The sequence below is a fragment of the Vulpes lagopus genome, chromosome 19 (assembly GCF_018345385.1).
Source record: "Vulpes lagopus strain Blue_001 chromosome 19, ASM1834538v1, whole genome shotgun sequence".
NCBI classification, from domain to species: domain Eukaryota; kingdom Metazoa; phylum Chordata; class Mammalia; order Carnivora; family Canidae; genus Vulpes; species Vulpes lagopus.
In genome coordinates this window covers 40,965,838-41,037,926 of record NC_054842.1, presented here as the reverse complement: position 1 = coordinate 41,037,926, position 72,089 = coordinate 40,965,838, and the positions used below count along the sequence as shown (strand labels likewise).

General features: G+C 35.6%; 2 pseudogenes; both read right to left on the bottom strand.

Annotated features, from left to right (window-relative positions):
- Nucleotides 1-18,261: 18,261 nt before the first annotated feature.
- On the bottom strand, nucleotides 18,262-20,304 carry LOC121479119 (annotated as a pseudogene).
- A 547-nt stretch (nucleotides 20,305-20,851) lies between these two features.
- On the bottom strand, nucleotides 20,852-23,045 carry LOC121478689 (annotated as a pseudogene).
- Between the last annotated feature and the right edge of the window lie 49,044 nt (nucleotides 23,046-72,089).

Sequence of the window (72,089 nt, the reverse complement as noted above, 5' to 3'; positions counted from 1 at the left end):
GTAAGATGTAACCAATGGGCGATATATGTTTTAAAATTTGTACAGAGGAGCAAGTAAATCCCTGAATCCAGAATGGAAATGATACACTTCTTGAAAGAGGTAAGAATTTGGCCCAGCCCTGATCAATGTTTATGATTTTTGTGGGAAAAATCAAAGGAAAATAAAACACATACCCAAAATATCAAGAATAAAGGTCGCTACTATGTGTTAGTATATATACTGAGTGCCACAGTTAAGGCAGTTTGGTATCACATTTGGTACCACATTTAAGGTAAATTTTTTTAATCATCAGGCAACAGTTTAGTGTAAATATAATTATTCAACTATTACAGATAATAAAACTTATATTTAGAAATATTAGAACTTATCCAAGGCCAGTTATTTAATAGCTGAGCTAAGACTATGTCTAATATAAACCCTTTGCTCTTAAGCTCTCACAGTGACAGTCTTCAGGTGACTAATTTTGGGAGGTGACACAAATACAGCATATTTGGAAAGCAGTTAGCAAAATAGCCTTAGAAAAGGAAAGTCTGTGTGGTGAGTAGAAAGCAAACAAGGAAAAGGCATTAAAAAAAGAGAAGAATAGAGTTAACAAAGAGGTGAAATACAATTAGGATAATTGTATTTCAATAAATCTAGGAGAGAAGAAATAAGGAAGGTGAGATCTGAGTCAAGGTTTCTGGAAATGTCAAGGAGGAAGGAGAACAGAAATACTCTCTTTATTTACCAATAGAAAATCAACAGTAAAAAAAAAAAAAAAAAGAAAATCAGCAGTATCCTTAGTCACTAGGACCTGTTCTTAGTTCTTAAGTAAGATTTCTGACACTAGTAAGAACACAGAAGGAAAGGGGAGAGGGAAAAGTGGTATAGGCATGGCTGTGGATACTATCAATCTTAATTAAAATGTTTGAAAGGGACAGAAATTGAATGATTACCCAAATAGCCAGAATATTCAAATGCATCCCATTTTGTTCCTTATTTTAGGGAGAACCAATGTTTGTATGTTCGTAGACATAGAGGAAAAATCACTAATGAAATCAAGATTAAACAGGCTAGAAAAAAGTAGAGTGGTTGAGCTATGAGGGCTCCAGGAAAAGTGAAAGGAAATGGGTTCATGATCAGTAGTAGAAGTTTAAGTTTTTAAAATTGTGATTCTGTTTCTGTCTTACAGGAAAAAGAACAAATTCTTTAAGTTACCACTACTTTCCAAAAGTGTGATGGGTGACTAAGCAGAAACTGATGCTGCACACAGTGAACAAAAAGACACGGTCTTTGGTCTCAGAACTCACAGTATATTGGACTGTAGCTAACAAAATCTTTTTCAGGGGCATCTGGGTGGCTCAACGGTTGAGCGTCTGCCTTCAACTCAGGGAGTGATCCTGGTCCTGACATCAAGTTCCGCATCCGGGGCTCCCTGTGAGGAGTCTGCTTCTCCTACTGTCTATGTCTCTGTGTCTCTCATGAATAAATACATAATTTTTTTCACACTACACTTATATATGCAAAGGAAAATGTCTTCTTTAATTCACTATAACTAAAATTATCCTTATTGTTAGCTCCCAAACCCTCTGACAAGGGGCAGGGACGTTTGAGAGTTGAGTTGAAAGTAGATGAATTCTGATCTGGTCATCTCAGCCAAGTTCAGCAATTCAGTTAAAGGTACATCTTTTCAGAAGTTTTCCCATTTTCACTTTGCCTTTTTAAGATGTTATCTGAGTAGATGAGGGGATGGTGAATATGCCTAGGTTATAACCAAATGAAATTTAAGGCTGGAAGCTACTGAGATCTAGTCAACATTCTTGGGATCATTGCTAGTCTTTGCAGAGGTGTGATAGATGTTCTTAGAAGTGTGATAGAGGTGTGATGATCTATGTTCTTAATTTAGACTATACTCCTCTTAAATCATCCATGTCCTTTAGTTGACTGCTTCTACTGATACTCCTATAATATGCCCTGATTTCTCTTTAGCACCTGGTCCAGGAGCCCCATCCGTCAACCCCCATTTCCAGGGGCATTTAATCTCCTACAACATCTGCTTCTGACATTCTCAATAGACAAGCAGACAAGGCTAATAGCCACATTACCTGCCTTATTTACACATACACACACACACACACACACACACACGGATCATAATGGAATTAATAGGTTATTTTCCAACTATAGAGAGCCAAAAGAGGCTTAGAAGGGCTGAATAGGCCCTTATCTTCTCCCTAAATAATCTAAGCCTGCTTTAGTACAATCCCATGAAAAGGACATGCCTGTTAAAGACCCAAGTAGAAAATGAAATAAAAGACCTTTTGTCCTTGAGAAATTGAAAATCCTCCTAACAGGACTCTCTTCCCTGGAACTCAGGCCGGAAGTGGTCAGAAAATGCAGGTCAACATATCCTTATTCCCACAGGTTATCTTGTTGGAAATTGAGGCCTTTTCTTCCTGTTCTCTTCATGGTTCTGACATATCATGGTAAAAAAAAAAATAGCTAAAATAAAGTCCATTCACTTGCCTCTAGATATATTAAACGAAGATAAGAAATTTTTAAAATTTTTCTCTCAAGTGGCCTTTTTTATCACTATTTTCTAGTTAGAGTGATCACAAATTTAAGAGATAAGACTCAAAGCTGATTATGGCTTGTTCCTCATGCTTCCCACCTTCTTCCTTCCCCAGGGCAGTAAATCTCACTGCTCTGACTGGGAGATAGGGAATTGCAAATGATAATAAAAAGGAGATTAAGAAAATAATATTCCCCAAACATCATACAATTTTATTTGCAGCCACCTCCTCTGCAAAATGGAGTTAATAACAGTGCTTACCTTAAGATACATTCAAATTAATTAGTGTCATACCTGGTAGTTAATAGTCTTATAGTAAGCAAAGTAGAAAATGAGACCATTTGCTGAAACCTAGTGGAAATGGAGGTACTACTTGACAAAAGTGGAAATTATAGAATTATTTTTGAGGAAATAATAAAGGACAAATAATAAAGGACAATAAATAAATAAAGCTGTGAAAAATGTGGCTATTGAGTAACCTGAGGGATCCGTTGAAATCTGACATAATGACTGTATAGCACAGATCAAGGTTTTATAGTCTTTGCATCTCCCCCATATACTTTATACATGAAAAAGAACAAAGAAATAATTTGGTGATAGATGCCTAGGTTTGGAAACAGATCGCAATCACTAGGGAAATTCAAGTAGGATGCGGGGGCCGTAGAGTATTACTGGAAGGGAACATATAATTAACTGATTCTGGAGTGGTAAGAGAACAAGTGAAGCCAGAAAAATTCTATGTCATATTTTAATCCAGTCCATTTTGGGATTTGGGGACATTGAGAACAACTGTTCTTTGTCACTAATTTATATTTTATGGATTGTGGTGAGGATTGGGAACAAAAATGATCCAAGTCTCAAAATTCCCTGCAGGCTGCTCTAGTCTGAACCAGGAGAACGGAATCAGAACTATAGGACTAGGTGGCAAATTTGTGCTGGTGGCACTTTCCAGAAGAGAACATGGATCAGAAGTTTCCCTTGTTCCCTCTGAGCCTTGTAGTGATTGTTGTCGTTGATCATATATTAAGAAGGTGTTGTGTGTACATAAGCATATTCATAGAATAAACAGTCTCCAGCAATCAGCCCTTTCTCATGCTCTCTCTGGTTTAAAAATATATTCAAAATTCTAAGAGTGCTTTTCTTTTGTTGATTTATAGATCACAGAGATGTCAAGAAGCCAGCCACTCGGTCTTTGTGTTCCTGTTGAGATGCTTAGTTTGTCAAACGTGGCCCCAAATCCTTTCTCTGTACTCTTAGAGCTATGACCAATGATGCAGAGCTAAGCTGGACAGGCCTTTAGAAAAATGTTTTCTCGTTCGAGAACCATATGCTACTAAAGAGGAAAGGCTAAATTGGGCAGCGTACTATACTTACAAAAGACAACATTTTCTAACCATTCTAAGAGGCATTTTGCTTATTTAACACTATAAAATCAGAAGTTTTCATCACAAATTTCCATTTAAGCATTTGAGTCCATTGGAAGAAACAGCCACACCAAGCCTCATTTTGCCAATACTTCAGGTTAAGATTTGAGAATCCTACCAAGCACTACATTTAAGGAAGTCTGTTTACTAAACTACGATGTATGCCATTGAAAAGGTGTTCCCAGAATAAATTGTTTGCAAAGAGAACAAATGCTATCTTAATTACTATAGAAAATATTGTTTCAGTAGTTCTGCATTGCATAAATAACCTCTCTCCCAAATTTGTAATTTCAGAAAAAGAAAGACACCCTGATAATCATACAATAGAAACTGGTAATGCATGCTCTTTCTGTAATTAATTTGAACTTAGAGTAGTTTCCCAGTGCATGCATTTTAAAAAGCTCGTATACCAAGAATGCCAAAGGAGATCCATTCTGGGTTTTCAAGTGCTCAAATTTGAAATGACTCAGGGTATATTGCCAGCCAATGCTTGGTATTGGTATTGGTATTCCCACCTTTTCCCCTTGCCCTTGGCATTTTATAAAGGGTCCAATCCCATAGCTTTGATTCTTAAATCACAATAACACGTCCACATATATGTATTTCAGAACTTCAACCTGAGTAATGCAAATGTTTAGAATAGTTTTGGTTATCTGATGTGTAAGTAATTGTGATGCTCGAAGAAAGGACAGAAAAACCAATATGCTACACTTGAGATCTGTAGTATGTGGGAAGATGGTAATACTGATAGAAACATGGTTCTTTCTACTCACAAAACACAGAAACCGAGAGAATAGAGGGATGTAGGCTTGAAGTGCAAGAAGACTGCAGGCTCTTTGTTTACCTGAGTGGCACGTATAGAAGGTAGAAGGTACGTAGAAGGAAAGATGGGTGGAAACTGGGAATACTTTTTTTTAAGATTTTATTTATTCATGAGAGACACACACAGAGAGAGGCAGAGACACAGGCAGGGGGAGAAGTAGACTCCCTGCTGATTCTCTACACATCGAAGTTTCCAAGTATGGTCTAAATTATCATTCTTCATACCTGTTAGACTATGCCTTCACCCTAAAGAGTATTTTAGCCATCTGAGTATTTTTGTTTCTCTTTTGAAATGAAGCCAAAAGCATTACCAGCAAAAACGTTTGCTGCTCAAACGTGTCCCATTCCTTAAATATATATGTGCATGTGTAAACATGCCAAAAGAAAAAAAAAAGCACACACATATATATAGGCTTTGTGTTAAACACATGATTTTGTTTTATTTGATGCTTTTTTCCCAGAAGCTGTGAAGAGAGCTTCTCAAGGAAAGTTGTCTGCCCCACAGTTTCATAGACAGTAGTCAGTGGACACTAATGGAAGAAAAGAGGAATAGGGCTTATTCCAGCATCCTAAAGTTCTCCTTAAAATTACAAGCCCAACTTCTTTCTTCTGTCAGTGGATAGAGACTTTCCATCAGGGGCTCCCGCAGTGACATTAGGTGGGAGGGGTGGGAGCACATTACTGAGCTGTCAGGTAGAGGGCAGCTCCTCCCTTTCTAGGAGGGAAATTGAGTATGTGGTTGTTGTTCTTATCAGTTGTTACCAGATGTGCTCAGCTGTTGAACACTCCATTTTACCCCAACTAATCAATTAACCTTGCTCAAAATCAAACCAACACTCAAAACGTTCAACAAAGTGCTTACATTTTTATGCTTAAAGCTAATTTAGCCAATAGTCCTGGGATGCTCCAAGGCAAGCCTCATTCCATGAAACAAGCTCAGAGAGATTTTTCTTAACATTTTTCCTGGTATAGTCATGGACCCTTGAATAATTGTCTTAATTTCTTCCAATCTCTGTGTGCATCTATATAAAATGAAGAGAATATTCCACTCTGCGATTATCAAATGAAAAAATGTGTTTAGAAGTCTTGTGAAAAGTACAAAACATTATGCTAATGTAAAACATTTAAAATATATCTTGAACAAAGGGAATGTAAGGGAGATTAAGAGAAAACCAGTTAATTACAAACTCACTCTTTGCTAATACTAAATGTCAAGCCAAAATAATTAACCAAACATGCAGAATTTATTATATCTCCTCCTTGTACTCATTTGTAATGAAACTATTTTATTGACTATACCACACTTTAAAAAAGAATCAAAGGAGTTTGACCCCTGGCAATGGGGGATGAGCTAACAGATAAAGCAGTTTTTATTTATTTTTTTATTTTATTTTTATTTTTTAATTTTTATTTATTTGTGATAGAGAGAGAGAGAGAGAGAGAGAGAGAGAGAGAGGCAGAGACACAGGCAGAGGGAGAAGCAGGCTCCATGCACCGGGAGCCCGACGTGGGATTCGATCCAGGGTCTCCAGGATCGCGCCCTGGGCCAAAGGCAGGCGCCAAACCGCTGCGCCACCCAGGGATCCCAAAGCAGTTTTTATTAGTAAGAAATCCTGGTGTCAATGCCCACAGTGATGACAAAGTTTAGAGTTTCAGGTGGGCTTAAGAGTTTCTAAGAACGTCTTTCCAAGGTTAGCCAAATCATTCAATCATATTTTCAAAGGAGAGTAAAATTAAAAAGTTATTCACATATACTTTGTCCTTCTTGGCACTTTTAATAGTTGATATGTTTTGTTTCTTTTGTTTTGTTTTGTTGTTTTGTTTTGTTTTTACAAAATGGAAAAAAGAAATGGAGTCAGGAAGCAAGCACCAGCTAGAAACAAGACCACAGGTCATTACCTGTATTGATGGTATATTTATAATTTCTCCATTTTATGATTTAGAACCAGAGGACATGGAAGAAACAACTGCAGCAAGTTTTATGTGTGTGCACATATACACACAACTCTGTAGGGAAAACTCCCCTGTGCCTATTCTACTTTGTGGAAAAATACATGAATCAGATAGTAGAGAAGCATTCTGAAGTAATTTTGTTGTGGAGATCAGTTGCTTATTATGATCAGTCTTACTATTCAAGTAGATTATATTCCTCTTGTCCCCGTCTGTACTAAATTGGGAAACACAGATAAAAGAAATGTAGACATCAACATATCACCATTAGCACTAATAAAACCGAACTTGTAGGATATGGCTAAGGGGTATGGTCAATGAACTCATAAGCTCTCTTGTTTTCCCCATTCTATCCCACCAAGTCTAGACCTTGGACAGTTCATCTGCCTACATCTCCAGTGCTTAAAACACAGTAGTAGAATGGCTCCATCCAAGTAAGTCACTCACTTCTCCTCCTCATGTGGCATGGTAAGGAGTAGAACAGAAGACCAGCAGTATTACTTTGGGGGAGGCCATCCATAAGTACCCATGAGGAGTGGGAAGAAGTAATCTCCTAACCAAGAACTACACACACATATCCCAACATATATTAAAACACACACCTATCACAGAAAACTGACTCTGTTGAGTGATATTGCACCCACTGATTTTTTTTTTATAATACCTATGTAAAGGAAGCCAGGGGGAAAATTGTGGAAATTTCTTATATTTGTGTAGTATTGTAGAATTGACAAAAAAAAAAAAAAGAGTTTCACAAATGAATTTACTAGATAAATCTCAAATCCTTGAGGATTGTAACATGGAAACTACACTTTCCACCCTTCAACAGCTATGCCACAATGCCATTTTCAAATAGAACTTTGGGATGGGTAATACATGAGATTTGCAAAATAGCATTTCAAAGAGATCTTGTAAATAGCATTTACAAATCACAAGTAAAACCAAGACTGGCTCTGCATTTCTTATATTTTCATCACACAATTTATTGTCTCTAATTTTATGAAATATACATTAAAGAGAATATTGCTCATAAGTTTTCTTAAAGATTTATTTCTATGTTTCTGAAATTAAGATTTTGTGTGATACATTCCCCACAAAGATAAAATAAAAAGTAGTTTCATAGTCTAAGAGTAGTTTATTATCTCCAATGTAAGCATCTGGGAATGTGAGGACACCTCAGTCCCAATGATGAACTTTTTTTTTCCCTTTGTCAATGCCATTGTGGACTAAAGAACACCTGCATAGTTGTGGCCATTCTATCATCAGCTCAAGCAACACTGAAGAGTTGCTGTAAGTTACTATGTTTTCAAAGTGCATCGTGCAAATATGCCATTTTCATTTTAGCTGCTTAATATATTGCAAAACCACAGCAGAATTTTGTTGCTCACAGGCATGTCAGGTTTCAAAAGCGACTTACTTCTATTTTTAGTTTATTATATGTGCTTAAGAGTTGTCAAAGTTTTCAAAACTAATTCATATTTGCATAATCTGGTAGGTAAGGCATATTTTAAGGACAAATTGCTTCCTTTCTAGAGTGAATCTCTTCAAGTATTAGAATATGAAATTCTAGATTATATGGTCTGTTTTCTGGATTTGAAACAGTTCAGAAATTTATTAGGAGGTTTGGTTGTCTTGGATAATACCATAACAAGATATAGTAACCCCTCCTATGTAATAAATCTGAATGCTCAGAATAGTTTTGTAGTAGCCTAAGTGTAATGCATCATTACCCCAAGGCTCTACTTTCTCCAATTTATGTGCATTCTGCTGGTTGAATCAAATTGATGAAAAGCCTATTTTCTCAGAACATAACAAACTAACATGAACCTTTCTACGGCTGCAAATATATTTAAGAAAATATATAAATCATTGCTTGTGTGAGATTAAGGCTAATTTAAGCTCACTATCTGGAAACCCTTGAGGACCTTTTTTTCTTTTTTTTTTTCTTTCAGTCACTGTAAAGTAAGGTGCCTCATTAATGTAGTTTAATCAATTCTTAGCAGTTCAAGGCTATAATGTAGCCTAAATAGCAATAGCTTTGAAGGGGGAGTGAGGCATGGAGTGGAAGAGTAAGGCCTTTCAAATTCCCCCACTGTTCGTAATCCACAGATATATATTCTCAAAAAATGAACTGAGATCACTTTTATTAAAGGTGTATAATTCTTTTAAGCATTGCTCATGAGCCATGCAATATTCTGGATGGAGTAATTAATAATTTTGCGTAAATTCCAAAATTTAAACTATAGGTACACAGTGATCAATTGACTTTTTCTTCTAAGTGGCATCAGATTTGTTATATATTTTCTCCTTGTCTTCTTTTTGGAAAAATAAAAGTTTGTTTTAATATTGGGGTATTCAACTGGACATGAAAATTTTGGCTGTAGCTGATTCACTGTAATTTAAAAATGACTGGATCCCTTGCTTAGTGTGTTTACTCCCGCTATTAACTGGCTGATTTAACCAGTTGTGTTGTAGATATTTTATATGGTAGGGATGGAAGGGTTTCTAGCATTCTCATTCATTCACTTATTCTTCCAAGAGGCAATGGTTTTGTGGCTACTCTATGTTAGTATTTCTTTGAAAGATCAGTGTTCTCATCCCAGTGGTGTCCACAGGGTAGTAAGCACAGGACTCTTCATTCTTTTTGGTGAATGAAAGTAACAGCAGGGAAATTGAAGATGACACTCAGCTATCAAAATATCGATGTGAGACAGTATTTTAAGTATGCATAAAACTATATTGCTTAATTATTACACATATCAATATATCAGATGAATATGCATATATACAGATGGTCCCAACATAAGATGGTTCAACTTATGTTTTCAACTTTATAATGGTTTGAAAGTCATATAAATTTAGTAGAAACCATACTTTGAATTTTAAATTTTGATTTTTTTTTCCCAGGCTAGTGACATGTGGTATAATATGTACTGTCTTACGATGCTGGGCAGTGCGCAAGCCACAGCTCCCAGTCAGGCATGTAGTCCTGAAGGTGAACAATCAATTTACTTATGACTCTTCTGTTTCTTATTCTCAGTATAGTATTCAATCAATTACATGAGATTTTCAATACTTTATTATAAGATAGGCTTTGTATTAGATGATTTTGCCCAGCTGTAGGCTTATGTAAGTATTCTGAGCACATTTAAGGAAGGCTAGAATAAGTTACAATGTTCAGTAGGTGAAGTGTATTAAATGCATATTTCACTTACAATATTTTAACTTACAATGGATTTATCAGGACATTCTTTTTGGTGAATGAAAGTAACAGCAGGGTAATTAATGTTGTAAACTGTTGTAAATTGTTGTAAATTGAGGAATATCTCTGTGTGTCTGTTTATAAATATTCAACTGCTTCAGAGATATTCTCTGTTGTAAATTGAGGAATGTCTCTGTGTGTCTGTTTATAAATATTCAACTGCTTCAGAGATATTCAACTTAGAAATCTGCTTTCATCCTTGATTCATTCTTCCTTCTTACATTATTGTGATGTCAATTCCACTTAATGCTACTCTTTGACAGACCTTCTCATGGTCTCTTTCTAAACTATTTTAGTGTCCTGCTAAATACTTGCCTCTACTTCAATTCATTGGCCTGTTCTAACTCTTCCCCTGCTCCTCTTATATGCATGCACGTGCACACACACAAACACACACACACACACAGACTGAAATCATTTTAATAAAAGATATGATTAAATCATCCTGCTACTTAAAAACCCGTAGTACCCTTATAAACTAAAATTTAAGTACTTTAACACCATCAAGCTCAGTCCCAACAAACCTCTCCTGATAGAACTGTGATAATTATTTTGTGTCTCTCAACTTCTAACACACTGACATTTTCATTCTTCTTTAAATATGTTGCACATCAAGACACAAGAGTGTTAATATTCTCTAACTCTTATCTCTCTGATGAATACTAACTGTATTTGAAGCTCTTTCCCTGGGGAGAAAAATCTTCAAGGCAGTAGTAAAGGTTTTCTTATCTCTTTTCCCAAAAATAATTTATGGGTTAATTCATTCAATCAATCTGTCAGTTATGCATTCACTATTTATCATGGGCCTACAATGGCTAGGACATGACACAAAGTAAGCTCTAGCAAAAACTATAGTACAAAACAAAAAATATGTGGTCTCTGCCTTTTTGGAGCTTACAATGAAACAGAGAAGAAACACCATAACCAGATTAGCAAACAGAAAGTATTTTATTGGAAATTATAACAAGTTGCTATAAGGAAAAAGATACAGGGTGAGACAGACAAAATAGGGCAAGGATGAATCCACTGTAGACTGGGAGAACTAGGCTAATCTATGTTCATGCTGCACAAGCCAGGAATAAATGCAGTGAGGAAAGCTAGTTCAGCTGGAGCATAATTCCAAAAGGTTGGAATGTCTGAGACAAAGTTGGAGAAGATGCAGGATCTGAGGCAGTGAGGCCCAGTAGATGTTACAGTCTACCTCAGTGTTAGACGGTCTCACTGAAAGGTGATGGAAAGACACTGAAGGTCTAGGAGAGATAATTAAAAACAACAACAACAATCTGGCTGCCATAGGAAAAAAGAGGCTGAGTGGGAGGAAAATTGGAAGCCAGCACCAGTCAGGAAGCAACTGCAGTCTTGTAAGATGAAGATAATGCTAACTTTGGCTACACAGATTCAAGACAATAGAGGTGAGAAGAGAGGCAAAGTGGAGCTTACATTGAACAATGAATGTCTACTGAATTGAGTGCAAAGACTAGTAAACAGATGAACTAAATATAAACATCAGGAGTGAAATAAGGGATTGCCAAGTTCATCTTAAATATTCTCAAGCTTCAGAGATGTCAGGCAGAAAATGGAAATAGGAAGATGTAACTTCTTTGGTCCTTGTTGTGTTTGGACACACAAAAAAATTAGAAACAAGCAGAGAAATAAGCCATGTTTTAGTTTAGGAGTTAGATTCTCAGTGTACCTTGTGTGGAGGAGACAAATAGCCTTATGAGCATTTGAAACAGCCAGGAAGCACTCACTTAGACAAGGAGGATAACAAATCCCTAAAGTGAGAGGGCTGTGTGTTTTGATTGAGTTAAATTAGTACAAAGCTTCAGAGACCAGCTGCGGTAGAAGGAGATAAATTGTCCAATGGAGAGGGTCACAAAAAGTCTTTAAGAAAAGCTTATGGTTTATTTTTTTTTATTTTTTTATTTTTTTTAGAAAAGCTTATGGTTTAATGGAGTTGTTCAAAGTATGTCAGAGAATGTGTGTGCATGTAGTTCTAAAATGTCCTTGTTGAACACATACGCTTTAAGGTTTCAGATTAGTTGTAACCATATTGCTGGGAGGAAACATTAATTGTTAAGTAAATGAACTTTACTGCCCCACTTTGGGTTACATTGTGGAAGTTCACCTGCAAGTTCAGTCTTGAAGGTGAGCTTCTGCAATTTCAGTTATTTGCTTCTTCTTAGTTTACACTGTCCTCTACATAAGGCATATCCCTCCATACCAGAAATCACAAGGGCCTCTCACTTCTGTTTCTCTTCTGAAGCGTGACTGCCTATTTTGTTGATGTACTTGATAACCATGGCCTCTATTTTAATTTCACCATCTCTATTTGGTTAAACTCAATCCAGTCATTTCTTCCTAAGGCTGAAATAAATAGATAGAAGCTTTATTTCATTTGCTGGGGAAAATTGTTGCACGTGCTTTTTAGAGCATACATAAGAAACTAGATCCATTAATTTAAATATGTTTTATAGTATTGCGTATATTCTTAGAAAACATGACTTTTCAATCACAAGTTAACACTTTAGTCAGGAAGGCCATATAAATCCTAGTTGCTAAAAATAACAGTGCCTTTACCCAAACAGCAGGCACATAAACTATGGAAAAATAAGGAAACTATGAAGTGTTAGGACCAATCTTATCTTTGATGATAGCTCCAAATGTCAAGTATGACTGTTAATAAGAAGCTGAGAGATTCTCTGTCTTTTGATCAACAAGCCTGCCAGAATTAGGGTTGGTTCACTCTTTATTAGACAGACAAGCTGATGAAATTTAGGGTGATTTATCCAGATACAGATACCCCAAAGCAGCTGATTCTTGTCCACCTTGAAACTGATCAAGCTCATTGTGGACATTTACAGGGCCTAGGTGGAAGCCCACATACTAGAGGCCTAAACAAACAGTTATCAATGAAGCCAACACACTTCTTAATAATTATGCTCTACCTCCTATCTCGATAAAGTACATTGTCATAATGTCAAAATTTCTACTTTCTTCTCAGCTTGGTCTTTTCTGAGCTTTACTTGCATTTTTTTTTTTTTATTTTCTTCTAACTGCACTTATACTCATTCTCAATGATTTAAAAGGTTAAGCATAAAATGTAACTGTATTCAAAGGGTAAAAACCTGAATATATTTTAATCAAAAATTAATAGTCAATTTAAAAATTTCTAAAAAATCGGGGATGCCTGGATGGCTCAGCGCTTGAGCATCTGCCTTCAGCTCAGGTCCTGATCCCGGGATGCGGGATCGAGTACCACATCAGACTCCTTGTGGGAAGCCTGCTTCTCCCTCTGTCTCTGCCTCTCTGCATTCATTCCCTATGTGACCACAGCTACTCTAGTCTTTAAAATGTCTTCTATTTGTGGGCAGCCTGGGTGGTTCAGTGGCTTAGCACCGCCTTCAGCCCAGGGCATGATCCTGGAGACCTGGGACTGAGTCCCTGCATGGAGCCTGCTTCTCCCTCTGCTTGTGTCTCTGCCTCTCTTCCTCTCTGTGTCTCTCATGAATAAATAAATGAAATCTTTTAAAAATAAATAAAAATTTCTAAAAAATCAAAATTCTTCATGTTTAAATTATTTTCTTCTAAAATATTCAAAATTTCTATTAATTCTCATAGGTAATATAGAAAATATAAGTGAAGAAAATAAAAAAGTAAAATTATCTGGTTTAATTTCATGCAATTAAGATTAGATTACTTCAGAAAGATTAAACTATCTGCGAGTCTAACATTAATTGTATATCTAGTTGCCAATATAAAAATCAGTAATATTCTTTATGTATTCAGGGACTGTCAAACTAATTTTTCTATTAAAAATGCACAGTATATATTTTAGGTTTAGGGGCATACCGTTCTGTTACAACTAACTACTCAGCTCTGTCACTATTACATGAAAGTCACACGTATGGTACATGAATGAATGATAATGGCTGTGTTGCCAAAAGAAACTACTTCCAGGCCTAGACAGCAGGTCAGATTTTATCAGTGGGCCATAGTTTCCTGAGTTCTGGTTTAGAATCACATATATGCAAATTTATGAGTAACTTGAATTGTTTAATATTGGAATAATGTTTCTCCAGCTATCATGCGCAACAGTTGAAATACCACAGTGATTCACGAGGACTTTCATAACCACAAATCGGAACCTAAAGAGTTAAAAGAAAGTAAATAGGAGAATCTCTTGTAACCATATTACTGAAATTAAGGGATTTGTCAAGGTAATTAATTTGACTTTTCTCTTATCAGCACTTAGGCTGTTCAAATCCTTTCAGGCTGTCTCTGAGGTAGGGGCAGCACAACCCATAAACCTTCATGGTAATAGAAGCAACTTAATTTTAGTTTGTGGATGTAGTCTAGAGAGGGTGAGAGTTTTCTTTGAATGGTGTGGGTCATTATTTCTGGTAAAATTGTGCCAGCCCTAATAACCAAATCCTGAGTGACCAAAGTTCCCATGTGTTTGTTAATAAATTTGTGTGTGTGTGTGTGCGTGTGTGTGTGTGTGTGTGTGTGTGTGCTTTCCTTCTTGCCTCTTGCCTTCTTTCCACTTGGACTCAGGAGAGATCAACGTATTCCAGAAAACAGCCTAATGGAACTGTGACTGTATCTTGGTTCTTCCACATGATACCTGTGTGACCCAGGGAGAATTTCTTAGAATCAATGGACTCTAAAAACAACTTAAACATTACTTGTTCTGATTAAATGTATACAAAGACCTTGTATTTGTTCTGAAAAGTAATAGGAATTCAATATCTATTTGCTGACACAGATATCTCTGCTCTCCAGTTCATCTTTTTAAAAGCTGACAGATTAGCTTTCTCCAAACATCATGGGTTTCAGAATAGCAGAGTGGAAAAAATAAACATGAGACCATAACTGTAACAGAAATTCAGGCTTTTTCATTTGAAATATAATTAGGCTTACCTGATCTAAAACTAAGTTACATGATATCATCGTGTGACATTTTATGCACACTTCACTACCACTGTGGGCCTGTTATAGTGCACTTCTACTGATGTCTGTGACTCAAACTGCATTCCGAAATATCATGATCTCGGACAGCTGCTCTGGGTAAAGAAACACAGTGATAACCGCCACAGGGTAGGGCAGGACATATGGAAAGGATGCCATAAAAACTGAAGTTTTTTATGAAATGCCAAAATATATATAAAATCATTTAAAATTATTCATGAGATGATACTGAGTTTGAGTAACAGATGCCCAAATGTAGTGTGTGTCCAGATTAAAACGACCTTTACTCTTGAATCTGTTGTTATAATACAAGAGCAAGATCACACTGCTGATAATGGTGGCTACCAGTTCCAGAAATCCTCTGTCTTAAAGCAAAGGGAACATTACTACATGCCAAAGATCAGAAACTTGTTGCCACCTCATTCGTTGTCTTCTTCAATGTTAATATCAACAATGATTAGGAAAATGAGGTTCAAAAGATTTCATTTGTGTGTGTGTGTAAAGATAAAGGACACTAATCTAAGTCTGGCTGAATCCAAAACCCATCCCTCATAGCCCAGTACTATAAAGTAATCACTGAGCTGAACCAATGAGATTGGGTTGTAATTGTAGTCTTCAGCCACTATGGAGAGCAGAACCAGCTTCAAACTCAGTGTTGAGTGGTGGTCAGAAATATTCCCTCTACCTCTTCTAGTTATCTTCCCTATTACTGTGACTCTGTGGTCTCTTTTCTCCCAGTTTGCAACTTGTTTCATGCAAACATACAGATTCTTGGTTGGTTTACTAGGTGGAAGTCTCATTATACTGTTGGTATCTTAACACATTACTCCTTTCTGACTTGTAAACAACCAGTAGGCTGATTCTGGCTTATTTTTATAAAGAGCTCCAGAAGATATTTTTTTAAAAATTCTTTGGAGATGGAAAAAGATTGATAATACTGGAATTAAAGGAACAGTGGCATGAGACAGGGGTAAAAGTTGTGAATGGTATGATTTCCTGAAATATCTGTATTATATTTGTAATATGTAGTACACTTATTTACAAGGCAGAAACCCAGCTTTACCTTATATTAGGCCACTAGCAGATGTTTTGAGTACAGAGAAGAGTTCCCATTCTTGGTCTCTTAAGAGCTTGACATTTTTCAGTGCGATGAATTCCATGTGCCCTATTCCCAGATGCCTTATTGTTATCTATGACCTTTTCACTGGATTATATAACTCTTCTATCACAGAGGCTACTCAGATTAAACAATTCTGTAACCAGTTACTGTCTTTTGCAAGCAAGGTAAGCAATAAATACTATACCTGTGAATTAAAAAGTTAAATACCAGCAATACATTTTTTTTGCCATTTTTTGCAGTATTAAAAATTTAAAAAAAACTATGTGATCTATTGGTTAAGTTAGATTTTGGATTTAATATCTATTAATTCCATGAGAGGCAGCACTATTCCCCAAACTAGTGATGATCAGATGGATAATGTGACAAGTTCTTTCAGTTGTGTCTTTCAATTTGAAAAAGTGTGGCCTCTCATGTGTCATTATAAAGGGCACCTTTAATTCCCTCTCCCATACCTTTTCAGTATTTACATTAGCAACATTGCACCTTAATTGTATTTTATAAAGCCCAAGACTCATTTAAATGCCTGAAAATTATGCCAAAGGGATTTCATTTACCACTGACTGTGTAAGGGATAGAGTTATACAACCCCTATTAATGCTAATGGGAGTTCATGAATAAATCTTCAAAAATCCAGAGAAAAATGTATCCCAAGAAGGACATGAAGTGAAGACAATAGGCTCACCAGAGCAAAATTAAATGGCAGTTTGATTTTCTGAGCTAATACCTCATAAAAATAGAAGTCATTTGCACTTAAAATCATTTAAGGATAGTGATTTCTTTAGTAAGAATTCACATATCTCTTTGACAACTTCTCTCACATAATTTGCACAAACAACAATTTTTATTATTGGCAACCACCTATAGCTTTCCAATATGGAATGACCTGAGGGCCTTCTATATAGTATTCCAGTTCCTCATAATTGTTATGGAATGGCGATTGAGATGATAAAATACATTCCTAGAAATAAATCACCATGAAATTACATGATTGTAGTTTTAATACTACATATTAAAAGGTACTATGTGAACTTCCATAGGTAATAGACTATAACACTTTTATGTTCCTCATGGTAAATGGTACAGCTATTTTTTCAAAAAAAATATGGTGGCAGTCTTCTAAAACTAAAATGTGATTATAAACATTAAACAAGTCATTCTCATCAGGTTTCCAATATGTTTAAAAAAACCCTATAAACTGTTAAGATTTAAACTTTTTTAGATGATTCTTTGATTTGTTTGTTTGTTTATTTATTTTATGCAGAACTAACTTGTTTTTATGGAGCAACTGGGACTTTTTCCATAAATGATTTTGGTGTTTCATTGTTTTAAGAGTTGTCTCCATGAACATTAAAAATGGAAATACAAGTATATTCAAGGCCAAATTTATGTACACTAACATAATCATCTTTTGTTGAAATTGGTTCTATGTAAATTTACTAGCCCTTACTAAAATTATATTTTATAAACATGTCAATAAAAATGAGTGACTTTTGAATATAGAATACTGTTTGCTAGAAAATGGTGGGGTCAATATCTCTCCAAACAATGGATGTTTTAGTATTTCAATTCTTAGGACTGTATATAGACTATTCATTTTCCTAGTCAAATTCTTTTATGAGATAGAGGTTTACTACATAATGTACTTCAACTTTTTTTCCCTTCCAATTGTATCAGTATCTTTCTTTTTCGTAATCTCTTCCGGCATTAATTATTTCAGTTTTCAGTGTAAGGAATCCACTTCAAATGTTGCCCAGCTATGAGCATGGTCTTTCCCTTTACTGGAACTCAAGGATTAAGACTCTTGGTTCTTATTTTTTATACTCCAGTCCCAGAAGTAGTTTTCATTGTAGAAGTGATTTGCAAGCCATCTTATGCTTTTTAGCACTAGTCTACAACCAGGCTCTAGCTTTTCCAGGACACTACACACTATTGATTTAAATATATATTAAACTATGAGGAATTCTATCATTAGTTTAGACGCATTTTATTTTTAGACTACCAACATGACCTGTTTCTTTCTTAAAAAGCATGTCTCTTTTCCAAATAAGTCAAGGTCAAAATAAATGAAGAGTTCAAGATGGCATCAGTCCCTTTTGTCTAAGTCCTGATATTGTGTGGATGAAGAGCAGCAGTCAGTTTTCCAGCTTAATACCTGAATTCATTAACATTTTTCCATTTCTAAACTATACTTAAAATCATATATCCTGAAGTACAACCACAGCAGTGGTCATCAAGACAGTGTGGTACTGGCACAAAAAACAGACTCATAGATCAATGGAACAGAATAGAGAATCCAGAAGTGGACCCTTAACTTTATGGTCAACTAATATTCGATAAAGGAGGAAAGACTATCCACTGGAAGAAAGACAGTCTCTTCAATAAATGGTGCTGGGAAAATTGGACATCCACATGCAGAAGAATGAAACTAGACCACTCTCTTTCACCATACACAAAGATAAACTCAAAATGGATGAAAGATCTAAATGTGAGACAAGATTCCATCAAAATCCTAGAGGAGAACACAGGCAACACCCTTTTTGAACTCAGCCACAGTAACTTCTTGCAAGATACATCCACGAAGGCAAAAGAATCAAAAGCAAAAATGAACTATTGGGACTTCATCAAGATAAGAAGCTTTTGCACAGCAAAGGATACAGTCAACAAAACTCAAAGACAACCTACAGAATGGGAGAAGATATTTGCAAATGACATATCAGATAAAGGGCTAGTTTCCAAGATCTATAAAGAACTTATTAAACTCAACAGCAAAGAAATAAACAACCCAATCATGAAATGGGCAAAAGACATGAAGAGAAATCTCACAGAGGAAGACATGGACATGGCCAACACGCACATGAGAAAATGCTCTGCATCACTTGCCATCAGGGAAATACAAATCAAAACCACAATGAGATACCGCCTCACACCAGTGAAAATGGGGAAAATTAACAAGGCAGGAAACCACAAATGTTGGAGAGGATGCAGAGAAAAGGGAGTCCTTTTACACTGTTGGTGGGAATGTGAACTGGTGCAGCCACTCTGGAAAGATGTGTGGAGGTTCCTCAAAGAGTTAAAAATAGACCTGCCCTACGACCCAGCAATTGCACTGCTGGGGATTGACCCCAAAGATGCAGATGCAATGAAACGCCGGGACACCTGCACCCCGATGTTTCTAGCAGCAATGTCCACAATAGCCGAACTGTGGAAGGAGCCTTGGTGTCCATCGAAAGATGAATGGATAAAGAAGATGTGGTTTATGTATACAACGGAATATTACTCAGCCATCAGAAATGACAAATACCCACCATTTGCTTCGACGTGGATGGAACTAGAGGGTATGATGCTGAGTGAAATAAGTCAATCAGAGAAGGACAAACATTATATGGTCTCATTAATTTGGGGAATATAAATAATAGTGAAAGGGAATAGAGGGGAAGGGAGAAGAAATGGATAGGAAATATCAGAAAGGGAGACAGAACATGGAAGACTCCTAAGTCTGGGAAACGAACTAAGGGTAGTGGAAGGGGAGGAGGGCGGGGCGTGGGGGTGACTGGGTGACAGGCACTGAGAGTGGCACTTGACAGGATGAGCACTGTGTGTTATTCTGTATGTTGGCAAATTGAACACCAATAAAAAATACATTTATTATTAAAAAAAAAGTAAAAAAAAGAATAAAAGAATAGAAATAAAAAAGAAAAAAAAAAGAAAATCATATATGAGGTCACACCATCCTCATGACAGTCCAGCATAACAACCATGTCATCTGGATTCATGTTTTCACCAATAATGAACCAGTTGTTTTTGAAATCAGCAAGGATGTGCATGATTTGTTCTGTAGCCCCTGTCATAAAAGGCTTTACTCTTTCTGGCCTCTGTTCTTTAAGTTTGCTTTTGATTGATTTCATATAATCTTTGATATACTTCTTGTTGGCTTCCTCTCTGAAGCTGGTTTCCATCACTTACAGAGAGTGCAAATGATGGTTCATGACAATATCAACGTTAGTGATTACTATGCTTTTGGTACCTTCACCCTTGGGACCTTCAGTGGAGACATTTTCACCAATGAGTGAGTCAACATGCTACCCTCTGTTCTACTAATCATCTTCCCTTCCACCTCCCGGCACAGCCCATCCAAGATCTCCTAGGTCTTGTAGATGTTGGAGAACATCTTATTGTTGCTTATGAGGTCCCAATAGATGATCATGACTGTGGCTAGAGAGAGACTATAGTGGTGCTAGCTTAGAGGTGTGGAACTGTATAATTATGACCGAACTTGGTGCAGCCAGAGTGGCAACCAGGGGTAGGAAAATGGGAGCGGAAAAGCAATGCATCTCAAGTTTTAAATGTTATCTGTATAAGATGATTAATAAATAATTTATTTAGAAGGTCAGGTGCACAAGACTTTATTAAAATATATCTGTCAAGATGAGGTTTTGGTTCTTTTTTTAATTTATTTTTATTATTATTTTTCTTTTTTTTGGTTTTGGTTCTTTTAAATGACAAACATAACAAAACAAAATATTTCAACTGTAAAAATACACTACACATACAACATATGTAAGTTTGTATTCTTTAAAATATTATTTGGACTTTTTTACCATAAATAGAACTTAGCACTGGATGTATAAATTATATTTGTTAAGATTCAACATCATCACACCCACTGAGTTGCTTCTTCTTTTTATTTTTTTAGAAACTGTTTATTTTCCATCAACCTTCTTTCCATTTTGTTGCTTCTGTGGAAGAGCAGCTTAAGACCACTTCGTGGTTGTTCCTCCCCATTCAGTGGCTGGAGCCATGGGAGCTGCAGACCAATCTTCAGTGGCTGGCTGAGCCTCCGGTCTTCAGGAGGGAACTGCTGAATAGGCACAGGGGACTCCTGCACGCCTTCAGACCAGTCTGCAACTTCAGGCTGAGTAGCAGTGAACTGAGGAGCTGGAATTTCACCCTGAAATTCCTCCTTAGTCACAGCCTTTTCAGCAGCGGCCTGTTCTTCCTTTTCAATCTCTTCAGCATCTCTGTAGAAGTAGAGATCAAGCAAGACTTCCCATGGGTGCTCACAGGAAATGCTGCCACACGTGCAGGACTTCCTGGGCCAGTGTCCACCACATCAGACCCACTGAGTGAGCTCCCTTGTTGTTGCAAGGGATGGCAATGTCCACGTAGCACAGAGGAGAGTCTGTGTTACACAGAGCAACGGGAGACAGGTTAACGTAAGATGCCTCTGTGAAAGGCTGGTGGGCAGCCCTGGGATCAGTAACCACCAGAAGCCTTGGCTCTCGGGAAGCTGCCTGGATCTGGTTAGTGAAGGTTCCAGGAGTGAAGTGGCCAGCAACAGGAGTGGCTCCAGTAGCAGCAGCAAATTTCAGCACAGCTCGCTGGCCAGTATTCCTGGATGACGTAACACTGACATCAGCTGGGTTTTCAATGGCAACAATGGCACGAGCTGCCAACAGAAGCTTCTCCCAGGTTCTCTTCAGATTTATGATGTAGATACCATCACTTTTCCTTCTGTATATGTACTGTTCCATTTGGAAGTCATGGTAGGTGCCACCTAAGTGGGTTCCTGCTGCAAGGAATTTGAGGACATCCTGCTCCTTCTTTTGCAGAACATCAAGGGATCCAGACGTTGTTAAAGTTTCCCTTTAAGTTACAATGGGAATGCAAAACAACGCCCTATGGACCCTTCCCTGGGTAGCGTGGAAAGCTGAGTTGCTTCTTAATATGAGCAAAACAAGTAGAAGGAGAACATGGATGCCAGATGTCCTCTGGAGCCATCATTCATGGAATGCTTGCATTTAAAGTTGAAAATCTGATGACTCCCAGACACTACACACTCTAAGTTTCCAAGGGCCAGACTGGTTGATAATACAAGTTCAAATGGAAGAAAAAGGCATCATATGCAAACAACATTGTTAAAACACATATTATCTGATATTCAAAACCATACAGTGAGAAGAGAAAGGGCTTTGGGGTAAGATATATAGCTTGAACCTTAGATCAGGAACTGAGAAGCACACATCTATACTTGTTGAGCTTCAGTTTCTTCATCTTATATATCAGACAAATAATATCTACCTTGTAAGGTGGTTAAATACAGAGATTATTTGCTAAAACCTTCTGGCTTAGTAAGTAACCAGTAGATAATAGTTACTGTTCAAGCATGTGTTGATTATACATATTAGTTGATGGTTGCTGGATAGCATCAACTTCCTTAAAGGTATAAATGCATAGGAAATTGAAATTAGCTCCATGTGAATTCCTACAGTTTTATAATTCGTAACCTTTATTTGCTACCTTTATAATACCTCAGATTTATTCAGTAAGATCAGCATCTGGTTCACCATAATCATAAATGGTAATCTTTTTGCTGTTTCCAGAATCTGATTTCTCATCTTGAGTTTGAATTGCATCTCAGATAGCAAGAGTAATAGCCACTTATCCCAAAACTCCCTAGTGAGTACTTTTGTCATGATCAGACTGGGTACTCATTGCATTCAAGTTGTTGAAACAAATAACTATCAAAAGTGGAATGGAAGAGCAAAATGGTGAACTATTTTATAGAAAATAGGGAACACCATTCTACTGTTCCAATGCTCTCTTACCAAAAAAACCCAAAACCAAACTAAAACAAAACAAAACAACAAAAAAAAAAATGAAACGAAAACCATCTTGAAACCCAAGACACCATACACTTTAAAGGTCCAAGTGTGCTCGCTTAATATGAATGAGGATAGGTAGTAACTTCCTTGAAATCTGGCTTGACCACTGCAGAGCTACTTCAGTTTCAGGGGAGAAACCAACACATTGGGTCTGGAGTTAGCATTTCTTAGATAAATAGAATGTGCACAGCAGCAGTTCCAGCCTGTTACCAAGGCTCTATTCATACAATGGAACTCACTTAAGGTCACTACCACTAACGGCAGTCGATGCAAATGAATCCATTTCCTTATGACTCTTATTTGCATCAGCACTCCTAATTTCTGTATCATTTCCAAGTCAATTTCATCATAAGCAAGGGCATTTGTGTTGTTATTGTTAATTCAACTGTTTTCTGAAGGCAAATATGGAACTCTGAAATACCAGAAGGAAATAAATATATAAATATTAGATATTTATATATATAGTATGTAAATATAATATTTCTTCTAAATCTTTCACTCTGAAGAGTGTCCTTTACAAACCGATTTTTCAGCTTTGTCATGAGTCTTATTTCCCTTTTTCCCAAGCAAAGATAATCATAACAAAATTCTTTAACAACCCTCTCCATTCTCTCTTTGATGTAGAAAGAGCCCAGCTGCAATTTATTCCTTCTTCCTTTTATCTCCTGGGAAAAGGAGAAGCTGGCTGGTTTAACCAAGTCATAACCTTCTTCACAGAGAGAAAGAAAAAATGTGTCCTACCAGATGGAATGAGTAGTAGGGAACTCTCTCTCTCACTCTGAATGCTGATGCAAGCTTCTATCTAGTCCTTCTATGTATCACACCTGTTGTATTTATTATAAAGAAACCTGTAGCATCCCAACTTTGGTTTTTAGATTCACCAGAGTAGGTACATCTTCTTTACTGTGAATGTCTTAATATCAAAAGAAATATAACGATATCTGTCATCTGGAGGCCACTGCTTTCTTCACATACATCATTACTGCTTCTAAAGTGATAGTGGCCGGGAGCTTGACCAGACTCAAACAAGAAAAGCTGTCAAAGGGGTAAAACAGTTGCTTTATATGTTACCAGAACAATGGGTGATGACATTTGGTGACAGTGTGCAAGTATTGGGCCCGTAGCCCTCGTGGTAATAAACATGAGCAACAGTAAAAAGCAATCATGTGCTAATCTTCTTTTCAGTTTAGTAATCATTTTTTCGATGATACTTTATAGATATAACTTCATTTTGCTATTTTTAATTTGCTTTTTCTATAAGAGGAATACACGTGCTGGATCATAAAGTCCAGTCAGTAGTGAAGGATATAACATGAAAATGAAAGTTTACTATCTTCCACTCAGAAACACTTTTAAATATTATATTTTTAGGAGCTGAAATAATTATCTCTCAAGAAATATAAATGTTACATACACACACCTATTTGTTAATTTGTCAATATTAAACATGATCTAACCATTCATAAAAGTTGACACTTACTGTAAGTTCCATTCTTTCCTTCTATACCTCTAAATCTTCACTAAATAATTTGTATTTTTATTTATTATTCTATTGTAACCCTTATATTTGTATATAGCATACTTAAATGGCTATTTCTTTACACAAATATCTTTTGAGAGCATGTTGACTTCTAAAAGAAGGGAAAGACAGGGAGGAAGTATATTGGACTTATTTATTTTACATATTAATACACTCGCTTGCTTATTTGTTTTATTGTATATTCTCTTAATGGAGATTTTCACTTTATGCCTAAGGCCCTCTAGCTACTTAATCATCTATCTGTTATTAAGAACCCATTGTTTAAAGGCATTTTTCTGAAAATCCAAAGAATTTCTTTCTTTCTTCTCTTTTCCTTTTTTTTTTTAAAGATTTTATTTATTTATTCATGAGAGACAGAGAGAGAGAGAGAGAGGGAGACAGAGACCCAGGCAGAGGGAGAAGCAGGCTCCATGTAGGGAGCCTGACGTGGGACTCCATCCCAGATGTCCAGGATCACGCCTTGGGCTGAAGGCGATGCTAAACCCACTGAGCCACCTGGGCTGCCCTTTTTCTTTTTCTTTTTCTTTTCTTCCTTTTTTTTTTTTTTTTTTTTTTGAGAGAGAGAGAGCACACTCTAGTGAGGGAGGGGCGTGGGGCAGAGAGAGAGGGAGAGAGAATCTTAAGCAGGATCCATGCCCAGCAAAGAGTCTGACACAGCGCTCAATCTCATGACTGTGAAATCGTGACCTGAGCCGAAATCAAGACTCAGACCGACTTAACCGACTGCACTGCCCAGGTGCCCCAGTCCAGAGAATTTCTATTTTAATTTATAGCAATTACTTTTCATTTTAGAATTATCCTTACTTTTTTTTTCCTATGTTAGGCTATTTCTTGGATGCCTTGGAATCCTTAATACAGCTATATTACTCCTAAGTAAATACACAGAAAAGGCCTATGAATGGCACCATGTCTGAGCTCATGTAAGTCCAAATTAAGTCTGTTTTCCTCTTGTACTTGATTGATCATTTGACTGATATTCTGATTTCTGTGTTGTTTGTTCATTTGTCCATTTGTGTCCATGTTTTTTGTGTTGTTCTTTTTCTCCTCTCTGGTTTTGATCTTGGTCATCCATTCATGTTTATTAATCAAGAATTCTGTTATGTAATATTCGCTGATAGGGGTATTCTCTCTAGCATTGTATTTTATAGCTATTCATATTTTCTTTTTAAATATCTTCTACTTTGAAATATCAGAATCTCTTCACTTTTTTCATATCAATATATATATTTATGACATACTCTTTATAAGATTTTATAGAAACATCCATATTGCTTTTATAAATGATCAGACTGCATCTTTTCCATTTCTACTGGGTCTACACCCTGTTATCAATGTTCATAACTTCCTACAGTGATTTCAAAGTAAACTTCCCATGGTCTTTTCACCCCCAGCCAGCATTCATTTATTTCACATTAGAAAAGAGCCATTTTAGCAAATGATTCATTGAGTCTTCCATGTCCGTTTCTGTAGTGAAATAAAGGGAGCAGAGGAGAAATGCCATTTACTTTTCTCATGTTAACTACCTTTGAAGCTCCTTGAACTACATCAATAAACACAGATCACTAAGGGATATTGACCTGAGAAGAGCATATCATGGTTTAAAGCAATTGCCTTCAGATATGGTTTCAAATGGGAAAGAGTGGGTTTAAAAATGAAAACTGGTATATTGAGAAAGGTGCATTACAGCTGCCCAGCTAACCAAGTTTTCCATTAGAAAGAAGTAGAGAAGCACTAGATGCCCAAGTAACTGCTTCAATGCATTTGTTTCCTGGTAGCCTCAGGAGGTGTTATAATTACCCTGCTGGTGTGTTCCACTGGAGGACTACAGTATTCTACTCAGGTCTGTTTCCAAAGTAATTTTTGGATTTAAAAGTAGAATAACTCAATAAGAGTTGTTCTCACTGGGAGTCATTCCAGTTCCCCCTAAGCTTCCATATAAAGACAGGATTTGAGAAACAATGAATAAGATAATCCTTTTAAATCTTTCTCTTGATTGGAAGCAGTTCAATTTATTCCAAAGGCAGATTACTGCAAAAGAAATTCTAAATTAGACTTACTTAATATGTCTTGCTCCAAGGATCTCTAGAAATATTTTGGGATATTATATTTTGATATCTAGGGGAATATATATATATATATATGTTGTTTTAATCTGTTCAACAGATTTACTTTTTCTTCTTATAATGACATCTCATTTTATTTGGAAACTGTCTCCCTTTCTCCTTCCCCATAGCAGTGTGGAGCTCTCCAGTCCTACAATGTCCTGACCCCTGCTCAAAGGTTAGGTTGGTAGTTGAGATTGTGCTATCAACGTATCCTTCCACTCTTGGTCAGTGCTACTCTGTGATCAGAATCTTTCCCTGGGATTTTTTATAAGCCCCCTTTGATTAGAGATCTACACATAAGCATGCCAGTTCACGAGACTGAAAACAGTACTACAGAAATGTGAGGTTAAAAGAGGCTGTGCTGGCAGTAAGTGGCCTGTAGGCTTCTCCAGCTCTTGGAGTCTCTGCCTCTCTTTGCTCATTCCCAAAATTTCATTGCATGAATTATCCTAGTTTCCCACCACTAAATCCTATATTTTCTAAAACTGGTATGATTTTTAAATAAAAACTCCTTGTAACATATGTTAAGACATCTCATATGTCAAAAGGCAGCTTGGTAGAAAAGAAGGTGAATGAGTTTAGAATACAGATATAAACTGACTAGAATGCAGACTGTCACTAAACCACCTTAGCAAGCTACTTCACTTCTATTTGATTGTCTGCTAAAAATGTGTTAATGCTTATTTTAAAGAACAGTACATATCAAAGTACTTACAACTAAAGGATCTCAGTAACATCACCAAGTATCTATGTTCTAAGAACCATGGAGGCAAATAACAGGAGCCCAATTAATACTATAAGGATGATTACAAAAAAATGATTACAGTTAAGGACTTAGAGAAGGAAATGATTTGAATATAATCAAAATGCTGTGAGAAAATAAATAAGCACCTGACTTACACCTGGAGCCATGGAAATAGAAACTTAAGTCCATAGGTTAAGGAGTTTGTCAAATAACAAACAGCATTACAAGCACACACTGATATGAAGAGCATTAGAACACACACATGCACACACACACGCACACAAGACATTCATACACTCTGGGCAAAGAACAATGACTAGCTACCATGGGAAGAAAGGGGAAATATATCAATCATCAGCACTGAAGTATTCTTAAGGTATCATTTAGGTTCCTACTTTCCACTTTTGGAATAGATTTTTAGCTTTCAACTAGGATTTATATATCAGTCAACAAAACCAGTGCCAAAAAAACCTCAAAACCAAACCAAACCAAAACCCAATAAACAAACACCAAGCCAAACCCATTGTATTCCTTAAAGTAACTTAATTTTGCCTCAGAATTCTAATTTTGTTTACCATGTGGGAAATTAAATCTAATTCCCAATCCCTGCTCAGTCACTTGTGTTTTCTGCAATCTGGGATACACTCTGGTACCTCTGTCTGTCTGCAAGGTTTCTTCAGACCTACCTGGCTCTACTTCTTTTGCCTTGCATCTTCTGTACAAGGGTGGGGACATATTAATCTTTGGGGGATCATTGCCCTGGGGTCCTACCATTTCCTCACAACAATGCCAGTAAGCCTTCTCGCCATGGAAGCCTCAGAATCTCAACTCTTCATAAATTCTGAGAATCTCTTTTATATTCAGAAAAAGCTTTTTATCTATTTTAAGCACGGAATCCCAGCCATATACTGAAGCTTACATTTGCAGAGAAGTGAATTTAGATCAAAGGAATAGCCTCTGTCTGCAGTAGGTTTCATAATTCTCAGAGGGTCTGGGAAAAAAGTAACTATCACAATACATTCCCAGCATTAAAAACTTATTTTAATAAATATTTACTGAGAACCTAATGTGTCCCAGACATTCATCTACATGCTTATATTCTAACAGTAAAGACCTGCAATAAACAAAGAAAAGAATACATTAAAAATTATAGAGTGTGTTAAAAGGTGGTAAGTGCTATGATGAAAAATAGAGCAAGTTAAGGGAGATAAATAGATGAATTTCATTTTTAAATAGGGTGAGCATGATAGGCTTGAATGACTGAGATTTAAGGGAGGCAAGGCAGTCAGCTATGAGGTTATCTGAGGAAAGAGTGTTGCAAGGGGGAAAAATGCTCTAAGTTGGGAAGAGTAGCAGTGTGTTTGAGGAACAGCAAGAAATAGTGGCTGAAGCTAAATAACCTAGAGGCAGAGAAAGGACGAGATGAAGTCAAAGAGTTACCAAGGGCCAGTTCACAAAGAACCTCTCAGGGCATTGTTGAAGGACATTGTTGTAAGAACTATTTATCATTGAAATAGGAACCACTGAAGACTGTGGAGTATCTTTTAAATCTTTTAAAAACACATAGTTGACAGAGTGCCCTCCCAACTTACCATCAAGTATTTTTAAAATTAACATAATAAAATTCAAATAAACCATAAGAATTATAGAGCACAAAGTCCCTATTTTCTAAACATAGAAGGTGATGAAATCATTTAACAGCACTTCTGAGCAACTTGAGAAACGAAGCTGCATGTTGTCCCCAGATGAAATTTTCAAAGGGCCCACAGCAGACTGAGCTCCTCTACCAAACAGCAACAGAGAAAGTCCTTAAGTTCTAGGTGGAATTTACCTTTAACACTTGGAATCAGCTGGGAAATACAGATGAGCCAAGGAATAAGCCAGCTACTTTGCTGGCAAAGAGTCATTAGTGTAAGACCTTCTTATGGGCAATACATTTAAGAGTGTTACATACAATATCAAAAATCATACATCAAATGTCAGCCTCAAAGGGTCAGAGGAATTTTAAATATTTATAAATGAAAGAATTAGATAACAATCTGGAAATTGTGCTTTATATATGGGAATTTTATTTTTTATTTCCATATATGGGAAGTGAGATATAACTAATTATTCAAAACAAGCATTATGACTAGTGGTTGATACTTATTGCTTTGAGTTCTATCTATATTTATGTGAAATACATAGAGAATGTTATTAGCTAGCTGTGAAACTGTTTTATGTAATTTTTACTTCTGCAATTTCAAAAGAAGCTGAGTTATAACTTTGTTGTTACTACTGTTATTTCATTTCTAAAACTAAAATGTGAACTTCTGTGTCACTTTGTCTAGCATTCACTTAGTATTTTTTCAAATACTGTTATTTAACAGTGTTTAAATTATCCGATTTCCAACTAAATTGTAAAGAGCTCAAAATAAATAGTTCCAATAATTGTTTATATCACCTAGAGAAATTTAACAAAGCCTGGGATAAAGACGCTGAATTAATGTGTAAGTGTAACTTTTAATATCTACACTTCGACTTTGGAAATGTGTGAAATGTTTTTCCTAGTACATTGTCATTTTCTGGGGATAGTATAAATCTGAAAAATCCACTACATATTCTGGTAGTCCTCTCCCTCCATGAATCTTTCATGCCAAACCAAGAAGGTAAGATATTCTTTCAGAGGGTAAAATTACAAAAGAAAAGAAAAGTTAGTAAAAATTAAGAAAATCTATCGTTCTTCTAAAAAAAATGGTGTAGAAACGTGGCAAAGAAGTCTTTTAGACAGGAAAGATAAAAGTAAGTCAAAGTATAGATACAAGAACCAAAAATAAAGAAAAGAGTACAAGCCAATGCTGCTTTGGACAGAAATCGTTTATTGTCACCTTCCCATGGCAAATGACGTGAGTGGTTTCCGGAATTATAATACTTTAAGGAATGCATCTTTTATTGTGCAACCCCATGGAGGTAAAAATGAATTCTATTTTGTATTTAAAAAGCATAGTTTCTCTATAATCTGTGTTTTTTGAAGATTTCTGACCTCAGGACAAATGTGTTAACAGTGCTGCTCTAAACATACCTGTAATCTGGCATTTCACTCAACTCCCTCTGGTACTCTGTGCACTTTCCCTTTCATTACATTTTCTTAACTTTTATAGAAAATTATGAAAGTCATGATGGCAACAACTACAATGGATAAAGTTTGCAAAGAACTATGTTGGCCCAGGTCACAGAGGAAAAGTAAAAAGGGATGATGTGATGAGATAGATATGTTACAGTTTAGAGGGAAGGAAAGCACCAGAAGAGTCCAAGCTGTTCCAACCTGCCGCTGTTTGAGTCTTCCCACAGCAGGGACCAGACCCTGCATGAGTGAGCCTTCAGATAATTTCAACTCCACCATCTGAGCCATCTGAGCACACACTGAGTGAAGCACAGACAGGCTTACCCTTTTCAAGCCCTGCACAGAGTACAAATTCATGAGGAAAAGAAATGCTGTGAAACTATTAAGTTTGGTGATGGTTTTTATGCAACATTAGGCAACTGAAACACAGGGAAACAGTGATTTAAAACAACTGTGGACTTTGCTTCAGAAATAATGAAGGTCAAAGACATTTGAAAACTTCTTTGAAGTGTTTAAAGACAAAGCTATCAACCCAGAATTATGTATCTAGGCAATACATCCCTCAAGTATATGACAAAGTAAAGACACATTAAGTAAAAGGAAACCACAGAATCTGTTCCCAGCAGAGCTGTATGACTGGAGATAGTACATGCGCATCAGATTGCAAGAGAAACTCAGATCTTCAGCAACAAATAAAGCATCAGAAATTCACGCAAATTTGACTGTATAAAGCAAAAATTATAGTATTTTTCTTTTGGAGATATACTACCTTGAATAACATACCATAAAGAATGATGGGGGTAGGGTAAATGGACTACAGAATTGCAAGATTTTTTTACATTTTACATGAAAGGTTATAATATTATCTCTAAGTAAACTGAAAATTAGAGGATTCATATGTTCCCTGGAGTAACCAATAAAAATCATGTATAACTAAGAATACAATTAATATGAATTAATTATTGATCTAATTAAAAGTAAAACCAGCCAGAATGGGTATATTAAAAAGACATAATTTTGTGTTGTCAACGTTTACTTTAAATATTAAATCCCAGGTAAACCAAGTGTATGTATGCGTGTATGTATATACAACACATAGTTGACCCTTGAACAATGCAGAGGTTGGGGCACTGACCCCACCATACAGTTGGAAATCCACATAGAACTTTGGACTCCCCAAATACTTAACTACTAATAGCCTACTGTTGACTGGACACCATATTAATAACATAAACAATCGATTAACACATATTTTGTATGTTATAGGTACTGTTTATTGTGCTCTTATAATAAAGTAAGCTAGAGAGAATGAAATGTTGCTAAGAAAAGCATAAGGAAGAGAAAATACATTTACAGTACTGCATTATATTTTTTAATCCACATATAAGTGGACATACACAATTCAAACCAACATTATATATATATATATATATATATATATATATATATATATATATATATGTTTGTGTGTGTATGCACATACATGCAGAAAGAGAAAGATGCAATCAATCCTCAAAATTCACTGATTCTGTATTTGTGAACTCTCCTCCTTACTAAATTTATTTGTAACTATCAGATCAATACTTGCAGTGCTTTCATGATCATTCATAGACACGCACAGAACAGTGACAAATTTGAGTTGCCTTATGCTCCTGTTCCCGGTTTCAGTAAAAACAAAGTGACTCTGCCTTCTTATTTCAACTCTCACACTATTAAACTAAATAGTAATGAAAACACAGTAATATTTGAAAGAGCATCTGGGAAACAAAATATGTTTAAATGATTATTTTAGAACAAAAGAAAGTTCTAAAAGAAGTTTAAAGTATTATTTTATTCTGCTTGATAAGAAAAGTACAGTAAACCTAAAAAAAAAGTAGAATATAATATATAATGAAGATTATAGAAAGAAGAAAGAAAAATAAATATATTAATAAATTTGAAAGCTGATTCTTTTTTTAAGATTATATATATATACATATTTATATATATATATATATATATGATTTTATTTATTTATTCATGAGAGACACAGGGAGAGAGAGAGAGATGCAGAGACATAGGCAGAGGGAGAAGCAGGCTCCCCTGCAAGGAGACCGATGTGGAACTCAATCCTGGACCCTGGGATCACGCCTTGAGCCAAAGGCAGATGCTCAACCACTGAGCCACCCAGGCATCCTTTTTTTTTTTTTTTTTTTTTTTGAGAGGGGAAGAGAGAGAATGAGAGCAAGAGTGAGCAAGAGCACAAGACTATGGGGAGGGAGAAGCAGACTCCCTGCTCAGCAGGGATCCCAATGGGGGTCACTTCTAGGACTCTGGGATCATAACCTGAGCTGAAGGCAGACACAACCGACAGAGCCACCCAAGTGCCCCTGAAAGTTGATTCTTGAATACATCCATAGAATTTATGTACCCCTGGTTAAAGTGATTAAGTTGAGAAAGAGCGAGATTAAGTTGAGAAAGAGAGAAGATAAATAACCGAACCAAGAAAGAGAGGTTATCACTACTGATCCTTCAGACATTAAATGTATACTAATAATCTATCATAAATAACACATTTGATATCTTAAATAATATGGACAAATTCCTTGAAAAATATAATTCCAAATGCCCATACAATTTCAACTAACATTCCAGTAGACCTTTTTCTTTTCCAGTCGACATTTTACAGAAATTAACAAACCGATTCTAATTTTAGACATATAAACAACCTAGAAAAACCCAAGCAGTTTTTTAAAGGAGAATATAGTTAAAGGACTTATATTCCCTGCCTTCCAAGACTCATTCTATAGAATGAATTCTATAGAAATCAAGAGAATGTGTTTGGTAAAAATCAGGCATTTGGATAAATGGAATACAATAGAGACTCGTGAAATAAGAAAATAAGACCATGTTTTAAAGTCACTTGATTTTTCAATAATGACACAAAGGCAATTTAATGGGCAAATAATAAAATAAGTATAAAAAAGTTAAAAAAAATGCTACATCCATACAGAAGATAACATAGGAAGGAATCTTCACAACCTCCCAGTAGCTATACAATTGTTAGGTGGGACACAAAAGCACATACCACAAAAGGAAAGGTGATAAGTTAGAATTAATCAAAATTAAAATTTTTACCAGGAAGAAAGACAATAATAAGAAAATTAAAAGAGATAATACACCAAATGATAGAAGTATTAGCAATATATATGTTAGAAAAAAGACTCGGTTCCTGAAGATATCACAACTCATAAAAGGAACCAAATAATAAATAGGCAAAATATAAGAAACTTCATTACACAAAAATGGTATATAAATAGCCAATAAGGGATCCCTGGGTGGCGCAGCGGTTTGGCGCTTGCCTTTGGCCCAGGGCGTGATCCTGGAGACCCAGGATCGAATCCCACATCAGGCTCCCGGTGCATGGAGCCTGCTTCCCCCTCTGCCTATGTCTCTGCCTCTCTCTCTCTCTCTCTGTGACTATCATCAATAAATAAAAATTTAAAAAAAAAAATAAATAAATAGCCAATAAGTTTGTGGAAAAGTTTTCAATATTATTTGTAACCAGGAAAGCAGAAATAAACTATGAAACATTACTGTGTATGCAAAACAATAGATAAAATTATAAAAACTGGTAATACGAAGTGCTGACAAAGTTGTAGAAGAATATGATGCCACTGGGAATGTAAAATGGTACATGTACTTTGGAAAATAGCAGCCATTTCTTTATGAAGTGCAAGTCTACGCCTAGGCATTTATCCAAGAGATATAAAAAATGTAAACAAATATTTATAGAAACTTTATTCACAACAGCCCAACACTGGAAAGAATCCAATTGTCTTCCAACAGATGAATGGCTAAAACAAAATGTGATATACCCATTCAGTGGAAGAGTACTCAGAAATAAAAGCAATGGACCACAGATAGATGCATCAACTTGATTAAGTTTCAAAATCATTATTCTTAGTGAAAAATTTCAGACAGAAAAGAATACATACTGTATGGATTCATTTATGCATACATACAACTCTTGAAGAGACAAAATATAATCTATAATGAGGAAATGCAAATCATTCTGCCTAGAGCTGAGGACAACAGGATTGATAAATTGTAAAGAATCACAAGGAAACGTTTGGGGATGATAAAAAATATTCTCTATCTGGATTGTTGTGTTGGTTTCACAGATACATACTTCTATGAAAATAGTTGCAGTTTGTTATTTGTAAATTATGCAAATAGAGTTGATTTAATATTTTATGTACAGTATACATACAATGGAATATTATCGAGTTTCAAAAAGAAAATAAATTCTTACATATGCTACATCATGAATGATCTTGGAGGACATTAAAGTGAAATAGGTCAATCACAAAAAGACAAACACTGTATGATTTCATTTATATGAAGTATTTAGAGTAGTCAAAATCATAAAAACAGAAAGTAAAATGGTGGTTGCCAAGGGCTGGGGGTAGGAGGGAATGTGGACTTATTGTTTAATAGGTAAAGAGTTTCAATTTTACAAGATGAAGAGTTATGGAGACAAGCAGTGGTGTAGCTGCACAACTATATGAATGTGCTTAATGGCACAGAACTATATATTAAAAATGGTTAAGGTGGTAAAGTTTATGTTATGTGTATTTAACCAAAACAAAATTGAAAAAAAAAATCATGTACAGTGCCTGGCACAAGGAATAAAATTATTACAACGGAATGCTCATCATAATGTCCATTACTGCATTTTGGGGTACATTTCTTATGAGAGAATTTCCATCCTGTACATCAATGAGAAGTGAATCTTTTGCTTACAATTTTACACTTCTGATGATTAACTATCTAATTTATGGGTCCAGATATCTCAAACCTATTTCTTATTACCTACATACATCCTTTGCCAGGCACCCTCAAATATTTTGGCCCTACATCTTTTCAACCTTGGTATCTATTTTGTCATGATATCAAGTGAGTTGTAATAGGTAAAAATAGTATTTCTGGAAGCCATGCCTACATGCAATGACTTCCAATTATTTAGCTATACAGGCAAGTGATTATGAACCACATTAGTATATCCTACTAAACTCCACCCCAAATATCCTCAACTTACCTTTATCTTTGTCAGAGTGACCTTTTAATACCACCAGACAGGAGGGGAAGCGAAACAGAGGGACATCATAGTGGGGAGGAAAATTAATCTCAGCCAATTATCGTTAATTATCCTAAATTTACAGTAATAGTAATAATATAATTATATAAGTATTATGTATATTATATAATTATATATTATTATATAATACACATAATATATAATTATATTAATATCATTATTATTACTGTAAATTTAGGATAATTAACAATTATTTATTATTATTATTATTATTATTATACAATTTTATATATTAACTTACTGCTAGTTCCACTCAAAATTCCTCAGAATGGAACTCTACATGTGATGGATCTTAAAGTTTAAGCTTCTTCAATTACCCCTAAATCCACTTCTGATCTCATAAAACTGAGCAAGTATTTCCATGCACCATAAGGACACGGAAGCAAAAAATCCCTGGAATTTAAGGGGACTACATGGATACAATAAAAATACTAGCAGCGTTTATAATAAACTACAAAGTAAAGTCCCTTGCTCCAATTTATAAGTACCACATAGTACACTGAGATCTGTGACTCTGTCTAGTGAAAATAATGAAGTTCTAATAATGATAATATTTGACTTGCCCACCAACCTGGAAAGTTGGGAGTAATATTTAAGCTGGCAAGATATTTCCAGACCCAGATTTGTAGCTTTAAATTGATACCCACAAAATAAGAAACGTATTAGCATATTCCTTATCCCTGTGTTAATCGATACTGAAATCTTCTCCCCTCTGTTAAACAATACTGAGAGTAAATGAAAACAACCTAGCTGTTTGCTCCAAAAAAGACCTTCTCTTGGAATATGAGACTGTGAGCCAATTGAAACAGATTACTGATCAAAAGTTCGAAGAATCATTTTAAGACCTTTTCCTTACCATGCCCTCCAATCCAATGTTAGTATATCCTTACTTCTGTCTAATCCAAACGAGTCTCCTACCTTGTAAGACATGCGGAAAATTCATTCAGTCTTGACTCCAAAATACAACAGCCTCTCCTGACTTCCTCTTCTGAAACATGACCAAAGTTCCATTGAGGTGGGTGGTGCTTTCCCTTCCTGAAATAAACCTCATAAACTTGGTTTTATTTGATCAATAATTTGTTCTTGTTTTTTTTCTGGGAGACTTTAAGGAGTTTAGAGTTGACACAGAAAAAACAGTAGACAAATGACTAGTAGATAGCAGGCACTTGAAAGAAGTCTTCAAGTTTTAAATATCTATCTTACTGAGATATTTTGATCTATACTCTCTCATGGAATGAACCCAAACCAAAGACTTGGCCTGAATGCAACTGATATTTAAAGCATAAAAGTATTGCTTACTTAAGTTTAGGACAGGGGTAAAAAAGTATGGAAAAGACTGAACTTTGCACTTTTGTGTTATCCAGAATTGCAGCAGACACTCTTAGAAATGTAGCAAATACTTCTTGTGGTACCTCTTATTGAATATAGGTAAGAAGATACAGATATACTACCTTTTCTCTTTTCCATTGTTGATTAACTGCAAAAATTATTTTAATTATCTGTGTTTTCATTTCCTCATCATTACAATGCTAATACGCTCTACCTTTTAATTATGAGGAAAAGATACTATGATATAATTACAGTTTCAAACTTTTTCAGTTCTGCAAGAATCATTCAGAAAGAGCCTATTATTAAAACTTAATTATTATTAAAAAGTAATGCTTTCTACTCTCAAAATAATTAATGAAGATACTTCATGTTAGCTATGTTCACTAAGATACTATAAATGCTCAGGAGGCACCAGAAAAAAATAACTTAAAACTATTTTAATTAAATATTGGATTTTCAGAACTAAAGGAAATCCATTTTGCCAGCTATTTGTAAACCCAAAGAATAGAATTCACAAACTGAAATTAACTAAAGGTCAATCATAAAATGAATCATTTTTAAATACTAATTAATGTTTTACCATTGTATGAGAACATTTATGAATATAAAATTGAATAGTGGAGATTAAAAATAGAGGGTGTGGGTAGATTTAATAATTTATTCCTCCCACACTAATCAGGATTTCTGACTATTTCATTTCTCAAACACAATTAAAGTCTTTCTTTTCTCTCCATTCTTTTTTCTCTCCTTTGTAGGTAGACTATTGATATAACTTTTAATTCATCTACGTTAATAACAAGGGGAAATACTATTTTAAATTAAATAGTATTTTAAATTAAATTTAAAAGCTTTTTTACTTGTTTATACATCACGTGTCATTGTTTCCTGCCAATGGAGTATTTTCTTCCAGAAAACAATGGGTTTTCTCCAAATATAACCTTTTTATTAGATTCATTATTCCCTCAGGGCTTGCTCTTAGCATGACAACTGTATCTTTAGTTAAGGTTATTTGCATAAATGGATTTAAAAAATGAGATAATGGTAGTAACTGTGAGATTATTTTAGGATAATAACTCCTTTAGGAAATATCTCATTTGTGTGGCCCAATATACTGACATCAGCCTCACGATACACAAATACAGTAAGTACAGATAGAAACTTAGGATATATAGTGTTCTTTCCTGAAAAGGATCACAGATCGAGTCCTTGAAGGAACTAATGTGGTTATAAAAGACAGAAATTTTTGGAGAGAAGATAAAATAAGGGCAAATAAAGATTTTTCTGTTGTTTTTTTGTTTTTTGTTTTTTTTCTCCTAGGATCATTTGACCCAAAGAACAGGAACTTCAACCCAGGTTTCCCAGCTCCAAAGATCTCTCTACTCATTTTCCATTTCTTTAGAATAGTTTTAGATTTACAAAAAAATTGAACAGATTGTAGAGTCCCCAAGTAGTACATCCTTCCCTTCCCAATATACAGACACAGTTTCCTGTATTATGAACACCTTACATTAGTGTAGTATATTAATGAACCAATATTGATACATTATTACAATTTATCCAGCCATCCAAAAAAATAGAGTATTCCTCTGAAACCTTTGGTAGGCTGAGAGTGCATAAAGAGAAGAAGCAATTATCTCTTATTGATAGAGATAGGAAAAGAGAGATAGGAAAAAGGCATTTTCTGGGAACACTTGGCTAAAGTTCCTGTAGAAGAAGCAAAGTGGTCATCTTTACAGCCTTATTCAAAAAGAGCCCGTCATGAGTTCCCCTTGGAAGAAGAGTACAGGTCAGCATTGCAAGCAGCATCAGGGGCCCTGGAGGCAATTGAATCATTACTCCAGAAGTCTCCTGCTCCAGAATAGTTTCTAATGAAAATGGAGACCCTCCAAGAAAGGATTGATGAGCTAAAACGACGTGTACTCTAGGGTGGCCCTTAAATGGACTGGACCATGTTACTCATAGATAGAACTGGGTATGATTTTTATCATCCTACACTCTATTTTGTAAATGAATATATTGATGTAAGTATGCATTTTCTAACATATAAAACAACTTTTGTAAAGTTGAAAAAAAAATTTTTGATACATTATTACAATTTATCCAGCCATCCAAAAAAATAGAGCATTCCTCTGAAACCTTTGGTAGGCTGAGAGTGCATAAAGAGAAGAAGCAATTACTATTTTGTAAAAGCAAAAATCCTCTTCAGATTTCTTTTAATTAGAGAAAGCAGGTATTAATGTAGGTTTTTGTCAAAAATTAAATGACATAAGTAAAAAGGGAAATCTGTATTAATCAATCTTCATAGTTTACAATATTAAAGTTTGCCATTTATACAGTTCATAGTATCATATATCCACCATTACAGTAGCATACAGACTAAATTATTAGCATGCTAATAATCTTTGTGCCTCATCTATTCCTTTCCTATCCCTTCTAATCCTTGTCTATCTCTATAGTTTGCTGAAACAAATGAAAATGAAAATACAGGGATGCCTAGGTGGCTCAGCAGTTGGGCATCTGCCTTCAACCCAGGGCATGATCCTGGAGACCTAGGATCGAATCCCACATGGGGCTCCCGGAAAGGAGTCTGCTTCTCTCTCTGCCTGTGTCTCTGCCTCTCGCTCTGTGTGTGTGTGTGTGTGTGTGTGTGTGTCTCATGAATAAATAAATAAAATCTTTAAAAAAAAAGAAAGAAAAGAAAAATATAATCTATCAGTACTTGTGGGATGTAGCAAAAGCTGTTCTAAGAGGGACATTCACAGAAATAAACACCTGTATTAAAAAGCCATAAAGATTCCAATAAACAATGTAACCTTATGCCTTAAAGAACTAGGAAAAGAAAAAAAAAAAAAAAACTGATCCCAAAATGAGCAGAAGGAAATAGTAAAGATTAGAGAAAAAATAAATGAGGACAGAAAACAATAGAAAAGATTTACCAAATTAAGAATTGGTTCTTTGAAAAGGAGATAAAGTTGACAAAACTTTAGAAGGAAGAAAGAAAAGAAAGAATGGAAATAAAATTATAAATGAAAAGAACATATAACCACTGATACCACAGAAATTCAAAGGATCCTAAGAGCTCCCATAAACAACAACCTGCCAACAAACTGGACAACTTGAAACTCTGAACAAATTAGGCATAGAAGGAATATATATTGACATACTAAAGGCCACATAACCTATGGTAAAAGTTCAAAGTTTTTCCACTAAGGCCAGGAAAAAGATAAGGGTGCCTAATCTTACCATTCTTGTTAACACAGAACTAGAAGTCCTAGCTAGAGCAATCGGTAAGAGAGAAAAATAAAAAAAGTATCAAAATTGGAAAGAAGTAAAAATATCTCTATTTGCCAGTGACTTGATTTTACATAAGGAAAATCCTAATGAGTTAAGAAAATAAACCCTTTTTGTTTAATAAGTGAATTCAGTAAAGTGGCAGGGTACAAAATGAATAAAATATAAGTGGCATTTCTATATGCCAGCTACAGATATTCTGAAAAGAAAATAAAGAAGCTTATTCCATTTATGGTTGCATTGAAAGCAATAAAATACTTGGAAATAAACCTAACTAAGGAGGTGAAGGATCTTTACTCTGAAAACTATAAGACATTGGTAGAAAAAAAAAATCAAAGAAGACACAAATAAACGGAAAGGTATCCTGGTCATCAATTTGAATTATTAAAGTGTTAAAATGTCAATACTACCAAAACACTCATAGATTCAATGCAATCACTATCAAGATTCCAATGGTATTTTTCTTTTTACAAAAGTAGAACATTTTTACTGCTAAAATTTATGTGGAGTCACAGAAAACCCCAAATAATGAAAGAAATTCTGAGAAAGAAGAACAAAGCAGGAGGCATATTACTTCCTGATTTCAAGCTATATAATAAGCTTTATCATCAAAACAGTATGATACTGGCATAAAGACAGAAAAACAGATAACAGAACAGAACTGGGAGCCCAGAAATAAACCCAAGTATATATGGCCAATTAATATTTGACAAGGGACCCAAGAATACTAAGTGAGAACAATTATTTCAATAAATGGTGCTGGCATAATTGGATAATCACATAGAAAAGAATGAAACTAGACCCATATTTTATACCACTCACAAAAATTATCTCAAAATCAAATTAAAGACTTAAATATAAGACCTGAAACCATGAAACTCTGGGAAGAAAACATAGGAATAAAGCTCCTTGACATAGGTCTTGGTAATGACTTTTTTGATATGACACCTAAAGCACAAGCAACAGATCAAAAATAAACAAGTGGGACTACATAAAACTAAAAAAGGTTGGTATCCAAAATATATAAGCAAATCATACAACTAAATAGAAAAAAAAAAACAATAACCCAATTTAAAAATGGATAAAGGCCCATACAAAGAAGATCTATTGTCCTATAGATCTATTGTCCTATAGATCCATAAAAGGACAATAGGTACATGAAAAGATGCTAAATAATTATTAGGAAAGTACAAATTAAAACCATAATGAGATATCACCTCATACCTTTTAGAAAGGCCACCATCTTTAAGACAAGATAAAGTCTGGTATGAATATGGAGAAAAGAAAACCCCTGTCCCCAGGGTGGGATTATAAACTAATACTGACACTGCAAAAAACAATAGAAGAGTCTTCAAAAAATTAAAAAGAAAACTACCACATAATCCAGCAATTCCACTTTTAGGAATATATTTTTAAAAACCAAAAATACTAACTTGAAAAGATACCGGCACCTCCATGTTGGTAGTAGCTTTAGTAACAAGGGGCAAGACATAGAAACAACCTAAGTGTCCATCAATGGATGAAGAGATAAAGAAGTTGTGGTACACACACACACACACACACACACACACAAACACACACACACTGGAATATTATTCAGCTATATAAAAAGAAGGAACTCCTACCATTTGTGACAATATGGCTGGACCTTGAAGGCTTGCTAAGTAAAACAAGTCAAACAAAGACAAATATTGTATGATCTCATTTATATGTGGAATATTTAAAATAACTAAATAAAACATACAAACAAACAAACAACTCAGAGGAAAAGAGATCAGACTTGTGGTCATGTTACCAGAGGCAGAGGGTGGGAAGAAATTGTTAAGAGGTGGTCAAAATGGTACAACTCTCCAGTTAAAAAGTAAATAAATGCTAGGAATGGAATGTATGGCACGATTACTATAGATGACACTGCTGTATGATATATATGGGAAAGTTGTTAAAAGAGTAAATCCTAGGAGTTCTTATCTAAAGGAGATTTTTTTTTCTTTTTATTTTATCTCTATGAGAAGATGGGGAAGATGGATATTAGCTGATCTATTATTACAGTCATTTCACAATATATGCAAAACAAGCCATTATGCTTTACACCTTAAACTTATACAAAAATGTAAGTCCATTATTTCTCAGTGATACTGGTAGGGGGAAAGCCTAATTAAGCAGCATCTCTAAATTTAGTTGAAGAGATGCAGATACTGACTGGGAAGAGCTGATATAATTTACTCAGAAGTAGACTCCCTCTCTTTTATAATTAAAATTAATCTATTCCAAAAAGCTTTTGTTCCATTGAAGACACCATATTTTAGGCAATTCATCTTTCTTCTGCCTCAGACTGATGATGTATTATATTAATACATCATTAAAGAGACAGCTTTCAGAAATGATGTATTAGTACAACACATCACTAGAGAAATCAGGAAGGATGCGCGACTCATTAGAATTCATACTAATCTTTGAAGAAGGGGAATTTTTTCTTGTTGTTGTTAAATGTGTTTCTTAAACATGAAGGACCACAACAGTGCACATCTGATTACCAGTAGTTGAACCAGTAGTTGAAACCTTTCACAGTAGTTGTTCACAGACAAGAAAAAAAAAAAATCACAACATGCGATGAATAGGATTGTGTCTTTGGTAAAAGTCCAAGATTGTAAGGTGCTCCTTCTAAACGAAACTGAAAAACAAAGGCAATCAAACTTAACCAAAATATTTTTTTAATCTCTAATATTTAATTTGCTACCTGTCATCCTTTAATAAGATTTAGATGAAGAAAACATTGCTCTATCAACTCCATCCTTTTAGCATCATTAATGTTTCATATTTCTCAATCTCAGGCCTCATGTAGCAATTCAATACATAAAATAGCTTGACTTACTATTTAATTGTATTACCAAGGAGCTAAATGAAACACTGAAATCGCCTAGAAATTTAGATTGGTTTTGCTTGACTATATATATAGTTACCAAGCAAAGTCTTTAAGAAGAGAAGCTGGATACATATAGCATGGTGGTTAAACATTAAAGTACAATTAACTAATACTCATAAAGCCAGCTTAAGTAAAAAATCGATAGTCATAATTTTTTTTTTTAATTTCTCTACAGCCTCATCTGTAGAGCTGAATGTCACTTTAGTTGTATGGTTCTCATTTTCCTGTCCACTGGTCATCAAAGGCTTTTAAGAACTGCTAAATTGTTTGTTGTACCATATATGGTGAAGTGCAAGGTGTAAAAAAATTCCATAATTAAAGCTCTCCTCCCCTCTGTTCATTTAACATCCCCTCCCACCTTCTCTTGCAAATTTCCATTAAAATTTCACACCGATTTGATCCTGTAGGTGTTACAAATCTTTTCTGAAAGGAAGAATCCTACCTCGCTTGGACATAGAAGTGCTTATATAAAGGCTGGAATAGTGAGTTTTGTTTGGTGGAATGTTTTAAATCAATTTTATATAATAATAATTGGCAATTCAGAGTCAAATAAGTGCTCCTTGGGATTTCTATAGGTGATATTATCCATGATACTCCAGATGGAAAAATAATATGTTTGATAATAAAGAATTTAAAGAAAAGTAACCTTTACTTATATACTATTCTGCAGTGCTTTCAAAGCATTAAAACAGCATGATGCACATTAAGGCTCAAATATGACCTACTTCACCTTCAGATTTTACATACTGTGTAAGAAAATCACTTAATTGGCAATTCTGAAACAACCCTCAAATTAGAGTTTACTGTAATTAGTGTCATTCTAAATACGCACATTTCTAAGCTTTTCATTTAATTTGAAAAGGCAAGAGATTGATGGACTTTTTATTCTGTTTTATTAAACTATTTCTTCCAGAGAAGTGGATAGAGAATTTTCTATGTCTTAGAAGTCTTGCTTGGTTCTCAACACCGGCTTTAGCTACAATGTCCTCAATCTAAATTGTTCAGGCTTTTATTTTTTTATTTATTTTTTCTCTTTTGAAGTGCTCTTTTGTGTGCACCCCTGGTGTGGCCTGTAGCTGGCTTTAAAAGTTGGCTTCCAGGCCCTCCTGACACTTCTGCCTCTCTCACTCTAGATACCAACTGTAACTAACCCCAGGGTTTGCCTCAGCCAAAGACCTCTTTCCCAGATGGTCACAGTATTTCAGCAAATTGTAACTAAATGAATCAAGCAGGTGTCTCCATTAGAAAAAAGTGCTAATTCCATTAAGTTAAGAGCCACACATTAAAAATAAGTTACACACAGAAGCAATTTACTTCCTCAATGGATAAGATGTTTCCTTAAGAGTCTGGCTACCAAACCCACAACTAACAGAGCATGTCTGGAGTACTTTTTTGTTTTATAGAAGTTAACAGTCATTTGTTGACAGTAGGGATTTCATTTAAAAAGCTATTAAAATGAATTAGCTGATTAATCAAAATTAGGAACTATTTCACTTAAAAGTATATGTTTTTAGTTGTTGACTACAGGCAGATAAAAAGTTTATTTGGCCAAAAAAATATATTTTAATTACCTGCCAACATTTTAAATGATTCCTGGTAGTGCTGGCACAGTGTATTCCTGAAACAGTACAGAGTCTGATGAAATAATAGTATCTTCAATCAATCTCTCTCACTGACTTACTGACCAAAGATAAACTCCGCCTTCTGTCTGGAAGAAATCACATTTAACACAGTGCTTTGGTACTGTAGGTGATCTAAACTAAAGGTTTCTGCAATTCCTAATTCTACTGGGATTATGGTTAATGTTTATGCCCCTCCCCCAGTTTATCTTCGTAAATGGCATCACCAATTCCTTTGACTGACACTAATCCTAAGATTCAAGATTCTATGGGCCAGAAAAGGTCAACTATTTCTATGACAGTTATCACGTTTGGCAGAAAGACACATATTGCATTTTGGAACACCCCTAAAACACTAGGGGAAATAGGATTATTTTGAACATCAAAGGTAAAGAAGTAATTTAAAAAGTGATGTAAGGCCCTATAGTCATACATAAATACAGATGTATACATATATGTATGATATTTATGTGTCTATATGTATACAGACATACATCATATATAGAGACTTTCTGCTTGCGGCAGCCCACTTATTCACATTCATGTCCTGCCCTGTCAACATCCAAAATGTAAAGATCTTCAGTCCTCTATCCCTGCTTATTGAATCTTATACATATGGGTCTACGTATCCTTTTTTCTGACTCATCCTCTCATTGATTCCTCCTCACCCACATTTGTCTTTGGTGTCCTCTGAGACCCTATCCCATACCAGGATCTCACTCACTCTTCTGTATCACTTTTGTAAAATCCCTTGTTTCCTTAAAGCCTTACAAGTTCTCTCCTGAAGATGCCAATCTTTCCTGAGGGCATCAGATCTCCTTTAGCACTTTTAAGCAGATGCTGCTTGTTATTTTGAACCCCATGTAAATAAGATTCATGCAATAAAGTATCACTTCTCCTCTGAAAAGCAGATATATTTAGGCTCCCTTCATTTTTCCCCTGCTCTGTCCCCCTAGTTTCAGTCCATTGCTATCTCCGTTTTGTTTTCCTCGTGTATTGAAGATTCTCTTGCCTTTTTCTTTTTTAAAGATTTTATTTATTCATTCATGAGAGACTCAGAGAGAGAGGCAGAGACACAGGCAGAGGGAGAAACAGGCTCCCTGCAGGGAGCCAATTGTGGGACTCGATCCCAGGACCCTGGGATCAGGCTCTGAGCCAAAGGCAGACTCTCAACCACTGAGCCACCCAGGCATCCCTCCCTTGCCTTCTTTTACTCCTTAATCATCACCCAAGCTCTGACACAGTCAGGACCTTCAAGATCTCAATGAACAACCAATACCCCCATTCCTCAAGTCCATTTCCAGGGCCGGCACTCCAAGTGCACCTCAGTCACTTTCAACCCTAACCCTACTGTCACCCTTCCCAGGAAACATGGGAACTCCACAGTAGAAGAGCTAGACTTTGTTATCTTCTGACTTCAACCTTCAGACCTTCTGTTTCTCTCAACTTCCCTCACGCCTCCACTATATCTGTTTTTCAACTTCATTGGGACCTCTGCTCCCTACACACTCCATTGTGCTCTGTCTTTTTTTTTTTTTTTTCAGTTTTTTTTGATAGATACCCTCATCCATCACTTGAGCCATTTTCTTGGCAACTTTTAAATTTCTATACTCCTTTCTCCTTCTGTAAAAATGTTAAAGCAGTAATATCCAAATGTTTCTTTCTTCTGGGCATATTTGCCTTCTTCTAGCCCAGTGATTCTCAAACTTCTAGGTCTCAGGATGTTTTTAAACTTAAACATTATTAAAGACAACAAATAGATATTTTATGTACATATATCAATATTTACCATGTTAGAAATTAAAACTGAGAAATTTAAAACTATGTCTTTCTTAATATTCTTAAAATAATATATAAAACCATTACACATTAACAAAAACATATCTTAATGTAAAATTAACTACATTATCCAAAGCAAAACAAAACAAAAGGGATGAGTGGAATTGTTTTACATTTTTGCAAATTTCTTCAATGCCTGGTTACATAAAAGATAGCTGATGGAAGGTGCCAATTTGGAAATATGTGTTTTGCCATCCTATGGCTATGTTTCCAACTCATTAGTGATCTCTTTTTCTCTTACCTAACCAGCAGGTTCAGATGTTTCTTTTCAACTCTGACTCACCATTGTAGATGATTTTTGAGCCAGCAAAAACAATTCTAAACAGGAAAAAATAACAGCAAAAACCTCTTTATTTCCCTTTAGTACACCTTCATGTTTGTTTTTGTTTCTCCTAAATTAAGACACCAATATTATTTTTGAGGAAAGGAGGAAATACCTTTTTGTTAAATTTACTTCTAGACAAAGGGCAAAAACTTCTTGCTTTAATTAATATCCTACATCTGGTCTCAATGTAGAGTAATCTCAAGACTGGACATTCTTCAGGATGGATATATACGGCATGGGACTTAATGGTGATGCCCCTTTTAAAAAGTTGTGCTGCCTTGTAACCGCACTGTGACTGGCATATTCTTAAGGCTCAAGTTAAGAGGGGTCATGCTGAGTTTCAAAGAATTATCTGACAAAATTTTCACACTAGCAGCTGAACTTGTGATCTCAGAATTTAACTGAAGATTAGAAGTCCCAACTCTTCAAGGGGCCCATTCTCCCAAAGGAATCAGTCTTTCATTGATTACTCATACTATTACGCTATCATTATTATTTTATAATACTCAATTAGAGATATTGGGCATCAAATTACTATTGGTCAAAGCATTCTATTTTCCTTAGGGGAAAAAGTCTTTAAGTTGGTGTCAAATTGCCTATATTGGACTCCTTCCAACCCTAGAGAGGGCTGATACATTTAGGCCAGATTCAGCTCATATTCCAAATGTCATTTTGCCTTTCTTGTCTCTCATGCTTCAGCTAGCACCAATGTCTAAGAATCTAGAGTCAGTGTTTGATCGACTAGCCTGGATTCTCTGTAACTTCTCAGTGAAATAGAAGCCCACTTTACAGCCAAAAAAGCATAACAGGAATCCTATGAACTTTCCTATGTCATACCTCCTAGAAATTGTCAGCCTAAAAGTGATCGAGCAGCCAATTGAGGGCACAGATAGGGTGCCAACTTGGAGATGATTCCTAAATGGTATGCTTACTTTCAGAACTGAAGCACTCATTGCACAGCACTTGTGGGAGTGCTAGTGACTGCAAGCTTTCTGCTGAGTTTGCTCTTCTCCACTTCTTCCATGATTGTCAGTGATGAAGAGAGCTGCACAAAGGTCATAGCCATTTTCCTTCCAAAAACTGTTGATATAAGTTACTAAAGTCTTACTACACTGTCCTCAAAATGGGACAATTCTTGGCCATTCCAGCTCCAAAGCTCCCCTTGGGATTGGCTAAGGCCTTGGTTGTGACTGCCTTGCAACTCTTAACCAATACTCTTTTTTTTTTTTTTAAAGATTTTTATGTATTTATTCATGAGAGACACACAGAGAGAGGAAGAGATAGGCAGAGGGAAAAGCAGGCTCCTTGCAAAGAGCCTGATTTGGAACTTGATCCCAGGACCATGATCCCAGGACCCTGGATCACACCCTGAGCTGAAGGCAGATGCTCAACCACTGAGCCACCCAGGCGTCCCTGCTCTCTTCATTCTTGCACTGGTGCTGACACTGAAAGCATTCCCCAATAAACCTCCACATGCATATTTTCATCCCACAATGTGCTTCCTTTGGAGTCTGACCTTTGTTACTCTCCTACAATGGAGGTGGGAAAATGCAGCCTTTAAGGTTAGTGGAAACGTGCCTACCTAAAAAAACCAGTATTTTAAGTAAGGAAGAACAGGATAATACACTAAATGCTATAAAAAGAACCATCTTTTTAAAGCAAAACATGGTAATTCATGTACATTTTTCACCTGGAGTTATTCATGACAGGATATGTGACAAGGTTCCAAATATTCAGAGAAACATCAGTTAATCGTCAGGTTTGTAGCTGCCTGTGATTCAAAGATTTTTCTTGCCAAAGGTGATTCTGTTCAAATACAGTTTGCAGCAAAGAAGGCAGTAATTGCATAAAAAAGAAAAACAATCAGGTTTTCAATCACACCCTAAGCCAATCTCCATTTTTTTTTTTTTTTGAAACCAGTTTTCATCAACACTAGCCAGCGACACATTTTTTTTTTTTCTATGTGTGACTGGAATAGATTAAATGTTGCATGGCATTATTCTAATACACTCTGTAAGCCTGAAGTATAAGATCTTTTTTTTTTAAAGCAAAATTAATATGGCATTTCCAAAGCTAGATGTTTTTGCAAGTTACTTATTAGCTACTTCCTTTCTGCCTTATGAAGATATCTCCATTTTTATAAGGTAACATCATGGCTGGCCCAGGGAGATGAGTCCTAATTGGTGCATCATCATCCTCTTCCCTGAAGAATATGCTCACTTGGAGTTAATGGTGGCCAGATGACAAGGGCTCTGGCTAGTGATCACATGGGGGGAGGTCTACAAGGAGGGTTCTGGGAAGAATTTTTGCTTCTGTCCAAAAGGACAAGAGTATAAAGGTGGCTTACTTCTGTGACTCCTTTCCTTCTTCCTTCATGCATTTGATAATAGCTATAAATATATAATATTGGGAGCTAAAAGAATCACTTGTCTCACTGAAAAATCACTGAGATACCAGACTTTTGCTCTGAAATCACTGAGCTGCAACACAAAACCTGAAACTACATCTTAGATTTCCTATTAAATAACATCGTAATGACTCAGATTGTCGTTGCTTGCCCTCAGAAACTCCTATAATTTAAAACATGTACCGAGAGCTTACTACATGTCAAACACTATTATAAGTGAATGGCATGCACTAATTAACTTAATTTTCAAGATAATCCTTTGAACTATGTACCATCACTACCACCATGTTATATATTAAGAAAATGAATCCTAGAGAAATGGCCCAGGGTCCCACAGCCAGTAAGTAATTAAAATTAAGGTCAAAATAAAGACTCTTCAGACAAAAAAGCTGAAGAATACATGACCAAGAGATAAATTACAGAAGAAGAAGAAGAAGAAGAAGAAGAAGAAGAAGAAGAAGAAGAAGAAGAAGAAGAAGAAGAAGAAGGAGGAGGAGGAGGAGGAGGAGGAGGAGGAGGAGGAGGAGGAGAGGAAGAGGAAGAGGAAGAGGAAGAGGAAGAGGAAGAGGAAGAGGAAGAGGAAGAGGAAGAAGAAAGAAGAAGAAGAAGAAAGAAGAAGAAGAAGAAGAAGAAGGAGGAGGAGGAGGAGGAGGAGGAGAGGAAGAGGAAGAGGAAGAGGAAGAGGAAGAGGAAGAGGAAGAGGAAGAAGAAGAAGAAGAAGAAGAAGAAGAAGAAGAAGAAGAAGAAGAAGAAGAAGAAATAGTAGCAGTAGTGGGATCCCTGGGTGGCGCAGCGGTTTGGCGCCTGCCTTTGGCCCGGGGCGCGATCCTGGAGACCCGGGATCGAATCCCACGTCGGGCTCCCGGTGCATGGAGCCTGCTTCTCCCTCTGCCTATGTCTCTGCTTCTCTCTCTCTCACTGTGTGCCTATCATAAATAAATAAAATTTAAAAAAAAATTAAAAAAAAATAGTAGCAGTAGTTGTTAAAGGAAGGTCTTCAGCAGAAGAAAATGATTCCACATGGAAATCTGGATCTACATGAGAAAATATACTGGAAATGATAACCACACTGGCAAGTGGACAATCATAAATTTCAACACTTGTTAAAATACTCAGCAATTATCTCTTTAATGTTTTTTCATTCTCTCTATGCTCTTCATTTAGATTTTTGCTTAAAGATTTGTTAGAATTTGTTTCAAAACCTTTGATTTCTTTATTTTCCCTTACCATGTTTTCTTTTCTTTTTTAAAGATTTTATTTATTTGAGAGTGATAGAGCACACGAACAAGAGGGAGGGGCAAAGGAAGTGGAAGAAGCAAACTCCTCACAGAGCAAGGAGCCCAGGACCCTGGGATCAGATCCGAGCTGAAGACAGACACTTAACCAATGGAGCCACCCAGGTACCCTCTCCTGTACCACATTTTTAAAAATATTTTTATTTATTTATTAATGAGAGACACAAAGAGAGAGGCAGAGACACAGGCAGAGGGAGAAGCAGACTCCATGCAGGGAGCCCGACGTGGGACTCGATCCTGGGACTCCAGGATCATGCTCTGGGCCCAAGGCAGGTGCTCAAGTGCCCAGAGCATGATCCTGGACCACCCAGGCATCCCACTGTGCCACGTTTTCTAAAGGTTTATATAGCTGGTGGAAAGTTCTCTCTTCTGTGAATTTTTAATAACTAGTGAGTTGTTCATTTTAGCAATTATGTTTTTCATTTCTATTTGGTTGTTTTCCAAATCTCTTTGCTCATTTTGAAATAGCCCCATTTCTTTCATATTTTTTATTTGATCATATATTTTTAAGCAATTTTATATGTTTAAATACTAAATTCTGTTTCTATAATATTCTAGCACCTCAAACTCTCTGGAGACTCTGCTGAGTGCCATTATCATTATTATTGTGATGATGATTTTTTTTTTTAAAGATTTTATTTATTTATTCATGATAGTCAGAGAGAGAGAGAGAGAGAGAGAGAGGCAGAGACACAGGCAGAGGGAGAAGCAGGCTCCATGCACCGGGAGCCTGACGTGGAATTCGATCCCGGGTCTCCAGGATCGCGCCCTGGGCCAAAGGCAGGCGCCAAACCGCTGCGCCACCCAGGGATCCCGATGATTTTTATTTTGACTCTAGCTCTTTAATATTTCTTTTATGCTTGGATTTTTTTTTTTCTTTTTGAGCTCATGTTTTGCTAATACATCTGGGAGAAACACTGAGATAAGGTGGGGTGGCACTACTAACCCTAGGTACAGTCTAATTTAATTTTAACTTGGAATTTCCAAAATCATGATGGTAATAGTAATTCAAATTAAAAAATACTGTGAGACCAGGAATCTGTGACAAATTCTCAGGGGAAATTATTATTGTTGTGGCTTTGGTCATTTATCTTTATCTCACACAGAGCCTCAGTGAAGATAGAAAGAAAGGTGTTGGGCAGCCCAGGTGGCTTAGGGGTTTAGCGCTGCCTTAAGCCCAGGGCGTGATCCTGGAGACCCAGGATTGAGTCCCACATCAGGCTCCGGGCATGGAGCCTGCTGCTCCCTCTGCCTGTGTCTCTGCCTCCCTCTCTCTCTCATTCTCTCTCTCTCTCTCTCTGATGAATGAATAAATAAAAAATAAGAAAAAGAAAGAAAAGAAAGAAAGAAAGAAAGAAAGAAAGAAAGAAAGAAAGAAAGAAAGAAAAAAGAAAGAAAGGTGTCCTGATTGACTTGTTTGCCAATAGGCTCTCACTTTGGTTTAAAAATATATATTTTAATATATATTTTATAATTGCATATAATTAAGTATAATTATGTTATATTTAGACATATTTTATATTTATTTTCTACATATATAAGCATGTGTGTATATGTATTTTTTAAGTTCACACTTTTATTTAATGTCTATTTTTTCAAATTCCCAGTTTTATGGGGGGATTTCAGGTTATCTTTCTTATTTTATGAGGCCAAGACCCATTCTCATATCCTCCATACGCTGCTAACCCCCAAAATTCAGTTTCCTATATTGGCAGCTGCCCACAGGGCAAGTTCAGACCCCAGGTTTGCTTGTCAATTTGCTTTCAGATTCTTGTATGTGTGTGTCTGTGTGTGTGTGTGCATGCACACACATGCATGTCTATTTTATGGAAGGAAGAAAGGTAAAGGGAAGCTCTTAGGAATTTCCAGATTTTTTTTAAGTGCATATAGAAAGGAGAAAAAATTTCTTAAACAAAAACACATCATTCTTATTTAAGTAAGTGACTCAAGGAAAATAACACACTTTTTGGAGTTAATGCTTTAATCACGTAATAGCTATGTGAACTATGTGGTTAATTCCTAGTTTTCATACTTCACAAGATCTTCTTCATTGTTCCCTTTATTTTTTGGTCAATTTTTCCTTAAATTAATTTTTAAAATTCAAATATATCATGCTTTTAGAAAAGAATGCATTGGCCAATAGTCATGAGCTTCACAAAATATAGTTAAACCTTAAACAAGGGTTTGAACTACTCAGGTCCACTCATATGTAGATTTTTTTTTCAATTAAATACAGTCCAGTACTGTAAATATATTTTATCATATTTTCCTTATAATTTTCTTTTCTTTAGTTTACTTTACAGTAAGACTACAGTATATAATACATATAATGTACAAAATGTTTTAAATTTTTTTTGATTATATTATGGATAGGGCTACCAGTCAATAGTAGGCTATTAGTAGTGAAGTTTTTGAAGAGTTGAAAGTTATACATGAATTTTGACTGTGTGGGGTATCAGTGCCCCTAAACTCCATATTATTCAGGGGTTAACTTTAAATTAATTAATCATGGATTTTCTTCCTGTCTTTTCATAAATTTGAGGATTACTTTTATACAACTTATAAGCCTCACTACTATTTTTTTTCCTAAATTGGGTTTAGAATTTTACTTATGTCTTCTTATAAATCTGAAGTAGAAGGTAGAAAAAGCAAAATAATACAGTACAGATGCATTGACTATGAGTTTGTTATTTTCACAAGAGGGAAAGTGAAAATCTATTTTTGAGCTCATTGAAATTCAGACTTTTTATTTTTACATATGTCATGAGATACATTCAGAGAAGTCAATATGGTGCAAATATTTTATTGCTCAGCTGGAAATGTTAAAAAAAAATCTGAAAATGACAAGTTTAAGGAATTCCTTTAGAGAACTTGAAATACAACATAACCAGGCTCCCAGAACATTAGTTATAATGTTACAGTTGAAAATAACTAAAGATTACGCATCCTACAAAGTAGATTCTCTTTTATGTACATGAACCAATGACTTAAATAAAGGGGGGACGCATATCAAAGAATCCTGATCAAAGAGATGAAAAGATAAGCAGAAAAATCAAATCACTGATTAAATTTAAACCACATTAAGATGGCTTTAGGTATCTCAACAGTTGACAAGCCTGGTAGAGAACACTGTCAATCTACTTACGATCTTAGAAAGATGGGGAAAGAATACACTTATAACAAAGTACTCATCTGCTCTTTTTAAACAGCAAGGATTAAACATAAACAAAATTAAATTCTCATTTCAATTTCACAAAAGGTGTTTTGCAGCCCAGAGTTGCCATCTCAAGTGCTCGCACACAACTGAACTATCAAATTCAGTGTGAAAGAGTCAAAGGTGACATGATGTTCTCTCTCCTTTGGTGCATTGCACTAAGCAGTTTAAAATCCTCGTTGCTGTGCTTGGCTACTCTTTCAGAATATCAGTGAGGCTCACAGAAATACTATGATGCTGAACCACACATGTTGGAGCAGCTGCTTTCAGAATACCCATGATCTGGGTAAATAAGGAACTCCCAGAGGGTAACGACACCACGGCAATGAAGAACCCTTTATGTACAAAGCATGAGACCTAGTCCTGAACTTTGGGCAAAGCACAGCCCTAGACATCTGAACCTGAGACAGGTCTAAGAGCATGCAGCTCAGTGAGCACATGTCATGGTGAGATGCACTATGAGGGTCATGATGTCAGTAGTTTCAGGCCCCACACAGAGGCGAGACTCATAAATCAATGAACAATTCTCATGTGTGCTCAGCGTCAGAGGCGCTCATGCTGAGGCACTGATCTTTTCATTCAAATCCAAACTGATGGTAGTAATCGCTGACCCTATTGCTTTTTAGAAATGTCCATCTTCAAAATAGCAAGTTTTAAAATAGATCATTTTACCTAAGATAATAAAACACTCTACACTTCTTCAAAATATTCACAAATATATCACAGAAACATAAATTTTATATACCCAATCCAACATTCTGGAGTATCTTATGAAAATGAAAAAATAATCAAAGAGAAATGTAAAATTCTGATCAATGTCCCAATTTTCCTGCCATGGGGCTTCCATGAAACAGCATTTTAAAGTCAAATATTAGTTTAATGGAAGACCATTTAGCTTGTGAGAGAAGGCGTCCCAAAATATAAGTAAAATTCACTTCTAAGTAGAAGTGATATTCCCACATGTCCTGCCACTAAAAACTCGAGTGCTCCTCAGATCAGAGCTGCTGCTTCTCACAAGGCACTGTCCTCACTTTTGTCTGTGTGCATTTATAACAATACATGATCCTTTAAAGTACAGTTGACATCTGAACACATTGGGGTGCAGGATACCATCCCCTCGCACAGTAGAAAATCCACATGTAACTTTTGACTCCCCCAAACTTAACTACCAATAACCTATTGCTGACCAGAAGTCTTACCCATAACATCAAGTCATTAACACATATTTTGTATGTTGTATCTATTATATACCTCACTCTTACAATAAAGTAAGCTAGAAGAAAATATATTAAGAGAGTCATAAGGAAGAGAAAGTACATTTATAGGACTATACTGTGTTTCTCAAAAAACAAAAACAAAAACACAACACATACAAGTGGACCCTTCAAGTTTAAAACCAAGTTGCCCAAGGGTCAACTGTACATATATTAAAGGATTTTGTTAAAATGTTACTATTTTAGCATATATAAGAAGATTATGACCAATAGATTAGACCAATAGGCAATGTCTTCATGTCAAAGACCTTAGGCTAAACTTTTTATTGGCATAAATTTTTCCTGTTTTCTTTTTTTTAAAATATTTTAGCAAAACATCTTTCTGGTTTTAGAAAAGATAACTTGGGAAAAAATACAACCTTAATCATTATTTTGGGGCAATGTATTTTCACTTATTTTCCCTCACAGTGATATTTTAAGGACAATCACCCTTAGTAAAAATGTAAAAATCTAAAGCAAATACTGCATATATGGGCTATACCATAAAGTTAGTTGCTATCTATATTCTGTGCATATACACCTGGGTTTGTCCTTTCCCTCCTTTTATGCTATAATGCCATATTTTAACAAGTACTGTCAAATGAATTTCCTTTTGAGGAAAACTGACCTGGTTACTGACTACTTAGTAGGTTGTTTTGCAGACACTTGACATTTTGATTTCACCAAATGTTGGATGACACTTAATATACATTAGTATTAAAAGGAGAACAAATTTGTAAGTCTATTTTGCTTATTAAATGAGCTTATTAAAAAATAAATGAGCTTATTCTGAATTGTAACTGTGTTAGGCTTTTAGATGATTGTAGTAATTCAAACATTTTATAAAGAAAAAGCATACATGATCAAAGAAAGAAATTATTCCCAGTTATTGGGGGAGAAATGAAAATAATATTTAAAAAAAAAGAAAATAATATTTATTATACATTTGACTCAAGTGTTCTAAGCAAGTTGGTATTTTGACTTTGAATTTTAAATGTAAAAAGGAAAGAAAAATACAACACAGAAACATGATGGAGGAAGGAGAGAAAAAGTTCTTGGGCTTTTCTTCAATATCCTGCTTGCTTCACTGAAAATATCCTCCAAATAAAAATAAGACCAAAGAAGAGCACTGTATTTGTTAAAGAACTATAATTTCGAGACACTTGTATGGTTCAGTGGTTGAGCGTCTGCCTTTGGCTCAGGTCATGATCCCAGGGTCCTGGGTGCAAGTTCTGCATTGGGCTTTTCTGCAGGGAATCTGCTTCTCCCTCTTCCTACGTCTCTGCCTCTCTCTTTGTGTCTCTCATGAATAAATATGTAAAATCTTTTTTAAAAAACAAGCTATAATTTCAAGACAATTAACTTAGCTACTCTTCGTAGTTTGGTCCTTCGAGCCTCTTCTATATGGAAATTATGTAGCCATAGTAGAGCACAGAACATGTATTTCCCTTGAAATGTTCATATTTGTTAAAATGTTTAGGATGCAATTAGCTTAATTTCTGATAACATTTTAACTTAAAAAAACTAAGGCGTCACAGCAGAGAGAATGAATCCAGTTAAAAATAATATCTTAATGGCATCCCGGGTGGCCCAACAGTTTAGCTCCGCCTTCAGCCCAGGGCCTGATCCTGGAGACCTGGGATCAAGTCCCGCATCAGGCTCCCTGCATGGAGCCTGCTTCACCCTCTGCCTGTGTCTCTGCCTCTCTCTGTTTCTCATGAATAAATAAATAAAATCTTTAATAATAATAATAATAATAATAATAATATCTTAAACAGTAACACCATCCAAACCTATGCCTTTACACGTCTTATCACTTTTCATCAGTATATAGTGATTCATGAAAGTAATGGGAAATTACAAGTAGAAAATAGAAAGGAAGTGAAGAATGTAGTGATAAAAGGCGAATACCTTTGAAGAAAGGTGAACTTGGCATTCTACATATAGGAGCATAGAATTGCTACTTACATTCTTTTTAATTTTGTTTACTATTACCTTATGGCCATATACAACTGAAGAAAGTCTTTATAGTACATATTATACCTGTCCAAATAGAGGCATTAGCCATATTTTCTCCTAAAATAGAAATTGTCTCAAGTTGGCTTTTTTCCCTCCTTTTCCTTGAGATGCTATAGATTTCTGTCAATTTCTATTAAAAGAACTCTCATGTGTCCCATATCTATTGCTTTATTTTTTATAAAAAAATTAGCGGGAAGAAAACCAGTCTAAATATTTGAGGAATGGTGACTTTGGAATTGTAAATGGTACAAAATTTGACTTAGAGAAATATGAAATATGAACATTTGAAAATATGAGCCAAGCACTATGCTAAGTGCCATAAGGAATGCAACACAATGCAATGAATATTTTCTGAGCGCCTGCTCTAAGCAGAGGTCTTAGGGGCAACAAAGAATAGCAGGGTCAAGGTCTCACAGAGACTTTAATCTAGTTGGAGAAGACAGACAATAAACAAATATACAACCCCAGCCTAGTGCTGAGTGAGACATAGGAAAATCTAAAAAGGTGATGTAATAGAGAATGACTGAATGGCTTCTTATAGTCACTTGAAGAGGTGACATTTAACTTAGCATATGAATGATAAGGAGCCAGCCAGGTGAAGGTCAGAGTGAGGACCAGTACATATGTGTGAGTCAACCTTGCCTAGTAAATAAGCATATTTATAATTTGAAATGCATGAGGCTTTCTGGTGATGCTTGTCATTTAAACATTACTACTGATATTTTTATTTGAGAAAATGCTCATGTGACCAACTATGGATAAAGTAGCTTCTGCAAAATCCCTAAACAGACCTCAGCTCAGCAACTTTGACAATATCTAAAGAAAGCCTCTGTCACAAAACTATGCTAGGCAAGGGGGCCACAGGAGAGGTTTGAGTTTCAGAGTAAAGAAAGTAGATCATGTAGAGTTTGTAAGCCAGGATAATGAGTTAAGATTTTGTTCTAACTTTGAAAAGAAAACGTTGGAGTTTTTAGAACAGAGAAGTGACATGATCTGATTTACATTTTAAAATATTGCCTTGTCTGCTTTATGGAAATTTGTGTTGCCGGGATGAAAGGTTGGAGCAAGGAGATGAGTTAGGAGGATATTTGAGAGGATAGTTGGGTTTTTTAGTAGAATAGAATAGAAAGGAATGGAACAAATAAGGAGGAGATAGGGAAGATCCAAAATTCCATATTATCCAACACATATTTAAGATGCTCTTTACTTATTTATTATTTATATTTTATTTATTTATTTGAGAGAGAGAGAGAGAGCACAAGCAGGGGAAGGGGGCAAGGAGAAGAAGAAGCAGGTCTCCTATGGAGCAGAGCGCCTGACATGTACTCAATCTCAGGACCTCAAGATCATGACCTGAGCCAAAGGCAGACACTTAACTGATTGAGCCACTCAGGTGCCCCTTAAGTTGCTATTTTTTTTAAAGATTTTATTTATTTATTCATGAGAGACACAGAGAGAGGCAGAGACACACAGAGGAGAAGCAGGCTCCCTGCGGGGAGCCTGATGTGGGACTCCATCCCAGGACCCTGGGATCACAACCTGAGCCAAAGACAGATGCTCAACCACTGAGCCACCCAGGTGTCCCTAGACAACCTCACTGTCCAATCATATGGTGATGGCAAGGAGGCTGCCCAGTATATGACTGTGGGATTTCTGGAGCATTTTGCACAATGATGGTGTTTAAAGTCACAGGACTAGATAGAGGCTATAACCTACATCCATTGTGCAGATAGACAGAAACGAGGGTGGGCCCAGGATAAAGCTCTCATTTTTTACAGCCTTTAGAATCAAGGAGGAGGCACCAACCAAGAAGAATTGGAAGTCAATGCTCATGTGATAAGAGGAAAACCAGTGAGTGTGCATCGTCGTGGAAGCCAAGGGATAGGGGTTTCAAGAATGAAACAATGAGTGCCACATTTTTAGTCATTTCTCTAGGTGAAGGAGACAGAGTAGGCAGTAGGACAAACAGGGGATGAAGCAGTTTCCTTGTAAGATAGGAAATGTTAAAACATGTATTGATGGGAAGAATTCAGTGGAGGACAGGACATAGGCAGTGTATGAGACAGGATAAGTGGCAAATTAAAATTTTTGAAGATGTAAGAGGTGGTAGGAGCCACAGTGCCATCGGAGGCCTTGGTCTTGAGGGAAGCAGGGTGTCTGCTGCTTGGCTAAAGGGAGGAGGCTGAAAATATGGGGATCAGACCTGTTCATCCCTTGAGAGACATTCTTAATTATTAAGTTTGTTGCGTCCTACTAGTTCTACGTTGGCTTTAGTCTCTTCTAAGTACTAAACAGAATTTGAGGAGCCGACCTACACAGTGGCTGGTGTGTCTCTGTGACTCTTCGTTGTCTTGTGTAACTGGCCACTCCAGAACCTTTGGCCTATGGCAGTGTGGCGGAAAGAATATATCTGGCTCTGCTCTGCCCTGCACACAAATTTGCAGTAGTTGGAAAACCACTGTGTTTCCTAAATGCCTCTCCTTCTTTATTCTCAAAGATTTTTAACAGGCAGACATTTTCAACTCACAGGTCTTTTGCTTGTGACAGAGATGAATAAACACAAGTAAGAGTCAAACAAAGAAACAAAAAACGACTTTGAGCATTTCCCATCATTTGCTCTCCAGCTGCCTAAGAGAAGGAGGGTTTTTGTTGCTGGGACAGCATTACCAGAATCTGGCTTTGCGGGACTGGAGGGGGTGTGAATAGTGGCAATGTAGAAAAGGTGTCAGAATGGTGCAGAGGCTGTGAAGGGAAACAGGGAGAGAAATCTATAAAGGTGAGTGAAAGGGGAAGAAATAGCAACAGCTTGAACCCTGCAGATACTTTTGGGAATATGCAAGCTGGGGGGGAAAAAAGGAAGGGAGACAGGCAGAGAATACACTGCTGCTAGCATGAGAGGGATTTTGGTAGGGAAGCAAGAGCCTGAGAGTACTCAAAGTGGCTTTTCACCACCTCCCTTGGTAGGAGAGATTTGGGGAGAGAAACTTGTTACTCTGAATGTTTGTAGAGTCATCTTTTTGTTTCTTCTGAATGTGACACTGTGTAGTCTCAAGACCTAGAGGTTTTATTAGGATTAAAATTCAACTGCTTCAGCATTTTCTGATGCACATTTGCACAATGTCAGGCATGGGGCTCAGCGCCCTGAGAGACAAAGGGTAAACAGTCTCACCCTCATCCCTCATCCTCTGGCAGTGCCCTCAAGTGGTAGAAACAGACACGTGCATGCACTGCTAAGTGATCCTAATCAATAGTTCTGGAAATAAAGGCAGAAGTCAAAATATATAAGGTACTAAAAAAAAAAAAAAAATATATATATATATATATATATATATATAAGGTACTGGAGAATTTTCAGAGGTACCATTTTAGGGGGGGGGTGTGAGTTCTTTATTCTAACAGTTTCAATTTAAACCAGTATTCGTTGTGAAATATTTGTCCAGATGAGGGAACTGTTCCAAATGGTTATTGATAGATTAGTTCTTGTCTAAATGCATCATTTGAAAGCTCTGTTTCAAATGGTTTAAAATAACCCTAAATACTGTGGACTATGTAATCAGGAAATGAAAATGATCACTTTGGGCCTGATGGTGTTTTTTTCTTCATTCTATCCAGAGCATATTTCTGATTATTAGGTTAAGAAGATGTTTTCAGTATTTTAGAGACTAGGACAAGACTCAAAAGATCAATTGCAATTTTGCTTTTAACTTTCAATGAATGTTGGCTATTAACAAGTTCTTGGCCTTGTTTTCAGAAATTTCTTTTTTTTTGTTTTTTTGTTTTGTTTTGTTTTGTTTTGTTTTCAGAAATTTCTTGTCTGTACTGTCTAATCTGTACATATTTTCTCTTTCAAGAGAAGGTTGTAATTAACGCATCTTTATATATTTTGTTCATTGCTTTCTCTTTGTCATTTTGTTTCACTGCTGGATATCTTCTAGGAAGAACAGTAGTAGTTGGCATACAGGGGTGGCTTAATAAATATTTGTGGCATGAATGGATAAAGTCAATGGAAAAAGTGAGAGACAGACTTTTCTATCCTTCACAATGCCTAGTAGCAGATCCTCAAATATTAAGTGATTTGAATTGATTACCATCAGTTCTAACCATGAATAGAGATGCACGTCAAAACTAAAGACTGTAACCATCTCTCTTTTACAGTCAATGACTCACCAAGTTGTAATTGGTAGTGTTCATAAGCTCTAGTTTTGCAGCAAAAGTGTCACTGCACCTCAGATTGTCATTTCATCATTGAATATGAGGTTCTCACCTCACTAGCTAGAGAATTTCAGTTGAATTGATCAATATATGCATTTCCAAAATGAGGGAGAGTTGAAGGGAGATCACAATTAGGCAGAGAGCCCTGAGAATAACCTATCAAAGTTTATAATGGTGCTTAAATTCTATCAGGCACACTATAAAACCTATGAAGAAAGTGTTATAAAAAATAATTGGACAAAGGATAGGTATTGAACACAATGATAGAATGACTAAATGTCCTGATATCACCAAACATGATATGGAACATGAAGATTCTGGCTCTAGAAAGTCAAAAATACATTTTTAAAAAAAGTACTTGATTTCTAAAGTGTTTTTATAATAAAATTACATTATGAATTAGATATGAAAATCTTAGGGTGATATAAACATTCAAAAATAAGTGCATGCTAACACATAAAGAGGACTGTTTTTCAAATTGGTAAAAAATGGAGAGAAATGATAAAAACAGGTCTCTTACCAGCAATCCTAAATTTGAAATTCCTAAAACAAACGAATGATCTGACTTGAGAAAAATGATTTTATCATTTTTGATTTGAGAAATCATAATCATGATTTGACTTGATAAATGATTTTTATCATTTTATGACTTTCGTTTAACTATAAATAGTATTGCATGAAGTAATACACAGTGATTGGGTTCAGTCATATCGCTTGATTTTCATTTCAAAATATGAACTTTGCAACCTATATCCCAGGTCTCTAGAGCACGAGGATTCCTTTCAATCAAAACTCAGAACACCTTTCACTTACTTGTCAGAGTTCTCAACTTGAAATTTGGTCTCATATGGCAGCTGTCAAAGCTTGACAACTGATATTTCAAAGGGTTGACCTAAGGGACATTACAACCATTTATTTCTATAGGTTCTCTAAAATTCTACCTTTCTAGGAGGGCAGACAGACAGCAAGCCAGGTAACTGGACTCTATTATTCTGTTCATAGAAACACTTTCACTGAACTAGGATTTAACATTTTGTCTTAAGGCTTATAATTGGTTGACCTAAGAGAAGGTCATATAATGTTACAGGTATCATCTATTGTAGTGTTTAGCATGTCTTATACACAGAACCTGTAAGTTAAGTTCCCTTAAAGGTCGATGATCTTGTTTTCTTTACTTATCCTTTTATTTTTCTTTTCTGCTGAGTTGTGCTTCTTTGGAATAAGGAGTGCGAGCAAAATTAGCCATTTTCTCTTTCGCCTCAGATACTACGAAGCATATTACTGAGTTTTATGTTCCCTTACTTTCTTTTTCCATGCTCAAGATACTACTAACTCTTTTAAAAATTAGGCAAGATTTATTCTCAAAACAGACACAATCTCAATTGAAATTTGTTTACTCAGATTTTGAAATTTGTGTTTCTAATACAGTATTCAACCATATATAAATCAGTATTTGTGTTTGCTAAAATTTATGCAGTATAAATAACCACCCATGCATCATAACAAAAATCATACTTTATCAATACTGTATCCGTAGTAAGATTATCACCATGAGTACACAGTTTGACATCATGAATTGAGCAAGGTTTTAGATTCTTTAGATATGAATCTGTGTTCTGGATTCTCCACCAATTAACAGATTAACTGATCTCATCTTGAGCAACTGACCTAAGCCTTTGTTTCTTTATTTGTAAAATACAAATCAGTAACAGCATCTAACAAAAGTTGCCTCAGATATTCTAAACAATATATGGGAGGTAAGTTGACTGGCATTTTAGAATATATAGCTTCCCTTTCAATACCATCTACTGTGTTCCCTAAATAGTAATAACCATATATTTTATAAAACCATGCTTTCTAAGCATTAAAATAAAATTTGAAAATTAAGCTTTCTTCTTAGAGTCCTGCAAATTCCTTAAAATCATTTCATTGTTCAAAAAGCAAAATAATGTCATTTTGTAACAGAGTTCTGGTAATTGTAGACATTCATATTCCTGGATCTTTGATAAAGGGATAATTTATTATTTTATAAATCCACATTTTTAAGGTACTTGGCTCTCTAATGTATCCATCAGTTCACTATTAAAGTGAAATCAGGACATTTCACAGGGCAATATTGTAAAGATTCAATCCTAGTGGATAGTTTTTTGAAATGCAAGCTTCACACAGAAGACTTGTGAATGTTTACGATGAAATTCATCAGTATTATATGTACTGGATTTTTTCTTAACATAGAAAGTGAAAATACCTATTTCCAAAATTTCTTATTTATTTTCAAAGATTTTATTTATTTATTTGAGAGACAGAAAGAGAGCACAAGCAGGGTCTGGAATGGGCAGAGGGAGAGGGAGAAGGAGACTCTGCACTGAGCAGGGAGCTTGACAACGGGCTCTATCCCAGGACTCCCAGATCATGACCTGAGCCAAAGGCAGCCACTTAACTAACAGATTGAGCCATCCAGGTGCACATCTAAACTTTCTTTAAAACTACATGAGAGGGATGCCTGGGTTGCTCAGCGGTTGGGTGTATGCTTTCAGCTCAGGGCGTGATCCTAGATTTCTAGGATCAAGTCCCACATGGAGCTCCCTGCATGGAGCCTGCTTCTCCCTCTGCCTGTGTCTCTGCCTCTCTCTTTCTGGGTCTCCCATGAATACATAAATAAAATCTTAAAAAAAAAAACTACATGAGCATATGTTGACATCTGGAGAAAAATACTTTGGAATTAACTTCTGAAACGATATAAATCAATAAAGCAAGTACTCTTTGAGTATTTATAAAGTTAGACCCTATTCTTATATCTTATATCATTAATGAATGCTTAAAACAACCATTTGAAGCTGATACTGTCATTATTAAGATATTCTCAAATGAAGAAACTGAGGCACAGAGAGATTTTATAATTTGCCCAGAGCCATACACTTTACAGAAAAAGGACTTGGATGAAACCCAAATCTATCTGACTCAGAACTCTGTGCTCTGCAACAATAAGCTCTAAATACTCAAAAAATATATAGTTGAGCTCTAAAGATAAGACACAGATGAGCAAAGGGACTGGAGTATAACGTCTCGCTGTTGCGAGACTTTTTTTTTTTTTTTTAAGATCTTGCTTCTTCCTCAGTCTGCTAATAACTAGCTGGGGGTTCTTAGGTAAGTAACCTCACCACTCAAAAATTCAGTTCTCTTCTGTATATGATTAGACAGTTGAAACATAAGCTTTCTAAATTCCCATCTGATGTGGTGCATGGGTGGCTCAGTCAGTTAAGTGTCTGCCTTTGGCTCAGGTCATGATCTCAGGGTTCTGGGATCGAGCCCTATGTCAGCTCCCTGCTCAGCAGAGTGTTTGTTCTTCTTCTTCTGTCCCTCCCCTCTGCTTTGTACTCTCTTAAACAAACAAACAAATAAATAAATAAATATTTATTTAGAAAGTCCCATTTGATTATCAAGCTCTATACATCAGATATCTTGCTTTTATATAATACCAGCTTGGGGGAAAATGTGGTTATGGAAAACAGTTGCCATGTCTTTTCTCTGGTCTAATCCCAATGTTGGGGATATTGTCTTGTAAAACTCATTTTCAACTTCAGGAGAGTTACAGTCGTCTAGAATCACCACCTCTCACCTCACATGTTATAGTTGATGCTTCCTGTCTTTCTTTCTTTGCCTTTTTGTAATGATTTCAGGTGGCCGAACCCTGTTCAATGTTCTCTGTCCCTCTCTAATCTCCATGACTGACTATCAAAGAATGCCTGTCATAACTGCTATATCTACCAACACTAGCACCTGTTTGCCCCAGAAGAAGCCTGATGAAGCAGGGTTTTCTGTTTGTTTTGGTTTTGCTTTATATTTGTTTTGATTAAGCCCCTTCTTTCTAGGGTTTAATCAAATGTGTGTTAGGGAGGGGCACCTGATGGCTCAGTTAGTAGAGCATGTGACTCTTGATCTCAGGATTGTAGGTTTGAGCCCCATGTTGGGTATGGGATTATTAAGAAACAAAATCTTAATATATATACACACATACATACACACACACATTAGGGGAAAAGAGTATAAGATGAATGACAGAACTGTCTTGCACTCTAGCCCAAGTCAATTTTCCATGAACTGGTATTTTACACACTCTTTATCCCTTAGTATGAGTTTTTATTCCAAATATCCTAATCCTTCCTGTAAATAAGTCCAAAACAAGCTAGTGTCAAAAACTATCCAAATATGCTTAGGACATATCAGTAATAAAATTCTAAAGTGACCACAGTTTGACTAACAAAGATAGAAAACCACCTGTGTTGTGTAGGCAAAAGATTGCCATAAGCCACTATCCTTCCTGGACTATTACTATGGTTTAGTGATTCAGAATTTGGGCTAAAGTGTACCTATCCATATGAGGCCAATACACACCAGAAAAGAAATGAATAAAACACAATCTAAAAAAAGTCAATGTAGTATAATAAAAAGTTTATACTTTGGGATTAGATCTTGGTTACCATCCAAGTCTTTCACTTGCTTGGTGGCTTTGACTCCTCTGTGCCTCTGGAGTCTCATCTATATAAAATGGGGATGATTTTATATAAGAGAAAGCTGTGAGCTCTATGCTATATAAAATACATAAAGTGTAGAAATACAATAAATTCTGGTTATTATTATTAACAATTTTACAGAGTATAATTTGAGTAGGTAAAAGGAGAAACAAAAGAGATCATATGATTGGACAAGCAAAGTGGATCAGACCCTATTACCATGATATATAACTTCTCTCCTGAGACAGTTACATAAACTAATTATCTCTATCATGTTGCTACTGCATGGGGATGATGAAGGTTTTATTTGTATAAAAATTAGCATTAACATAAATCTATATATTGAATACATTTCAAGTCATAAATACCTTCTTTTACATTCCTGTTAAAACTGAAGTGTGTAAACAGTGTAATAATTTGCCAGTACTGGTTCGATAAGAACAAAACACAGTATCAAGCCAATTAGTCATACAACAGCAGTGATCCTGTATCTCTAGAGAGAGTACGACCTATTCCCCAGCCTGTCAGGCAGATCCGGAGTGCAGCAGTAAAATTCAACACAGAATTATTACATCTCCATGTACCATCTCAGCCACAGGCATTCTTCTTTGAAACCCTTGTCCAAAGGGATGGACATTTGAAAAAGAGGAAAATTTTTTAGTTCTGCAAAATATTAAAAAGCAGTTTGGGAGACTGTCCTAGGAGCTCCTTCTTAAAATATAACTCTAGTATACCTGAAAGCAGCTCCAGGTATGGGGAGAAGACATCTAAGGTGTCAACTGTCTGAGTTCAATTTTTCAAAAACAAATGCATTAGGGTCTGCAGGCTCTTTTAATTTTTGTCTTATTGCTCTATGATTCAGTTATGAATTAATAAAATCTGTACTTCAGGGAGCTGTTGAATATAACTTTTAAAATAAGAGCAACATCCTGTTCAGTTAGCTTTCATTAAAAAATCATCTTTATGATTTATCAAATGTGCCTACAATAATGATTTCCCAAATGCACCGAAATAGAGTATATATGCAATTAACCACAGGAGATGATGTTTTGCAGAATCCTATGAATGTTCTGAATCTAAACTGATTTTTTAACTAAATATTCATATGAAAAAACTTCACTTAAAGAGATAATTTCAATCTGAGCCACATCAGTGAACCATAAATAAGACCATTATTTCTGCTTTTTGTGTTTGTGAGCCTTGGTATTTCAAATTCTATGTCTGCACATACAGTACATAAACTCTGTCCTTGGAAAATTTAATATGAAACACAGGTGAATATAGATACTAAGTTTGAAAAAAGACATAGGAAAAAATAGGAAGAAGTCAAAATATCTCTGTTATCATAAAGCCACTCAAAATGTTATTGTTAATGGCTAAAGAAGAATATATTACATCTATATCTCATTTATGAAAATAGATTATTTACTTATGAAACAGCATTGGATACAGATATCCATATTTTCTGTAACAATATTAATTTTATGTTTTCTATAACTTTGGCTCTATTATATCCTAAATTTTCCAATATTTAGCAAATAAAATCATTTAGTCAGAAGTAGTAATACTTAAAAAAATTAGCAAAAGCCAAAGAAAAATGATGGTGTTAATAATTTGAAAATTGGCAAGACAAACTACAAAAATAAATGAAGGTCTATTTTTTCCCTAAATTTGATAAACATGAATTTATAAGATATTGAAGAAAGTCACATGTTTAATATTATTAAAATGCCCATACTACCCAAGGCAATCTATGGATTTAATGCAATCCCTATCAAATTTCTTAACAAACTAGAACAAATAATGCTAAAATTTGCCTGTAAATACACACAAAAAGACCCCAAAAGCCAAAACAATCTTGCAAAAGGAGAATGAAGCTGGAGGTATTACAATCACAGATTTCAAGACATACCACAAAGCTATAGTAACCAAAACAGTACGGTACTAGCACAAAAACAGACATAGAGAGAAACTGAACAGGATAAAGAATCCAGAAATGAACCCATGATTTTATGGCCAATTAATCTACGACAAAGAAGGCAAGAATACACAATGTGGAAGAGTCTCTTCAACAAATAATGTTGGAAAAGCTGGATGGCTAATGCAAAAGAATGAAACTGGATCACTTTCTTACCCCATACACAAAAATAAATTCAAAATGGATTAAGGACTTAATATGAGACCTGAAACCATAAAACTGTAAAAGAGAACACAGGCAGTAATCTCTTTGACATTAACTGTAGAATATTTTTCTAGATATGTCTACTCAGTCAAGGGAAACAAAAGCAAAATTAGACTATTGAGACTGTACCAAACTGGAAAGCTTTTACATAACAAAGGAGACTGCCAACGAAACAAGACAACATACTGAATGGGGAAAGATATTTGCAAATAATATATTCAATAAGGAGTTAATATCCAAAATATATATAGGACTCATACAATTCAATACCCAAAAGACAATCTAATTAAAAATTGGGTGGAGGATAAGAACAGAAATATTTTTTCCAAGTAAGACATACACATGGCTGATGGACACACGGAAATATGTTTAACATCTCTAATCATCATGGAAATGCAAATCAAAACCACAGTGAAATTTCACTTTACATCTGTCAGAATGGAAAAAAAAACCCACAATAAATAATGTGTTGCTATGGAAGTGGAGACAAAGGAACCCTCCTGTGCTGTTGGTTGGAATGCAAGGTGGTACAGCCACTGTGGAAAGTTTGGAGGGTCCTCAAAAGATTAAAAATAAAAATACCATATGATTAAGTAATCCGACTACTGGGCATTTACCCACAAAAAACAAAACCACTAATTCAAATATACGTGCACTTCTATGTTTACTGCAGCATATTTACTATAGCTGACATATGGAAGCAATCCAATTGTACATCCAGAGATAAATGGATAAGGAAGATGTGGTACACATGCAGACATAAAATGGAGTATTATTTAGCCATAAAAAATTAAATCTTTTCGTTATAACAACGTGGATGGATCTAGAGAGTACAATCCTAAGTGAAATGAGTCAGAGAAAGACAAATACCATATGATTTCACTCATATGTAGAATTTGAGAATCAGAACAAACAAAAAAAAAAGAGGCAAATAAAAGAACAGAATCTTAAATATACAGAACAAACTGGTGATTACCCACAGGGAAATGGGTAGAAGGATGGATAAAATAGATAAAGGAGATTAAGCGTAAACTTATTTTGATGAGCACTGAGTATGGGATTGTTCAATCATTATACTGTAGACCTGAACCTAATATAATACTGTATGTTAATTATACATGAATCCAAAATAAATAAAGTAAAATATTAGTATTCGACAACATTTACATTGGAAATAAATAAAACCACCCTGAGTTAAATTTATTATCCTTCTTCTTCTTCCACCCCTACTTCTTTTCCTTTCTCTTTTTGATAAATGTTTTCATCTGCTTTTCTCACCATAATGTCAACTCTTCAGAGGTGGGGATTCCTCTTTTTTGTCATTTCTATTTCCTTCTTGCATTTGATATGATGTATAGAGAAGCCACTCACTAATTTTTGTTGAATAAACATATAGGTAACTGAACAAATTATTTTTTATTGGTTGGTATGCCTACTATGTGTCAGATATTGTACTAGACAATATGTACTTATTTCAATGACAAAAACAATGCAATTCATATACTCCTTCCATCTTATAAATGGGAAAACTGGACTGCAAAAGCTAAACTAACTTGCCCATAATCTCCCATTGCTGGGAAGTAGCATAAGCAAAGTTTGAACTAAGCTCTTTCTACAGCTAAAGCATGCTCATGCCCCGGCATATCATGCCACATTAAACCTGATCTCCTTTGATCTCCCTATTATGGAAATATAATGAAGTCAAGGGTCTCTATCACAAAATCTTCAGTTTGACCTGCCAAATGCACAAGAATAAAGACATAAATCAGAATAAAGTAAATCATATGGGTGATTGATATGATTCCACATTGACAGAATAACTTAGTTAAAAATATGCTGGTATCAATTTAAAGGGCTGCCACATGAGGGGAAAAAATTCATTTCAAATACACATTACTCCAAGAATATTTCAGATGAATCCAAACACTTACATAATATATTGATACAGAATCAAGTAATTTAATAAGAAAGCATAGATAGAGAATTTGATAGAATTGAGAAAAATATCGGTATGAGAAATGTATACTATTAAGAGTGCATTAGTCAGAGTTTAGCAAGGCAGATAATATTATAAAAATTTGGCCTTCATAGTAGTGGAAGGAGTTGGGAAAGTTAAAGTATAGAAGAGGGATTCTGAGAATCATGGGAGTTGCTAAATCACTTCTCAGTTTATCTGAAGTGCTAGTGTGAGTTAACAATTTGCCCTCCAGCCAAGACTACCAGGAAAATAACTGTTGCTGCACAAGTTAGCTATTTTACTTATTGCACACCAAGGGGGTGCCCTAGCAAGAGGGTATTAAAGGTGAATTACTGTAAGATTTAGCTTTGTGTTAGGCAGTGTTATGCAAATAGGTATTTACTCTGAAAATAGGGAGAATCCAATGATTTGTATCTTACTAAATCTTTTGAGAAAAAAGGAAAACTAGTCCAGTGGTAAAAACTATGTTTGGCAAAGAGGCAAGGATCACTCATATTAGCCAGTATTAAGGGACATTTGATTATTTCTGTAGTTAGGACGATGTCCTTGTTTTCTGTTCAGATGTGATTAAGGAGTGGTCCTGTGTTTGTTTTGATCCACCAGAGTCACAGTGAGTTTTTTTTTTTTTAAGATTTTATTTATTCATGAGAGACACAGAGACATAGGCAGAGGGAGAAGCAGGCGCCTCACAGGGAGCCTGATGTGGGACTCGATTCCCAGACTGGGATCACCCCCTGAGCCAAAGGCAGATGCACAACTGCTGAGCCACCCAGGGGTCCCACAGTGACCTTCTCTAATGTTGATGTTTATGAAATATTAATGTTAAAGAGGAGAATACCAAGACCTTGCTGTGAGTTCCGGGCCAATTCCCAGATGTTAAAGGCTCTTTTCTCCTTATCCATAGCTTACAGAGAAATCCAAAGCATGACCATGAAGGAAAGTTCATGAAAAAAGTTTAAAGTAGAACTACTGCTTCTGTGGTTCTGTGGACAAAAATCTGTTGGTGGATCTGCGCCCTGCTGGAAGTCAGTTGTAGCCATCATCAGACATGAAGTGTGACAGAGAGCAAAGATGTGTCCAGGCACCACTGTTCTGAGATGGAAAAGTTGTCATTCCTTTACACAGTAAGAAACTGAGTTATAGAGACCGTAAGTCACTTGCTCGTGGTCACCTACTTCTGACTAGAGGCACCAGGATTCAAAGAAGCAGTCTGTCTTGAAAAATCCATAGTCTTAACTGCTGGTTTCTGCTAGATCTCAAAACAAACAATAAATGCATTAAAAGATAGTCAGAATCACTGGTGCTTGGAAAAATTCCAATAAATGTAAAATATTTTAAAAACTTCTATCCTAGTCTATCAAAAGTTGGGAAGACCACTGTTGCAGAGAATGCATTAAGGAGGAGAGCCTTCAGGTATACTGCTGGGCTGGCAATGAGTTACCAAAGTCTTTAGAAGGTCATTGTCCTTATCTGAGCAGTTTACATAACATAGCGACTTTGCCTCTACAAATTGATCTTAAATAAACTAAAAAGCAGTTGACGTAAAAGCATCAGTGTGTAAAGAAAAAGAAAAAAAGCAGATATAGGAGTATCTATATTATTGATAATAACATAAAATGGGAAACAATTTGTATGTCCATCAACAGATGAACGAACAACTTGCAATATATATTCTATCAAGTATTATGCAGCTGTGCAAATAATTAGATTGTTATATGAATCTAGAAAGATATTTATGATAAATTAATATTTAAAAATGATTCAATGTTCATAGTGAAATCCCATTTTTAAACCAAAACAAGCAATATTTCTGCAAGTATATTGATATTAGCATGAGCAAATAATGGAAGGATACATGCCATACTGTCAACATTGCTAACTTCAGAATAAAGAATGGGAAATGCAAGGAGTACACCGAAAGAAGCATTATTAGTTTGTGCTCATCTTTATTTATATTTCTGGATTTTTAAATTTATTATTTTGAGCACATAGAATTTTTGCAACATAAATAAATAAAGAATGCTTCTGAGGAGGATAAAGGAATTTGATATTCCTTAAAAGTTTTTAAAAATTTTTACTGAAGTGGGAATCGATAAAGAAAAAAATTGTTCTGATTAAAAGAATCCTTCACATTAATAGAAATTTTTGTGATGGAATTGGAATCTTATAAAATATTCTAAAACAACTTCATACTGTACAATTTCACTCCATGGAAACCTTCAGGCTTTGCAAAGATACAATGATCTCTATAAAAACATAGCAACGCAAGAGAAATTTGAGTTGTTATATGTTCA